Raw genomic sequence first — 61,041 nt, 5'->3', positions numbered from 1 at the left:
TGCTCCAGAGCAGCTCCGACCCTTCCCAGCACCCAAAGCAGCCAAGTGAACGTGGCACTGCCCCGGCACGGTGCCTGCACACTGCGGGTGGATCTGGGCTCTCTTGGAGCTGCGGTGGCATCGGCACAGCCAAGCCCCGCTCCTCATGTGGCTGAGCTGGCACCGGCTGAGTCACGGTGAGCCTGGGTGGCTGCGCAGAGCCCACACCAGCACCCATCCAACCGACCACCTTCAGCACATGCAGCCGGTCCTGGCTGCGGGAGGAGGATGCGCTCGAGGCCTTCCTGATGCCGGCCAGGGGCAGTGGTGGCTTTGGTGAGTGGGAAGGGATGAAAGGACCCGGCTATTGTGGCTGGGGGTGGCAGGGTGCCCCCCCTGAGGCAGCACTGGCGCCCAGCATCCCATCGCAGCCTGCATGCAGGAGCCCAGCACAGCCCGTGCCTGGGGCAGGATGGGATGAGAGTAGGAGAGGGGTAGAGGACAAAGGCAAGGTTGGAGTACGGGTGGAGCTGGAGGATGGGGTTGGGGATGAGGTGAGGGATGGGATGATTCATGGGCCTAGGTGGGCACAACTCGGCTCCCCATCTCCACCGGTACCCCAGGCACGGTCCCACACACCCTGCTTGCCCAGGTGCCAGCCCCGGTGCTCAGCCCCAGCAGCTCTTTGACACAGCCAGGAGAGGACTGAGCCCAACCCCAGCCGCCCTCCTCACACCCAATTCCTGACATTGCTGTGAAAGAGAACACCCCGAAGAAGAGCTGAGGCCCAAAGCCCCAGTGCGGCTCCCCCCAGGCATCACCCGGGCTGCAGCAGGGACAGTCCCACCCCAGCAGAGCCCCATGGGCAGCCAGAGGCACAACGGGGCTGCATCCCAGCACGTGCCGGCCGGCGAGCAGCACCTCGTCCTGATTAGCAGGAGCGATGACCCCGCTCCGGCTTCCCGCTGCTCCGTCTGGGGCCGTGGTTAATCCCTCCCGGGGCAGACACCAGCTTGAGCCGCGATCTCTGCGCGGCGGCTGCCAAAAGCCCCCTGAGCCCCTGACCTCCTTCCCAGCAGCCAAGGGGCTCCTCCGCTCATCCCGCCTAATCCCAGGGCTGGGAATCGGGGTCCTTGGTTGGGGTTCTTTAGCAGAGCCCGCTACAACCACAACAGCAAAGAGCCCCGCTAAGTGCCCGCGGTGGGCAGGGCCAGGGCTGGTGGCAGCCCCGGTGTCAGGGGACCCCGGCGCGGCAGCGGGCGCAGGCATCCATCCGGTGAAAATCCGCATCCCGGTTATGCAACGGCACTGATTTATTCATGCCTGAACCGGGCACTGGCCTAGAAATTAGCCCGGGTGACGCTGGCGAGGGGCAGGGCTGGGAGGAGGCTGGAGGAGCAAGTCCCACGGGAGGGCTGAGCCCTGGGGGAGCGGGGCCAGGCATGTATGGCACACCGCGGACCGCGCATGGGTGCGCACCGCACCACCGGTGATGCCAGACGGGGCACGGGGTGCTGCCGTCGTCGATAGGGCCAACAGGGCACAAACCCCCCCGGAGCGGCAGGGACGGGGTTCGTCCCCTCTTCTCCCACACCAGATTTCTCCTGGCTCATGAACGGAACCGGGGCAGCTTTGGTTTAAGCGCAGAGCCGGGGCCGGGAGCAGGAGACGGCAGCAGGAGGCTCGGGGGGGCCCGAGCAGAGCTGGGACGGGGCGGAGGACGGAAGCGGCGCTCAGGAAACGCTCGTTGGAAAGAGCAACAACAGCGAAACGAGCTCCGTGCCCGGCCTTTCCCGGGAAACCGGGATGAGGGCTCCTCCCTTGCTGGGATGGCAGAGGGGCAGCCTGGGCAGGGGGAGCCAGGCTGGCGGTGCACAGACTGCTATGGCCAGGAGGGAAAGGAGCTGAGCGGGCCCCAAGCACCCTTACATGGGCATTCAGGGGTTACCCGCACCCCGCATCGCCCCGTGCCAGGATAAATGCCAGCAGCAGGAAGCAGCGAAGCTCCGCTGAAGCTTCCTGGGCTGACAACGGGTCCCTGCACACCTCATCCTGCGGCTCCGCAGCCCCAGGGGGAAGGGGGCTCTGGCAGCGCTGCCGTGGGGGGAAGGAGCCCACAGCCCCCCCCCCATGGCCCAGCTGAGCGGATGGGAAAGAGCCTGGGACTGGGATGAGCAAAGATCCGCTCCCCCCCGCGCCGAGCCCCAGCCTCCTCCCGGGAAAGGGCTGCGGAGGAGCAGTCGCACGCTCCCTGCCGAGAGGAAACAGATGCCGCCGGCCCGGCCCTGGTGCTTCCCCTCGCTGTCACAGCCGATGAGAGATGTGCAGGTACCAGGGGCTGCGGGACCACATCCTGCCCCGGCCCGGCTGGTGAAGGGTGCTGGGTGACTGCAGGAACTGAGGATCCCAGCCTCAAAAACCCGAGGAGAGGAGGCTCCTGCCATGGGGAAGGGCTCAGGCTGCAGGAGCAGAGGTAGGGAGGGTCGCGCCATGAGGAAGGGCAGCTCATGCCCTGGCACCGCTACACACGGGGAGGGACAAAGAAACAGCAGTGGTGGATGCCAGCGGGGCAGAGGCTTCCCCCATTCCCAAGGGACAAAACCCAACCAACAGCTGTAGAAACCAGCACAGCTTTGTCTTGAGAACACAACCACGGAGCGCATGGAGGCTGCCGAGCGCCCCGGCAGGGCCCACGGCACCAGCACCGGCACGCGGCTGTGGCAGAGGGAGGGCCGGGCCCCACGCACCCAAGCACTCAGTTGGGGGTCAGGAGCTGCTTGCGCTGCTGCTCCAGGAGGGCTTCCAGGCGCGTGGCTCGCTGCACGGCCGCCTGCAAGAGAGCACGGAGAGCTCAGAGCAGCCAGGGCAGAGCCGCAGCACCAGCGCAGCACCGGCCCCGCACTCACCTCATACTGCCGCCGAAGGGTGCTCACGCTCTCCTCCTTCCTCAGCACCGCTGTCTTCACCCTGAGCAGAGGCACACAGAGGGGCTGAGGAGCCCAGCACCAAGCAGGGACTGGCCCCGTGCCCCAGAAGGGCGATTCCAGCACTGCGGAGCACAGCCCCTCTCCTCCAGGTGCTGCAGCAAGCCAAAGGGCTACTATGCACTAGAAGCATCCTAATCCCCTTGGTGAGCGCTATGTAGTTTGGATGGAGTCAGCTATAGGAAGAAGGGGACATCAGCCTCACAAGAGTGAATTAACAGCACCGCAGGGAGGGGATTTTAAGTTTCTTCCCATTTCTCAAGGCCACGGTTGCTGCCTCATGGGTGGACTCTTCCCCACAGCTCCCAGAGCACCAGGCTTTGTTCCAACCTTTGCCAGGCTGCACACAAGGGATGGAAGCAGAAAGGGGATCCCTGTTACCTCACACTCAAGGTATGAGCCTGGCTCTCGGGGAGTGGGAAGCCCTCAGCAGGATCCAGGAAAGCCAGCGAGCTCCATGTGCTCTACAAGAGCCTCCCTGCTAGAGCAGCTCTGCACAGACAGCGCAGGAGGGAGGGCTCTGCACCACGCAGCCACAGCTCCCGCAGGAGACATTGCACTTCCCATTCCCATTCTCCTTTCACTTGCAAAATTCCTCCTCCGCAGGCAGACACAAGGGAAGAGGAAGCCTTATGTCAGTGCCTGACACAGAGCCCGGCTCCCAGCACCATCTCCACACTGAGCACAGGATGGAACCCTGCTCCCACAGCCAACAGCCCGGAGCCCCAGTGCACTTTGGGGGTGCCTCAGCACCCCTGAACCTCTGTGGTACCCACAGCAGAACCCTGCAGGAGCTGACCATGAGCCTGGCTGCTTGCGGGGCCCCTGCTAAAGAACCACCCCTGAGCTGCGCACCACTGGCCTCTCCCGCAGGAGCCCTCGCGCTGCTCCAGCTCCTGTGTCCTCAGGCACGCAAGGGAGCAGCCCCGGGGACAAGGCTGACCCAGAGCAAGTCCCAAGGAGCAGAGGATTCGGGGTGGCTGAGCAGGCAGCTCGGGTGAGACCCTGCTGCCCATCCTGCCCTGGAAGCCAGGCCTGAGGATGCAGCGCTGCAGGAGCACACCTCGGGCCAGCTCCGCACCCGCAGCCCCAGGCAGGAGCCCAGCCTGGGCAGCCTCACCTCCTGTGAACCTCCTCCAGCTCTTTGTCCTTCTCCTGCTCCAGCCTGTCCAGCTCCAGGCGCTGCCGCGTTCTCATCTCCGCCATCTCCGCCTTGAGCCGCTTGTTCTCCTCCTCCATCCCCGCGAGCCTGTCGGTGAATTCCTGCCGGATCACCTCGGCCAGGCTGCCCCGCTCCTGGGCCAGCTCGTCCCTCATCTGCAGCAGGGACAGAGGGGACATGGAGGCACCGAGAGGGCAGTGCAGGGGGACAGAGCCAGGCCAGGCTCTGCTCCACACTCACCTTGCGGATCTCCTCCACCTCCTGCTCCTTGTGCTTCAGCAGCCCCTGCAGCCGGATGCTGTCCCCCTCCAGCTCTGCCAGCCGCCCCTTCAGCTCATTGCAGCGCTCCTGCAGCTTCCGTTCGGATCTCTCCAGCTCCTGGAGCTCCACCTCGTACTTGTCTCGGATCCTCTTGATCCTAATGGCAGGAAAAGGCAGGCTCAGCCCGGTGCTGCCAGGAGCACCCCAGCCACCTTCACAGCTCACACCCAGAGCTCACTGGAGAGATGCTGTGGGGACAGGGGAGGGATCACCCCCAAGGAGTTGGGGCATGCAGGCTCCCTTCTCCCTCTCACCGGTTCTCTGCCGCCCTCTCGCACTCCTCCTTGGCCAAGGACGTGTCGGCCTCCAGGCGCCGGATCACCAGCTCGATCTCTTTGTCCCTCTCCTTTTTCACCTCCTCCCGCAGCTCCCGCTCCCGGGAGAGCAGCCAGGCTTCCTGGGAACACGGACGGCAAACGCTGCCTCTATCCCTCTCAGAGCCCAAGGGTGGCACTGCTGGAGAAGGGCAGCCCTTGCCGTTACCTCCTTCTTCACGTAGCTCGCCTCCCAGGCCTGCTTCTCGACCTCCAGCCGGTCCTTCAGCTCCTTCACTTCGGCCTATGGAGAGACAACAGCAGCTCAGCCTGGAGCAGCCCCAGCACCCTCGCGGTGTGGATGGGGGGCTCAGTGGTGCCAGCACGGCTCGGCACAGCCATGTGCTGGGGGTTGGACTGCTCACACCCAGGAACAGAGGTGAGGGCAAAACCAGACCTGGTGCCGCCGCTCCTGCTCCTCCTTCTCCTTGGCATACTCCTCCTTCAGCGCCCTGGTGAGGGCCGAGCTGCTGGCCTCCAGCTGCTGCCGCAGCTCCTCCACCTCTGCTCTCTGCCTGCCCACACACAGACACAGCTCCCAACGTCTGCAGCTCCCGGTGCCTGCAGCAGCCCAGCCTCACAGCCCCCTCCTCAGGCTGCTCCCCATGGCCCTCCTCAAGCCCAGCCCTCGTCCCACCAGGATAAACCCAGCTCTCTCCATCGCTCTCACCTGGCCGCTTGCTGGCTGAGCCGCTCCTTCTCCTCAGCCACCTCTGCATAGAGCCGGCGCCGCTGCTGCTGCAGGGCCTGCTCCTCCTGCTCCAGCTGCTGCTCACACCTGAGGGGCAGAGCAGCCTCGGGGGTGGGCCTGGCTTTGGGCATTCATTCACTCCCCACCTTGCCCCATCCCATCCCTTCCACAGCCGAGCAGGAGCTGCTCTGGTGCTGGAGGATGCCCCTGGCTCCCACCTCGGGCTGGTGGGGAGAAAGGGGCTGCTCCCCTTGGGTACGAACCGCTACAAGCAGCAGGAACACGGGTGCTGGAACCACCCGATGCTGCAGGGCCTCACCTCTGCCGGGCCCGCTCCCGCTCCCGCAGGCTCTCCTCCTCCTTCTCCCGCTCCAGCAGGCCCCGCAGCTCCTCTGCCTGCCGGCCGTAGCGCTGGGCCGCCCGCTGGTCCGACTGCAGCAGCTCGGCCTCGTGCAGCATCTTCAGCTTCCTGATGTCCTGCTTGTGCTTGGCGATGAGCTTCTGGATCTCCGGCTCCAGCCCTGCGGCAGCAGGAAGCACCGTTACTGCTCAGGGCTGTCCGGACCCCAACACCGGGGCCCTTGGCCAGCTGGGGAGCAGGCTGCGAACATCAACTCAGCAAAGAGGGGCTGGCGAAAGACGAGGATGAGCACGCACGGGTTCCCTTGCCCTCTGCAGGCAGGGACCAGCACGGATGTGACTCCTGCAGCAGCCCAGCTCCAGCCGCCGAGGGAACGCGCTCGTACCTTTCACAGTGATTTCTTTGATCTTTTTGGTTTTCTCGTCAATCCACTTCTCCCGCCTGATCTTCTCGGTTGCGCTCATCAGCTCCTTCAGCTTCTTAATCTCCTGTTTGGAAGCAAAGGAGAAAACATCAGTGACAAGCTGGGGGAGGAGAGCCCGGTGAGCGAGGAGGAGGTTGCAGGCAGGAGCAGGCAGCCCGAGCCGCACGGAAGACCCAGGCACGTTCTCCCAGTCCAGAGAAGCAGCCGTAAGCCCTCCCCGTGCCTTTTCCTGTCATGGGATGGGGCTGCTGCTGCCACAGACCTTGAGCGTGGGGGAAAAAGAGCAACACCCCTGGGAAAGCAGAGGCTGGCCAAGGCATGAGAGCACCTACGGAGAGGAGAACCTGGGGCTGCGGACGGGCCCTGTGTGCAGGGCAGCCTGGCTGTGAGCAGATACAGGGTCATGTGTGAAGATGCTTTCTCCTTCAGCCTTCCCTCTGCCTGGCATGGAAGACCCTCTGAGAGCAGAACAGACAGACAGGGACCCCCAACACCACGGTACCACCACAGACCAAGCTCCTGCATGACCCAAAGGCTGCACAGCCCCGGCTGTCACTTCCTCCTCTGCCTGCATTTACCTCCTCAGCTCTCCTCTCCAGCAGAAGAGCTGGAGGAAAACCCAAGCCCTGCTGCCCACAGAGCTTTTCCCCAACACTCCCATCAGCAAAAGCCAGTCAAAGCACTCAACCATGTATTTCTATGCTGGGCTTTCTAGTGAGAAACGCCAAGGGAAGCACCAGCCTGGGCGGAGGCAGCTCCGTTTCAGCATGGGTAGGTGATGTCTGCATGCAGGGCACGGGACACGTCACAGCTCCAGAGGACTGGGTAGCTGGACACCCAGGAGCTCGTTGCCTGGCCACTGTGCAGAGAGGAGCAGGAAATAGCAGGGGGGTGCCCATTAGGGGAAAAAAGGGCAGGAAATCAGCACAGGAAGACTGGGAGAGCCTGAAGGCAGCAGCTGAGCACGGGGCCTGGGGAGATGGGGCTGCTGCATGGACTGATCCTGCTGCCGAGTGTGGAGCTCCCAGCTCAGCCCTGCTGCCCGCAGGCGCCCGCTGAGCTGGAGCGGGCCAGGGGGTGAGAGCAGAAGCACAAAACCAGAGCAAAGACCACATTTACCTGGGAAAAGGGGCCCAAAGTGCGCCAGACCTGGGGAGAAAGAAAGGAGGGGATGGAGAGAGAAGGGGAATCGCAGAGTCATGGGGGAGAGGGGAGATGGCAGAGAGGCAAAGCCGAGCAGCCAGGTGTATGAGAGCCACGGGCAGGGCGGATGAGGGGCAGGGAGCCCATGCACGGTCAGGAGCCTGCTCTGGTGACCGGGAAGCCTTACAGGAACAAACATCCCCGCCATGCAGAGGAGGCAGGGAGCCACATGGCAGAGCCAGGAACAGCGACAACCAAGGGGCCACAGAGCACAGAGGGGTCCTGGGCTGCTCCCAGTGCTGCTGCCCTGCTGCGAGTGGGAGCGAGAGGGAATGAGGCACCTCCTCGGCCCCACAGAGGCTGCAGCAGCAAAAGCAGCCCCGACCAGCCTTGGGAAGGGGCCCCTTCAGGCGCCCAGCACACTGTGCTGGCCTCTAACCCTGGCCTGGGCTCAGCAAGGCCAAGCGAGCCCTGGCTGTGTTTGCACGAGTGCATCTCTGAACAGGCTCAGACCAATGCAAACACTTCAGAGCCCCGGGCACGAGCTCTGCTGCAAGGCCAAGAGGGAGCAGGGAGCAGGGCAGCAGAGCCAGGATGAGCCCAGGGCTGAGCTGGGAGCCAGAGGTGCTGCCTCCCTGCCAGGGCACAGGGCGAGCTGAGCTGTGTCTGCGGGAGCTCTCTGCATGCTCCCCAGTGTGGGAGCTGGTCAGGAAACAGCCCAGCAAACCCGCAGAGCGCTGTTACTACTGCTTGTACATCCCATGTGCCCTTATCGCTGTTTAGCTTCGAGAGCATCCCTGTTCCCAGCTAAGGACGATGCGGACAGAGGTACAAATTCCTCTGTGGAATCGGGTTTGTGCCAGCGCCTGCTTCCACCTCTGCCAAAGTGAGGGGCCCTGAGCAACCCCCAGCCAGGAGAGAGCTCTGCCCACAGCAGGATGGGTGGGAAGGGTCTTCCCAAGCAGAGCCCCTGGGAGCCAGCACTGCCTCCTAGTCCCATGCATCTGGCATTGGGTGGCAGAAGACAGCAGCTTCCTAGAGAGCCAAGGGAGATCTTTGTGGCCGACACAGACCTTCTGTGCACAGAGAAATGCTCCCCAGAACAATGGGACCCCAACAAGGTGAGAGAGACCGTACAGCTCTGGGGCAGACCCCATTTGAGCGAGACCAACCGACTTCGGCCATGGCACAAATCCTCTCCCTGCTCCAAACCTTCCCCATCCCCTCACCAGCTCGTGCTGCTCCTGCATCTGGGTGATCTTCTTGCTGTACTTCTGGTCCACTTGTTTCAGCTCAGCTACCACGGCCTCGCACTTCTCACTCAGCACCTTCTTATCTTCAATGAGCTGCGCAGGGGGAAGCGAAGGCATCAGCAGGGGGGCAGGGTAAGAGCCACCTCAGCTTCTGGCTCCAGAAGCGCAACTCTGAGTTGGGATGAAGGATTACCTGGTCGATGAAGGCCAGATGCCTCTGGATAGCTGCCTCATACTGTTCCCTCTGCAGCCTAAGCTGGTGGCCAAGCTCCTTCTCGGTCTGTTTGACGTGCTGGACAGTCAGTTCCCTCTGCTGAGCCTTTTGGATGTAAGGAAGGAAGAGCCACAAGACATTAGGAGGAGAAGTTACACCCACCCCATGTGCACAGAAGGTATCTCTTGAACCTGGAAGGCACTGCTGGGCCAGAACGAGGAGGAACAGAGCTAAATCAAAGCCTGGCACTCGCACCTCCTGCCTGCTGTCAGCAGGAACCCCAAACCCCCAGGGGACAGAGGAGCCGGGAGCTCAGCCCAGGAGCACCGCACTGCTTCGCTGGGGACACACACGGGAAGCCCTGTTCAGAGCCCTGACCTTGTGCTTTGAAGCCACTGCCCCAAGGAACGTGTGCTGAGGGCTCCGAGCCCTCACCCCCCGGAAGCGAGCACGCGTGGCCCACGCACCAGCGCGGTCTGCAGCAGGCTGATGGCTCGCTTCTTCTCCTCCACTTCCAGCTTCAGCCTCATGATGGAGCTGGTGACCTCTGTGGCAACAGCCGACGCCTGCTCCAAGTGAGCCAGATCCTCCTCCGAGAGGAGACCCTGCCAGAGCGAACAAAGGCATTAAAACAGCGTGGGCACCACCTGGCACCAGGACAAGGAGGCAGCAGATCCCCCCCCACCAGGGTCCTGACCCCCATCCAACACAGATGGGCTCTTGCTCCAGCACTCACCTCCCGCTGCATGGCCGAGGCGGCCGACCTGGGCCTCTCCTGCTCCGACTTCTCCATCTCATCCAGGAAGCTGATGATGCTTTGGAGCTTGGCCTCCGAGAGCAGGGCCCCGTCCTCGGGGACCCCCGGGGAGTGGTTCAGCTTCCCAAACTTCTCCAGGTTATCCGCAGTCAGGGAATTGGAGCTGGGCTCCTGCCGGGCAGACACAGCTCCGAATGAGCACCTGGGGGAAGGCTTGGGAGAAGAGGTGCTGGTTCTTCCCCGTCCTCCCACTGCACCCCAGTAACCAGCCCTACCCTCTGCGCTAACCCCAGTCCCGCCACAGCCCTCGCATGGTTTTGCTTCTCCTTGTGAAGGCCCAAGCCCTGCCTGCGCAAAACTGAACCCCTCCAGCCCCTTCAAACCCCTCCAGCACCTTCTCTGGCAGTGACCCCGCTGCGTTTCTCCCCCTCCACCACACAGCAGTGCTGGAGGAGGCAGCCCATGGGGGAACCTGCCCTCACCAGGCAGCCCTTGCTGCCCAGGGGTGGATGTAACCAGGATGAGCCCTCTGCTCACCCCGTCTATCCAGGCGTATCTGTCCTTCTTGAAGAGCTTCGGTGGGGGCAGCAGCTCGGGCTCTTCCTCCAACAGCCTGAGCGTGTCCAGCAGCTCATTGAGAGTGACTTTGGACTGAGACCTGCTGGCAGCAGTCACCGTCTCCAGGTCATCACCACCCAGCTCCCTGGAGCTCACATCCTGGGGACAGGACACCACCTTGCAGTGAGTTTGCTGGATCTTTCTAGAAGTCAATGGAGGCTCCAAAGCTGCCCCAGCAGAAAGGCTCATCCAGGAGCAAAGGCAAAGGCAGACCCACCTGCAGCTTCTCCTCTGCCCCTGGGTGCTGCGAGGGCACAGAGCCAAGGTCTGCGGGGCCACTTTCTTCTGGCTCTGCAGCTCCTGGATGGAAATTGGCCCCTGCAGGAACCAGAGTGTTCTCAGGCACTTGCAACGCGCAGCCCCTTCGAGCTGCTCCTCCATCCTCCTCTCCCCTCACATCACACACGGCTCCAGAGCATCCGAGACCTGCAGCAGCGACTCACCAGCATTGTTGGCTTTGGTGACGCTGCTGGCGGGGCTGACGTTCCTTGCAGAAGCAGGCTTGGCTGCCTTCTTCTTTGGTACCCTTCTGCTCTCCTTCACCAGAGCAAGCTCTTCTTCTGCCAAGCACTTTGCATCCAAAGCCTTTTGGGCCCTTTTCTGGTGCAGCTCCTGCAGGGACACACGAGCCATCAGCGTCCTGCCCAGCCCAGGCTGTGCTTTGACACATACCTGCACTGCTCGAAGTGCTAGCAAGCGAGAAGCAACAACCCGCCCGCTTGCTGTGAAGGGTTAACAAGGACAGCTCTGCGGAAGGGAGAGCACAGGAACAGCGGCTCCGCTCTTCAGGGCTCCCAGCCTCCTGCCAGCTCCACATGTGCACAAGGGCTGCTCACATGCCCCTGCACAGGGACCTCTCCTGCTCCATGAGAGCCTCCAGATCCCGAGGGCCGAGCACTGCACGGCCCAGCGCTGCCGCAGGGCCCCGGGGGCTGCCTCAGCCCAGCCTTGGGAAGCCCCTCCAGGCACAAGCACGTGTGTGCAAGGCTGCTGGAGCGCTCCGCTCTCCTCCAGCTGCTCCGTGGCTCCCCAGGGCCCCACTGAAACGCGATTCCATTTAGGGCAAAGAGAAACTGGGGTTTAAAACAGCTTCAGCTTAAGAGGAGCCAACACGGAACAGCCCAAGGGCCGTGCCAGCCCCTCCTCTGCGCCCCAGCAGCACCAGCCCTTCCCTGCTGCAAGAACAGGGCGCAGATGGCGAGGGGCTCCCTGCCAACAGCACAGAGCAGCCTCAGCCCATCCCGGAGCGCCCCTGCTCCCGAGGAGCATCCCTTTGCCAGCCCCTCCAAGGGGCTGCAGTCCCGGTGTCCCTGCTCCACAGGGTCACCCTTTCCCCCAGAAGCTAGATGGAAACCAGCAAGCTGCGAATGAGCTGCCAAGGCTTGGCAGGAGCGCAGCGAGGAGCTGCTCTACAGCACCTCCATCTCCATAGGGAGCGCTCCATTTCCAAGGCTGGCTCTCACCCCGCTTTGTGCTAAGCACACAGGGATGCAGGGCAGAGGCCCTCGCACTGCCTCACCAACAGTGCCCTGCAGCCACGAGGTCCTTGCCTCGTCCCTACCTGGATGGCAGCGCGTCGGGCCAGGCGCGCCTTCTCCTCTCGGATCTTGCGGCGCTCCTCGTCCTTCCTCTGCTGCAGATCCAGGATATTCCCTTCCTCCATGTGCTGCTGCCTTTCCTTCCAGAGAGGAGGGCCACAAACCGTTACTGAGAGCTCTCAGCACCCACCACCCTCAGCAGAGGAGGGGCGAAGGGCCCAATGCACCCGAGGTCACCCCACATCCAGGCTTCCCATCCCCACAACCCTCCCCTCCCTGCAGGTGAAGAGCCCTCAGGAAAGCTTTGCTTTAGAGCAGCTTATTTTCTATAGATACTAAATGCAATTATTAGTCATCTGGGTCTGCAACTATGGAGGAGACAAGGCCTAAAAATAGCCTCTCACATGCCAGAGCTACGGAACTTTTCGGTATCGGGATAAATAATTAAACACAAAGAAACACAAATAGCTGCGGATGAGTCGTCACTCCCGACGGAGCCAACCCGTTCCTGGATCACTGGGATGAGCCCAGACAGGGCTTCCCTCCTCCGGCCACCAGCGTGTCCAAGGCAGTGAGAGCTCAGCGCATTTGTGCTGCTGGTGCCAAGCACCCGCCTGCTTGTGGCTGAGGGAGCTGCGGAATGGGGCTGTGTGGTGCTGAGCCCAGCCTGAGCTCCCCATGGAGCCGAACGCGGGCTGTGCCCTAAAGCACCAGCACAGCTCTGCAGGGACAGGACCCTCCTGGCTCTCTGGTCTGCGAGGGGCTGGCTACACGCAAAGCCAAACCCTCATCCGGATGGCTCAGGTCTCTGATGGAGGGGCTCAGACTCCCCAGCAGTGAGGGGAGGGGACACGGGCGCCAGCAGGGTCCATGCTGTGCGGATCACGCAGGACTCACCTGCCTTTGGGAAGCCAGCAACCGCCCCAGCGCCGCGGCTGCCGCCCTGTGCCGCTGCGAGTGGCGCCGGTACCAGCGCTGGATGGTGACAGCGGCCAGGTTCACCTGCTCGATGAACCTGGGGGAGGAGGAGGGTCAGCACAGCCCCATCCTGCTGCAGCACAGCCCCATCCTGCTGCAGCACAGCCCCATCCTGCTGCAGCACAGCCCCATCCTGCTGCAGCACAGCCCCATCCTGCTGCAGCACAGCCCCATCCTGCTGCAGCACAGCACGGCTGCTCACGCACAGCACCGGGACTTCTGTCCCGACTCAACATGGACTGACCTGGGGGAGGGAGGAATTTGTGCCTTGGATGACAAGGCTCAAAGAGCAGCGGATGGGGAGGGTAAAGCAGCCCCTGTGGCTGCTCTCAGAGGGACCCTTCCTGAATCTGAAGCCCCACAGGGCACGAACAAACCAGTTCCAGCTCCCCTGGGGCTCGCCCTCTGCCTGGCACCGTCCTCCTGCCTGTTCGCAGGACAGCGCCGGCTCTGCCTCACCTCTCTGCCTCCTCCTCGGTCACCTCCTTCCTCCGGGGCAGGCTGCTGCTGCTGCTGTTGTTGTTCCGGGTCATGATGTTGTTGCTGGAGAAATTCTTCTGCGACTTCACGAAGCTGCTTTCGCCATCCTCGTTGGAGGTCGCTTTGACAACATTGCTAAGGCAGAACACAAAGTGCCCTGGCACCATCCTGCCCGTCCCACGGCACATGTGCACATGAGCAGGGGGGCAGCACGGCCTCCCAGCCAGGACCCCACTGCACGTACTTGAGGGAGCTGGGTGCCTGGTTGGAGCTCTTGGGCGCAGGGCCCTTCTCAGTGGTGGAGTAGTTGTTGTGCACCATGGTGGTGACACAGTTGCCCATCGCGCCCTTGTTGCTCCTATTGTGGAGAGGAGAGGAATTAGGACTTGCTGGATCCAAAAGGAACATCATGCACGAGCAGGGGATGCTCCCTCCACTGTAACCCTCAACCCACCCATGACCATCTGGAGCATCTCCCAGGGTGAGGAGCCGGCTCCCTAGAGCTCACTACTTGGTAGCTGTTACCTGATGCATGGACAGACACAGCCCAAGCAGACCTAAGAGCCGCCTCTTTAGGCTGTTTCACACATGGCCTTGGCTCACGTCTCTCCTGGCCCCAGAGGGTCCCTCTCTTACCTGTTGTTTGCAGTGAAGTTGGCTGCCAGGAGCATGGTGGCCTCTTTCCTCCTCATGCCCGCGGGTGGCTCAATGCCGCGGGCTCCGGAGGGGCCTGGGAACGCTCGTGGTTGATCATCCTGCATGGAGCCAGCAGGAGGTAAGGGCAGGCAAAGCTCCAGCCCCAGGGCCTCAAACACCTCCTCCCTCACAGCCCACTTTCCCCCCACAAAAGAAACCTCCATTCCAAGCACAGCAGCCTCCAGACTTTGCCTCCCTCTGCCAGAAGCATGGAGGTGATGGGACAAAGGCCCTGGGGCAGAGCAACTGGAGCAGCAGCCGAGCGCTTTGGCCATTCAAACAGTGCCGGCTTTGAGTGCAGGCTGAGGAAGGAGCAGCCTGGCCACCACGGACGGACCTCGCTACCCTTGGGTCCAGGGAAACCCTCCCCCTCCTCCACCAAACCCCACCAGCTCCCAGGTGAGCAGAGCTGCTGCAGCCGCCGTCCTCACCAAGATGTTCCACGTGGTGCTCTTCTCCGGGCCGGTTTTGCTCGGGCTCGACCCTTTCCTTCTGCCCCCAGAACTGCCCTCGAGGAAGGTCGGGAGGTCCCCTGCCTGCTCGGAGCTTCAGCACGAACCCAGGCAAGGCAGAGAGGAGAGAACACGTGCTCTGGAGTGAGCGCCGCACGCAGACACACAGCGACAGGACAGGGCTCTCATCCTGCACAGGCTCACCCGCCGGTACCTGCGCGCGCTGTTCACCCGCTGGTTCACCTGCGTGGTGCTGTTGGACCTCCGGAGGTTGTTCATCGCCCGGGACCCTGCATCTTCCTGCGGAGGAGAGGGCCGAGCTCAGCAGCAGGGCCTGGGCAGCTCCCCTGCGACTCGGGCATCCTGAAACGGGCGCTGGGGTAGCGCTGCCCTTAGCACAGCCCCGACACGATGCTCTGGTACCCCCAGCCTCAGCCGGAGGCAGAGAGCGACGCCACCTCGCTCCCTCGTGGGGAGCCTGCAGCATCCACCAGGACAGGAGCCAGGAACATGGGAATGCCCAGGAGGAAATCGGTGCAGGGAGGTGAAAAGCAAGGCAAGGAAAAGAGTGAAGCCCGGTGCTTCCCTACTTGCTCTTTTGCATGCATTAAATCATTGACAAGAGACCTAACGAGCAGCTTATTGCTGAGGGTGACCAGAGCTGGGGAGAGCCCAGCACCGCAGCCCCCAGAGCTGCAGCTCCACCCTGGAGCAGCCCAGCGCTCCCCTCCCGAAGCTCTCCATGAACACGCGGATGTGCTACACGCTTCCAAGGGACGCCAGGACCCCCCCACTGCCACCTCCCACCCCCGGCTCGGCCCAGCTGCAGGCAGAGCAGAATCCACGGAGGCAGCGGGGCCTGTGCAGGCGCTGCCCGAGCAGCGAGGGGATGAAGGCCTCACCGGAGCGTTCCTCTTGGCTTTGCCGTCGGCAGTGACCGAGATGGAGCGCGCCATGTGCTTGGCAGGGGACGCGCTGCCGGGGCGCCGCGCCATGGGCGCGGGGAAGCCGGTGAGGCTCAGCTCCACACCTGCAGCCCCAGCGCCCTGCGAGGAGCAGCTGCTGCGGGCGCTCTTCATGCTCCAGCAGGAACAAGGAGCCCTGGAAGCAAAGCACAGACGCAGGAGTGAAGGCGCGGGCCGAGCGCCCAGCCCCGCGCTCCCCGCTGCAGCACCGGGCGCTGGGACCGCTTCCAAACGGGACAAACGCCTCCCTCCGCGTTCCCACTCGCCAGAGAGCCCCGAGCCCAGGCCTGGGGGGGTCCTGACGGGCTCGCACTGCTCTGAGCCAGCACCCGCCTGTCCCCGGGCCAGCAGGATGAGTGCACAGACAAAAGCCGCGCTGCCCACCCCGGGCTCCCCCATGCAGAGCGCGGCTGCAGGAGGACCCCGTGAGTCCGGAGCACCCTCTCCTGCTACAGCCGGGTTCAGCTGCCCCCGTGCCCTGCGCGGAGCCTGGGGCAGCACCGCCCTGGGGCATCCTTCCCGCACCCAACGCTCCCCGCCTCTGCCACGAAGCCGCCCGGAAGCAGCCGCAGGGAGAGCTGAGCCCCCCCGGCTCAGCAGGCAGCGCGGCCACGGCTGCACCCGCTGCACCCCCTGCGGCAGCGCTGCCCGGGGCCGCACCGCCCCCGGCAAACAGCGCTGCCCCCCGGGTGCCGCCAGCGGAGCCGCCCCAAAGCCCTGCCCCGGCAGGCCCGGCTTCACCCCGCCCCGGCGCTGCCGCGGGCCCCGACAACCCCGGTAAACAAAAGGCTCTCAATGGAAACCGCCGGGACACACACGGGGGCCCAGCGCGGAGCCCAGCCCCGGGCACGCAGCCCCGCGCCGGGACCCCGAGGACGCAGCCCCCCAGGGCCGTGCCCAGGCCCCCGCAGCCCCCACGACCCCCGCGCCCCGGCTCCGCAGCCCGCACGCAGCAGGGGCCCCACGGGAGCGGCTCCGGGCAGCGAAAGGGACCCGGGGGGGGAGGAGGGACCCGGGCCCGGGTCGCGGCTCCCCCGTACCGGGCGCCTCCGCTCAGAGCAGGCCCCGGCCCCGCACCCGCTCCGGCCGCCGCCACGCGCCCCGCCCCGGCCATTGCAGGCGGTGGAGGGAAGTGGCAGCCAATGGGAAGAAAGGGGCGGGGCGAGGAGGAAAGCGGAGATAGGCTGAGGAGGAAAAAGGGGCGGGAGGAGGGTGGGGCGATGGGGCGTGGCCTGAAGGAGAGGGGCGTGGCCTATGGACAACGAGACAATGTGATTGGCGAGGGGCGCGGCTTATGCGAGAGGGGCGGGGCTTGGGGCGGGGCTTTCCCCTTGGTGCACGGGGGCCCACAGGGCAGGGGCAGTGGGGCAGGCGGGAGCTCGGGTCAGGCTCCAGCAGCGGCGCAGGAAGAGTCACGAACGCCCAGGCCCAAGTGTGGGGTTTATTGGTGGGTCCCGGCCCCACTGCATCGATGCCTTCTCCCACCCCAGCCCCACGGCTGCCCGGGCTGGAGGCAGGGGGGCACCCAGGAGCACCCCCGAGGCATGTTGGGGTCCCCAAACCCCCTCCCCGGTGAGCCCCAGTGGGCTCCAGCACATCTCCAGCCCAGCGCCAGCACCGTTCCCCTCTGCCAGCCCCAAACGGGGGCTTTTGGCAGCAAAAGCAGCTCAAGAAACGTTGTAACCTGAGCAAAGGCCCGGCCCCCGTGGCCATATCGCACTGTGTCCCCCCCCAGCAGCCCCCTTCCCTCGTCCCTGTGGCCAGGGCACACAGGGCTGCTCTTCGCTTCTCCCCAGGGTGCCACGGTGGAATCCGGGGGGATTGAGCCCCCTTCCCACCAAGCCCATAGGGCCATGGCACAACAGGCCCCGCAGGGAGGGAGGGCAAAGCCCCCGCAGCCCCCCGGGAGCCCCACAGCAGCTACATGTTGAGGAAGGCGAAGGCCGACGGCTGCTGCTCAACCTCTGTGTCCATGTGGGGCTGGGACGGTGCCGGTGACTCTGCCAGGGGAGAGTCCTGGCGCAGCACGGCACCGCGAGGAGCCACCAGCTCCATGCCAGCAAAGAGGGACAGGCCACGGGGCAGTGCAGGGGCAGCCGCCACGTCCCCTGGCACCCCGCTCACCGCCTCCTGCCCGCAGGGACCGGCTGGCACCGTGGCACCGGGCTGCCCAAGGGTCTCTGCTTCCACTCCTGGCTCCTGGCTGCAGGCACCGGGCAGTGGGGCTGCGCTCAGCGGGGTGAGGATGCTCTCGCCGGGCAGCGGGGGGATGTCGAGCAGCAGGTCCCCAGGGCATGGGGCTGAGCCCGGGGGGAGGCCACAAGGGTCCGAGTCCAGGTGGGTGCCCTTTGGGGAGGGGTGGCCTCTGCAGAGAGCCTCGAACTGCCGCAGGATCTGCGAGGGGAAGAGTGGGATGGATTGGAATGAGAACGGCATCAGGAGGAGGATACAGCCCCAGCCCCATCTCCCAGTAGAGACTGCCCTGGGGTCCAGAGCTGGCTCTTGAGGATCACATCCTCCAGGCTCCCTGTTCCTGGGAGAGAGGAACAATCCCCCCCCTTGGCACACACAGGGAAGCATTCCCAAGGGCTGGGTGTCTCCAAGGATGGGAAAGCCACTGCCTGGAAGCTGCCCTGGGGAGGGGACATGGGGACACCCCAGGAGTCACCTTCGTTGCTCGGTTGGCGACAGGGCCGGGGCTGCCCTGGCTGAGCTGCTGCAGCTGCTGCCGCGTCACGGCGAAGATCTGGTCCAGGGAGAGCAGGTCCGAGCACATGAGGGAGGAGATGGCACCCATGGACCTCTGCAGGAGGAGAGCGCGGCTGAGCCGGGGCGGGCAGCACCGGGCACCCCGCGGGCAGCACGGGTGCACAGCGGGGCCGCGCTGCGCTCACCATGCGGACGCTGTCACTGGGGTCCTGCAGCGCCCGGCTCAGCAGCTCCAGCACCACCTCGCAGTTCAGCAGCCCGCATCTGGCCATGGGACAGGGGTTACGGCAGCACCGGCTGCACCGGGACCCGTCCCCCTCCTGCATTTCAGCCCCAAGGTCCGTGCCAAGGCAGCCAAGGGGGTGAGAAGGGCTCAGGCTGCTCCTAGAAGCCCCTGCAGTGCTCCCCATCCAGCCCCACCGCACCCATGGGCCTCTCGGGGCACTTACTCCTTGACGAAGTGCTGTGCTTCCTCCCTGGTGAGGAAGACCCTGGCGCCGCGGGTCAGTGCTGACACCAGGCTCACCTCCCGCACGCAGTCACCCAGGCTGTCAGCGTCCACCCTGCACCAGGACATGCCTTGGGGGGGGACAGGAACCAGCCCTGCTCCCTCCAGGGGTTCCAGTGCAGACACCCCCCTCCATGGGCCAGGAACCCCCCAACACCTCCCCTGCCCCTGGCTCCGCACACCCAAGGATGAGGCCAAACATCCCAGGAGGAACAGACCAGAGCCTCTGGATTAACGAGGGCACGGCTGCCGGGGACGAGGGGAGCACCTCGCATGGCCCCAGCAGAAGGGGACCCCCGAGCCCCCGCTCCCACCTCTCGGCCGCGTGGCTCAGCTCCCGGCTGGCTCCGCAGTGGCTGTCGCTGCCCGATTTGCTGCAGGAGTCCGAGGTGCGGCTCAGGTCCCCGATGCCCTGCGAGGAGTCCTGGGAGCTGTGCCCGCTGTCCGCCTCCTCCCAGCCTCCTCCGGCCAGCCCCGGCTGGTGCCTCACTGCAGGGACACAGCGGGGACGCGCTGACCCCAAAGAGCCTCGCATGGGGAACCCCCCCAACCAAGCCCCCCAGGAGCTGCCCCAGCCCAGCATGGGGGGGAACCTACCCCGGGTGCCGTGCGCTGCGGTGGCTGCTGGCGGCTGCCCAGCCGTGGCGGGGCTCCGGGGAGGTGACGGGGCTCTCACGGGCTCGTAGGTGTCCTCGTGGAGGTCCCCGTGGCGCGGCCGGTGCCCCCCCGGGGACGGGAGCACGGCGTGGGCCACAGCCTCGGCCGCGCGCTGGATGGTGCTGAGCAGGGCCTCCCCTGGGGAACCTGGGCACGGCCAAGGCTTGAGGTGATTCACTGGACAGCCCCAGGGCACCCAGTACCCTGCAGGGGACAGTGGGGACGCCCCGCAGAGAGGAGCCCCCATGGCACAGACCAGACTTGTGGCTGGATATGGAAGGGTGAGGAAACCTGGGAGCTACAGGGATGTGCCACAGGGACGAGCGGCCTCCCAGCGCCCTGTCACACCCCCCGGCAGGCAGTGACACAGCAGAGCCACCCATAAACACCCACCGGTAACCGGTAACCACGCAGGGGTCACCGGCTGCTGGGAGCCTGCTCTGACCCCAGGCAGGACCCAGGGCTGCAGCAGGGACGCAGCCGGGGCAGCACCAGGACTTACCAGAGCTCCTCTCAGTGCTGTAGCCGAATCCTTGCAAGGAGCCGCAGGGGCTGGAGCTGGAGCCCATGCCTGGGGGAGCCATAAAGCACAGACGGGGTCACCCTCTGCTGCTGATCCCCCCTTTGGGAGCGCAGGGCAGGAGCCGGGTGCAGGGCAGTGCCCCTTCGCGCCCCCAGCCAGGCTCTGGCCAGAGCTGTGGGGCATCCCCAGACGAAGGGGCCCACAGTGGGGCAGGGGAAGCAGCCAAGCGCCCAGCACCAGGGCTGGGGCACCCTGCCCTCACCCCTACAGCCCCCCTGCCCAGGGGCCCCTCTGCACACCCGCGGCTCCAGCCAAAGGGACCGTGCCCACGGGGGTGACAGGGCCGCGGGGCTGCACTCACCCGCGGGAGGCAGGGTTCGGGCGGAGGGGGCAGCGGGCGGGGGCAGCGGCGCATCCGAAAACAGGACCGTGGCCAAGTCCTGCGGGGCAGAGGAGCGAGGGCTGGGGAGCAGCAGGGAGCCCTGCCTGGGGGCTGGGGCAGAGCGGCCCCGCAGCCCCGCACAGAGCCCGAGCAGCGCATGGAGCGCAGCGGGAGCGGGGCTGACGCTCACCTGCGCGGCCACGCGGACCTTCTGGTTCAGGCTGTTGCCGTGGAGGGGGTCCGGGGGCCCAGCGAACACTGCAAGGGCCGAGGCGGGGAGCGCTGGGGGTGACCCGGCTCCCGGCACCGGGCACGACCCCGGCCCTGGTCAGGGCTCGGTCCCCCGGCCCCCGTTACCTGCGGCCTCCCGGATGATGCAGGCGCTGCCCTTGAGCTGCAGCAGGAAGTGCGGGGAGCCCTGGGCGCAGGTGTGCAGCAGGAGCTTCAGCACCTGCGGGGAGCGGGGGGGTCACGGCTGCCCCAGCGGCGCCCAGCCCCGGGGCTCCGCACCCCCGTACCTTCAGCTTGACGTGGCAGGAGCCGCTCTGCAGCCGGCCCAGCAGGAACTCCAGCAGGCACCGGCTGCTGCCGGCCGACTCGTGCGAGATCTCTGGGGCCCGGTGAAGGATCCTGCTCCCCACGGCCGCCCCGCCTGACACCGGCTCCAACCACCCCCCCCCGCCCCGGCCCGGCCCGGCCCGGCCCCCGCCCCGGCCATGGAAGGATACTGGCGATCTCCTCGAACAGGTACCCGGGGCAGGGCGCGTCGTCGTCCGCGGTGCCCCTGAGCAGCACCGGCAGCTGCGGGAGAAGCAGGGGGTGAGGGGCGCTGCGGCAGGGACCGGGCCCCCCCCGCTCCCCGCTGCGCGGCCCGTACCCGGCTCAGAAAGCTCAACCGGTCCCGCAGCGGCGCCGCCATGACAGCCCCTGCCCGGCCCCGCGGCTCCGCCCCCCGGGGGGCGCTGAGCACCAATGAGAGTGCGAGAAGCTGCCGCTCGGGCCAATCACCGGCGAGGAAGGGCAGAGCTCCGGGAGGAAGTGGTTCAGGACAGTGATGCCGGCGGCGACAGGGCGGGAGATAGGATGTAAACAACCGGCACCTGCACCAATCAGGAGGGGCCCGGGAGGCGGGCGCCGCGCTTGACCAATCCGCGCTTACGAAAAGCCGATCTGTCCAACCCGGGAAGGGCGAGAGGACGACCTTCCCTCAGCACGCAATCAGAGATCTAGAGCTATTTGATTGGCGCACCCTTCTCCTATCAGCGAGCCGGAGGGGCGGGCGCTCGGCTTTTCCCAATCAGAGAGCTCATCGCTGTGACGAGCAGGGCAGGCAGCCAATCGCCGCTGCACCACTATGGCGGCGCCCAGGCCGTGAGGCGGTGGTAGCGGCAGCCATGTCGGGCCGGGGCGTGTGGCTGCGGGCGCGGCTGCGGCTGCGGCGCTTCCCGGCGCTGCTGTCGGGCTGCGGGGAGCAGGTGGGGCCGCGGCGGGGCGGGGGCAGCGGGGCCGGGGCCGGTCACGGTGCGGGCCGCCCGGTGGCACCCACTCCGTGTCGTTCCCTGCAGGCAGCTGCCTACGGGCGGTGCGTGGCGGCGGCGGCGGCGGGGCCGGCGGAGCTGCGGCGGGACGCGTGTCTGGAGGAGTTCCGGGCGCTGCGGGACTGCTTCGCGCGGGCGGTGGGTTCCGGTCCCGGTTCCGGTCCCGGTGCGGGGCCTCGTTCCGCTCTGAACCGCGGCTCTTTGCAGGCGAAGGCGACGCCGAAGTGAGGCGGTGCCGGCCCCGACGCCAAACCCGGCCCGGTTCGTCCGGCACCGGAGCTGCTGGAGGGGACCGAGGTCCGCGCTGGCCCGGGCGGGAGCAGCCGCTGCCGCTTCCCGGAGCCCCTGCGGCCCCTCCCCGGCCTCCATCCCGTGATCCAGCCCCGCTGCCGGCTCCCGGTGAGCTCCTGCTTCACTCAACAGCGAAACGTCCTCCGAGCATAAACCCCGCGCCCCCTCCGTACGGCCGCAGCCCCGCGCCCGGCCGAGCCGCTCTCTTCCATTTAACAAGAGAACGTCGATCAAAACGCTTCAGCTGATTTTATTACGGGCTCAGCCTCCCTCCATCCCCCCCCCAGCATCCCGTCCCCTACGAGCGGTTCCTGGTGGGTCACGCAGCCCCCGCCACCTTCCCGCCCGGCTTGGGATGCCCATGGGAATGTCGGGAGCATCTTTGGTCCTTTGTGTGCACACAGAGGCTTCACGCCAACAGACACGGGCAGGGCTGACCCTCGCCCTGCCCACAGGTAAGAAGGAGCCGATCCGGGTCCAGCTCCCCATGGAGCAGCACTGGATGCCGGCTGCGTTGCTTGTGCTTTGGGCCAGCGTCATGGAGAAGCAACTTGGTACCACAGGGACAGCCCTGAGGGTTAAGGCCATGAGAGTCACCAGGAAGCAGCCGGGGAGGGTCCCCCCCCCAGTCTGTGGCTGTTGCCCTGTGGCTCCGTGTTGTTTTAATGGGAAATTAAGACAAGATCCTTCCAGCAACAGGCACGCGGCAGCGGCATTCCCGAGTGCCCGGAGCCGAGCGTCCATAACCACCCGTCCCGGCTCCGTGCGCTCCCATCGGACACAAACGCACCGAGGCGCCTGGACCCAGGACACTTTGAGATGCAGCTATAAAAGCCAGCACAGTGATGAGGTCTGTAGGCTCCAGGCTGGGAAGTTTCAGCCGTTCCGGGGAGAGCTTTGGGATTTGATCTCTTACATTCACAAGTCAGGATGTGAAAACAAACCAAACCAACCCCCCCCCCCCCACAAAGGGATGAAGCGCTGCGAGCCTGAACCCAACCGGGGCTCCCAGAGCAGCTCTTCCCTTCCTGGCTCCTCAAACGCATTTCCAGGGGCAGAGCACTGACATCTATGAATGGCAAACACAGGGAAGGGGCTGGAAGAATGCACAAAACACCGTGCTGCAGAGAGCAGAGGTAGGTAGGCTTGAGCTGAGCCCCCGTGGCTGCCCTTCCAAGCCATTTGTTCCCAAATGAGTCATTTCTTGCAGAAAAAGGAAGGGGGAGCAGGAATGTGCAGCCCCCGGGCTGAGCTTCCTAATGCACTTTGGACAGGAGAAGTCAAGCTTGAGAGCAGAGAGTTGAGCATCTGGGGAGGGGGGAGAGCAAAGCTCTGGGTTATTGCTAGTGTGTGGCCCCCACCCGAGTCCCTGGGAGAAGAGGCAGCACAACAGCAGTGGTTGTGCCCATTTAAGGCAGCGTTCCTACTAAACCGGGTTCCTAAACCACAGCTATCTCCTACACACGCAGGATTAACAGCTCCCGTTTGTGGAGAAACACCGAGGCATCGGCTGAGCTGGTCCTCACCTTGGCGCTTGGTGCTTCTCCATTCCCAAGAGGAGCGATCCCCTGGTTCCCTTCCTCCTGCAGCCCCTGCACTCTGCCCCACAGCCTCGGTGACAGAGCCCAAGTAGGCAGGGGAACCTCATGGATGCCACCTCGGTGACGAAAGGGGACTTGGGAGCTGGATGGAGAAGGCAATTCGATATGGAGGAGATGCTGAGAAGGTCCTGGAGGGCTGGCAGGGAACCGAGGCGGACGGCAGCCTCTGAAAGGCAGCACAGAGCAGCTTTGCTTTCACGGCTGCCACCTCCTCAGCTGCCCGCAGGAACACACAGGGAGGTGCCACCAAGAAGCCCCCGGTGCTCACAGCTCCAAGCAGACCCCATGGGCTGCATCCAAAGAGACCAAGCACCACCAACAGCGGCCAAACCCCATCTGGTTCCCTTGAGTCCCCCCGGAGCTCCGGGCCCCGCGGCCGCAGGCACCCACCGAGCGCGGCCGCCCCTCACGCTCTGTCCGGCCCCGGCACCTGCCTGATCTGGCGGCTGTGCAGCACCTGCGGAGCCCCCTCCACGTGCAGCCGCGTCTCCAGCGCGCTCCGCAGGTCGTTCACCTTCACGTCGGGCAGCGGGTTCAGGCCGATCAAGACCCCGGCGCCCCGCGCAGCCTCCCCATCCTCCTCCTCCTCCTCCTCCTCGGGAGGCAGCAGCTCCCGCCTCCGCCGCCGCAGGTCCAGGTCCGCCTGCAGCTTCAGGTCCCGGTTGGGTTTGATGTCGTGGTCCAGCCTCTGGTCCCCCTGGGCGGCTCCTTGCTCTGGCTTTGGGGCGGGAGCGTTCTCAAGGGCTGGTTTCTTCTCCCCATCGTTTGAGGCTCCTCCATCCCCGTGCCTCTGCTTGCTCCGCAGCCCATCCTGCAGGTCCTGGGCCACATCCACCACGTTATCCCGAGGAGCTTCTTCCTTCATGTCCCCTTTGCCAGCTGGGTCCTGCTGCCGCCTGCCACGGCCCTCAGCTCCCTCAGTGTGGGCAGCTCTTGGATGCTCCCGTAGGTGCTGCTCACTCTCTGCCACATTCCTCTTGCTGGAGGAGTCCAGCACAACTGCCAGGTCCTTGGCCTCCACCTGACTCAGTGCTTTGGCTTTAAGGTCTCTTCCTGAGTCTCTTTCCAGACTCTTTCCTGCTGCTCCCTGAACTCTGGCAGCCCCGAGCTGTTCTCTTTGGATGGGAGCTGTTGCTACTTCCACAGCTTTCAGGGAATTATTCTTGGTGTGGATGTCTCTCGCAGCTTTGGCTTCATGTTCTCCTCCTAAACCCTCCACCAACGGCTTCTTTTCTGGGTGGCTTCTGGCTGCTGGAATGTGTTGGGCATCCCCGTGCAGGGGATCCCTGTTCTCCAGGGGATTTTTAGCACCTCTGTTCTGCGGCAGCACCTTCTGCTCCTTGGGAGGGACCTCTGGAACGTCACGGCTCTTCCCAGCCTCCTCCTGCCTCCCCACAGTCTCCCTGCGCTGCTCAGTGGACTCAGGCTCCCTGCCCGGGCCCAGCGCTGGCTGCTCCGGCAGCTTCTTGCTCAGCACCTTTGCAGCAGGTTCCTGCTTGACCTCGAGGCCCTCATCCTCCCTGCTCCTGGAGAGGGGCACAGCGGGCTCCTGCTGCATCTCCGCTGCGGAATGAAAGGACACGTCAGAGCTTTATCTTACAGGTGTGAGATTCCCATCTCCTGCCACCACGGGACAGGAGAAGAGGTCACACCATCAATGGCCATGTGGGAGAAGGAGGGGAGCAGGGGGGAAAGTGTTATCGCTGTGCACAGGGGTTGGGAACCCCACCACAGGCACAGGAATGGCTTTTGCATGACTGTGCCATATGCCAAACGGATTGGGATTTCTCTTGGTCAGATTGCCTACAAGAAACCTGGAGAGGGGCTTTGGACAAGGGCCTGTAGGGACAGGCCAAGGGGAATGGCTTGAACCTGCCCGAGGGGAGCCTGAGCTGAGCTCTTAGGCAGAAGCTCTTCCCTGTGAGGGTGCTGAGGCGCTGGCACAGGGTGCCCAGAGAAGCTGTGGCTGCCCCATCCCTGGCAGTGCTCAAGGCCAGGTTGGACACAGGGGCTTGGAGCAAGCTGCTCCAGTGGAAGGGGTCCCTGCCCGTGGCAGGGGTTGGAGCTGGAGGAGCTTTAAGGTCCCTTCAACATAAACCAGGCTGGGATTCTGTGATGTTACAGCTGCTTTGAGCAGGGATCCGCCCATGGAGGGGTCGTGTTCTTTGACAATGTCCTTACCTTGCTTTGGCTTCTCCTCTCCTCCCTCCTCCTGCCTTTGCTGGTGGATCTCCTTGTGCTGCTCCTCAATCACAGCCAGCAGCTTTGCCTGGTGGTCAAGCAGCTGCTTGTGCTGTACCTGCTGTTCTTTGATCACCTGCAGCAGCATGGCGTGGTCAAGCAGCTTCGCCTGCCCAGCGTCTAGAAAAGGAGGGGAGAAAGACATAAAGCAACCATCACGACCCAAACCCTCTGCAGTCACCCCTGAGTGTCAGCAGGGGGCAAGGGCAGGATGGGCCTAGGAGGGAGGGAAGGCTGCGGTGCCCGTGCTCAGGCAGGCTGAATCCACACGAAGGCAGCCCCACCAAGCTGAGCCCCTGCCACGATCAAACCGCGCTCCCTGGGCACACAAGGGGAGGAAATCCCGGATCACCATCCCCCCGGAGCCACACGGAGCAGACCAGAGCATTCTGGGCTCAGCACAAGTGACTCACGGTGGTTTAAAGCACACGTCACCCACAGGCTATGAGTCCCCGGTCTGCACGGAAGCGCTGCTGCCTGTGCTCCGCCTGGACACACACCCAGGCGATGGGACGGGATCCGGAGCTGTCGCTTGCCTCCCACCCCAGCTTTCCTCCTGAACCCAAGGCGTCTCTAGGTTATTATACCCCACTGGAAATCCTATCAAATTAACAGCCTATAAAATGCCATTTAGATCAAAAAGCAATGTTGTGCAGGCCCATACTTCTCCAGCACACGTTGCCTCTCCCTATCCCCCTGATCACCCCCAAAGTGATTACAAAGAAGTATTTCCAGCCCACACTAGGGCCCCTGGAATTCCCTCTCCGCTCTGTTGGGTTCGAGGGGAATTTGGTCACTTCAAGAGAGCAATTGACTTCTGGAGATGTGTTTATTGCCTGCACTTTGCTCAGGATAAACAAGGCAAACAGAAGGCATTCCTGCTATCCTGCTCCCGGAGCCTGCCAGGCCCGGCTCAGCATGGGACTGTTTGGGTTCAACACCCAGCAGGCAAAGGTTTAATCCCCAAAGCAAAGCGTTGCTGCCGAGAGCTCTGCAGACACGTGCACCTTGGGCAGCACACCTCTTCCCCACAGACAAGAGGTGATGCTGTCTCCCACCTCCTCCTTTGATCCTGGAAGAACGGGCCTCAGCCAGCACGCCGGCTGGATGTGAATGGGCACTCTTCATCAAACCCACCTGAACCCGTTACAAACTCTTAAGTACCTGAGTTCCTGCGGCCCAGGGCAGCCACAGCAACAGTGGCCCCACTGGGGTAGCTGTCTGCAGAGCACCCATGGAGCAATGTGCCCTCTGCCTTGCTCCTGTGACACCTTCCCAGCCTCTGGGTACAAAACTTAGCATGGAGCAGAGGAACAGAACAGGCACAGGGCATGTCCTTCATGGGAGAGCATCCCCAGCAAGCCCCACACAGAGATGGAAAACCCCACAGGAACTCAGGTCCCTTCATCTCCCTCGAAACATGATGCGCCCTTGTAGTCCCTATCATCACTAGCTTCTTATACTCAGTTTTTAAAGTCCCACTGCAATACAGAACAGAAAGGAAAGCAGTGGAATCCCAAGAGGTAACCACCATAAACAGAGAAGATTGGGATATGCCCCCCAGGAGCAGAGCCTGGCCCATGCGCTACAGCCTGCGCCTGCGGGGTGATGCTCAGCCCACTCCCCAGCGGGCTGCCAGCTCTCTCCACTTCACAGCAGCCAAACAGCTTCGTTCCAGTCGCACTCGTGCTGCCGAAGCCGGGAGCAGCCGGGCCCTGGAGCCAGCGTGACTCAGGGGCTGCCCCATGGGACACATCCCGCCAGATGCCACGCAGGAGGTGACTGCAGCCCAGAGCTATGCACTGGCAGAGCCACGAGCAGCGCTGGCTGGCACCGTGCTGCGGAGAGGAGCCCTGAATCCTGCTCTCCCAGGCCTGGCTCCAGCGCCTTCCCTCCCTGCACGCCCCAGGGTCACACTCACCCTCCAGCTTGCTCTCCACGTTCTCCTGTTGCTTCTCCTCTGTGTTTCGGACCTCCTTTGCCTCCAGCTGATCCGCTCTGTCCGGAGGGGGCAGCTCCTGCTTCTCACCTGCAGACCAACAGACCTTCACTGTCAGAAAGGACACTCCAGCAGCAGATGTTCCCTCAAACGACTCCGCATCCCAGTATCCCTCCCTGCCCGAGCCCGCAGGGTTTACATTCAACCCCACAACTGCAAGGGAAGTAATAAAACCTCTTTAACAACGCAGCGGAGCGGTGGCAGGGAGCCAGCGCCAGCCACCTCAGCCAATTCGAATGCCAGCACGGTTCCGAGTAGCTTTTACCCGGGCACTCAGCAATGTGTTACCTGTCAAGATCTCCCAGCTGGGTGTCCCCAGGGAGCCGGGAGCGCGCAGGAGCAGCCTGGCACCTGACACTGCCTGGGCTAGCAAACAACTGTGACAGATAGCACAGGAGCTGTCAGAGGCGCCAGATTCCTCCTCTCCCCCAGCAGACGCTGGCGGGGCTGTGCAGCTCACGTGCTAATCTACGGAAATCGGAAGGGAGCACTGGGATGGAGGCAGCAATAACCACGCTGCCCAGGGATTACAGACCAAGAGGAGTTTGTGCAGTGGAGGGCGCTTACCAGGGTCTGTTTCCTTCTCCATGGGCTTCGCAGCCTCCTCTGCTTTCCTGGCGAGCTGGAGCTTTGCTTTCTCCCTGTCACCTGCAGCCTCAGCTTTCTTCTCACCGTCCGGCGCGGCAGCTTGCGCCTTGGCTTCCAGCACTTGTTTGTCTGGCTCCAGCTCTTTGTATGGCAGCCTGCCACCCTGCGCCACCACCTCCAGGACGTTCCTTGGATTCTGAGCGGGCTCCCCAGTCCCTCCCCGCAGCTGGTTCCCAGCAACCGCTTCCTTCCCTTGGCTCAAGCCAAGTGCTGCTTTCTGGGGACTCAGCCCCGCTGCCTCCTCCAGCGCCGGCTGAGCCCCACGGTCGCTGCCTCCTCCCGGCACAGGCTTGTTCTCGTCGGATTCCTCCCGCTCTCGCCCCATGTCCACAACCACTTCATCGTGTGGGATGGGCGGCTCGTGGCGATGGGCTTCCCCCACGGGCAGGGCAATCCCTAGAGTGGGAGACAGGCAGGGTTAGGGGGCTTGAGACCCATGTGAGACAGTGAAAGGCAGCAGGTTCACAGTACACCCAGCACCCTTTATCCACCCTTCCTCCTCAAGAGCCTGCATTCCTAATGAGACTCAAGAGCATCAAATACTAAATCACCTTTAGTCCACCAGGTGATGAGCAGAGATCAGGATCTTTATCTGAAACAGCCGTACAACCCACACCAAAGCTGGCATCACCTCCCCAGGCTCCCCATTACCTTGATCGGGACGGTCAAGCTGCACTTTCTCCTCCAGCTTTCCTCTCTCCCCCTCCTCTCTCTTGGGTACCTGCATGGGCACCTTGATTTGTGGCTGCTCCATCTCCTCCTTCTCATCCAGCAGCTTGGGTTTATCGCGGTCATCCTCTGCCTCCTCCACAGCCGGGTTCTGCTCTGCAGGACAGTTCATTGCACGTGGTTACGCACGGCTGCGTTGTCAGCATCGAGCAGCCCCTTTGTCTGCTGCAGCCCCTCCACCGGCACAAGCCGAGCTGCCCGTGTGCCTCCAGCGTTGCTAGGGAAGGGCCGGGGCTTTTGTTCGGGGGCTGGTTGTCCTCCCTGCGCTGGGCTTTATGGAGCTGCTGGGGTGGAAGCCGGGGGCCGGGATGCAGGCGGCTGCCGCTGCCGCCAGATGGTAGCATCCTCCCGGCTGGCCGGACCCCCGAGCACCGCAGGCACGGAGCCGCGGTCCCCATCGAGCTGCAAAGCGGCTCAAAACCGCTCTTATTTCTAGTTTTAACTCCGGGTTTTTTTTGCCCATAAGTGTTTCCCAGCCCTCTGAAGGCCGCTCAGAGGTCAGCGGGTGGGAGGAGAGCTGCAGGACCCCGTGTTGAGGAATGGGCTTAAACGGGCGTTAGGGTTCACTCCTGAGGGATGCAGGGGACCCTCCCCATCTCCCTCGCAGATGGGATGTTTCTGAAAGACACATCCCAGTCGAACCAGGTACTGAGTTTAGCGCTGGAGGAACCACGTGGAATCCATGGCATGGCCCATGGGCTGGGAACGGCCCCTTCCAACCCCAGCCTGGCAGAGGACAGCCCACGCAGCGCACACAGGGAGTGAACTCTTCCTTAGAGGAGGGAATCTGGTTGTTTCCCAGCACTGAAGCTGTTCTGCAGACTTTTTTCCATCCAAAAAACTCCGAAAAACAACAACAACAACAACGAAAACCTCTCTCCTGTAACCGAAAAATTCCCAACCCTTCCCCCCCCCCCCCCCATCCGCCCTCCCCCAGGCGATTTCCTTTGGGGAATTAATTCCATAAACATCTTTCAATGTCCTCCTCCCCCTCCGCAGGGCTGGTGCGATTTATGACGAGATGAACTCATGGGAAAGAGGAGATTGCCACAACTTCAGCTGCGTGGGCCTTACCCCAGCGCGGGGGGGACCCAGAGCAACACCAGCACAAGATCCTGGCCCGGAGGGATCCGTGCCAGAAGGACCCAGCGCCTCTCCAGAAACCTGGAGCTCCACACCCCGCTGAAGGGATTTGGGTTTGGGAATGACGGTGGGAGGAGAAAAGGGCTTGGATGTTCTGAGAACTCAGAGTCTGGTACCCAAGGGTCCCTTCTCTCCATTGAGGGACTTCCCAGAGTTCAGCAAGTCAGGGCAGGACGCTCCTCCTTTCAGGAAAAAGCAGCCTGCAGGAACCCGTGCCCAGGCCTGGACGGGGGCCCTGGGAAGCAGGAGGCTGAGGCCGGGGAGGGGAGCGCTGGGCCCGGCTGCGGATGTTCCCAGCTAAATCCTGGCCTCTCTGCAAGAAAACATTATTTACTCTATTGGAGGAAAGTTCTGTGTTAATTGGTTCATGAAGCCGGGAGATGGCTGCGCTTGGAGCCCATCCCGGCGCTTCTGGAAGCCAGGGATCCGGAGAGCAGCGGCACAGGCAGAGACATTCCCGATGCAGAAGGGAGCAATGACCCAAAGGGAGACTTGAGCAACCTGCCCTAGTGAAGGTGTCCCTGCCCGTGCCAGGGGTTGGAACTGGATGAGCTTTAAGGTCCAACCCAAACCATCCCATGACTCGATAGGGTTCAAGAGGGGAAATTAAAGGGAAGCTTCCCACACAAGTGGGAAATGGAGGAGTTAAAGCCAGAATGACCCCCGTGTGCATGGCAGGGTTTGACCAGGAGACCCTGCAGCAGGTGAACCCCCTCCATGGGCCCAGGACACCCTGAGGGGCTGGGGGAGGCCCCGCTGCTGGGAGAAGCATCAGTTGTAAATCAAGAGGCAGCTGCATGTTCCCCATTCCTGCAAACAATGCGAAGAGGAAGACCAAAACAAACACAGACAAGAGCACAAGTCTCCACGCCATAATAAGACAAAGTTGCCTCGCAGCCATCATTTGCTCAGCAGGAAACAAAATTAAGTTCATCATCAGGGCGTGAATTAACGACCTCTCACGCTGCATGGAAATCTATAAGGGGCTTGATGTGGTTTGCAGAGAACAGTTTTGCTCAGGATGTGTAATAATCGCTCTAAACTGTCTCGTCGCCCTCCAGGTCCCTTTGGAGAGCGTTCCAGTAATGCTGCGCCTCTTAATGTTTTATGAGCGGCGTTGGACTTTACAGGCAGAGGCCTGAGAGGCTGTAAAAGCTTTCTGGCTCCCAACCGCAGGCCCTGGGCACTGGGCAGCACCGGGAGGCTTCGCTCTGCCCCGGTGCTCGCGGTGCTGTGCAGCAGCTCCGCTCGCACGCGCGGTGCGGCCGAGGGGAGCCGGGGCTTTGTGCTTGCCGATGTGCTGTGGGTCGCCAGCAGCCTCTCTGGGCTGCAATAAAATGTCATTATCAGCAACCTAAAAGCTTCCCTTCCTCCCCTGCTCCTGGTTCCGATAGCAGCAGTGGTCCCAGGAAGGCGTTCAGCCCCTCCTCACACACAGCCTTCCTACCGCTCTCGTCCATTGCAGCAATGGCCGTGGCCAAAAGCGGTGTCTGCACGCAGAGGTGGTGAGATGGACCCGCTGGGCAAGGCCTGAGCTGAGGGGGCCCTGGCAAAGGGACCTGGGGGGCCCCAGGGATACATGGGAAGTTCCGTGATGCTGAGTGATGCTCAAGCATCATCCGAGCCTGATGAGGGACGCAGGGTTCAGGACCTGCTGGTGCTGGTCCAGCTCAGCGCAGTGAAACAGAGCGAGATCCATGAGCTCGTGCTAAGGAAAACAAAGCAGAACAAGCAGGGCAGAGGGAAGGGAGCAAAGGCTGCTGCTGACCATGCCGAGTGGGGCAGGGACGAGCCATCCCCAGGGAGCCCCACACAGCCCCCCCGGCCCAGCTGCGCTGCCAGGAGCCCCCCCGTTCCCCCTGAACCGGTTACGGATTTCACAAGGTTATCGAATGGCATCACTGAAATTAGTTCACAGTTGTCTCCTGACGCACCCGCAGTAAAAACGAACCCAAATTACGAGGGGCTGAGAGTTCCTTTCTGTGTCACAGGCACTATTAAAAGCTCGCTCGCACAAAGCACCAGGGAGAGCTGCAGCGGAGTCAAGCTGTTCCTGCAGCTCCAGGAGCGGTGCAGAACCCACGTCTCACACATGCCGGGGGCTGCTCTGGCTCCCGGCGCCGGCGGGACGCAGCCTGCAGCCGGGCAGGGCTCTTTTTGGGGGGCAAACCCGCAGCAGAGCAGGGCAGGGATGGAGGAGCCCTCCCCACCAGGAGCCAGCCACAGACCCAAGCTTCACCCATGGAACACACCGCACCGCGTCCCTCGGAAGGGCTGGAGCAGGGTCCGCAGCCCATGGGCTCCTTGGAGCACAGGGCAAGGGCACTCTTGCATAAGGAGAGTGAATCGGGTCTTTGTTACCCAACGTTGCACAACACCAGAGCAGGAAAATGCAGCGGCAACGATCGAGTAAGGAGCTGAAAAATATTACAAAATCTGAATCCAGCCCCCGGGCCCCGGGGGGTGCTTTCAAACAGAGGAATTGCCTCATTAGCTTCTTCCCTTCTTTTTTTTAAATGGATAATTGCCTTCATGAGCTTTCACAGGCAGCTTAGCAACCTTTTAACACAGGCACACACGCGGCACGGCGCGGCAGAGCCCCTCTGAAAGGGGTTTTATACCTTTCCCGAAGAGCTGCTGACAGTAAACCTCAAGCAATACAAGCAGGGGCTGTAATGGGCACTTGGGTGTCGTTAGTAAAAACACTGCTCCGAGTTTGCTGGTCAATACGTGTTCACATAAAAGGGCAATGTTCTAATATTCATAATCCCAGGGCCCACAGGGCAGGGTTTTAATGAAAATCTGTACAGTTCTGGTCTCCGCAACATCAAAGAGGCCAATAAAACTCCTCTCACATGCTGACAGGCCAAAGTCAGACGGGGAAGGCAGCACTGGGAAAAGGCCCCGCGCAGCCCCCAGCTCTGCCTTGGCCGGGGGGGAATGGGCACGGAGGCTCCGGCCGCCCGGGAAGGGGCATGGAGGCACCAAGGGAGACTCCGTGTGCTCCTGGTGGACCCCCATGGGAGGGATGTGACCCAGATGTGCCGGGATGAGGGCACCCAGGTGATGCGGGGCTGGCGCATCCTGCACACCCTCAATGGCAGGATGCAGCTGCTGCCGTGTTTTCCAGGCTGCAGGCTCCTGCCTCGGCAAAACAAGCCAGTGAGGATGAGGGGGGAGCGGCGGAGTGGGAAGAAGGGCACCATTTAATGCCTCTCATTGCTAGTCAGGCCGACATCCTGCAGAGGCACAGGGAGGCACCGGTCCAAGGCACGGGGCAGCCCCATGTCTACTGCCCTGCGAAGCCATAGAATCCCAGCCTGGTTTGGGTTGGAAGGGTCCTTTAAAGCTCCTCCAGTTCCAACCCCTGCCCCGGACAGGGACCCCTTCCACTGGAGCAGCTTGCTCCAAGCCCCTGTGTCCAACCTGGCCTTGAGCACTGCCAGGGATGGGGCAGCCACAGCTTTTCTGGGCACCCTGTGCCAGCGCCTCAGCACCCTCACAGGGAAGAGCTTCTGCCTAAGAGCTCAGCTCAGTCTCCCCTCGGGCAGGTTCAAGCCATTCCCCTTGGCCTGTCCCTACATCCCTTGTCCCAAGCCCCTCTCCAGGTTCCCTGCAGCCCCTTCAGGCACTGGAGCTGCTCTCAGGTCTCCCCTTCAGGAGCCTTCTCTTGTCCAGGCTGCCCCAGCCCAGCTCTCTCAGCCCAGCTCCAGAGCAGAGCTGCTCCAGCCCTCACAGCATCTCCATAGCCTCCTCTGGCCTCACTTTAGCAGGTCCTTGTCCCTCATCCTCTGCCTGACTCCATCACCCCCTGCACCATCCCGCTCCCTCTTCTCAGGGGACAAGGCACCCAGTACAGAGCCAGCAGGCCCCAGCTACAAAAGGCATTACCCCAGACTCGAAAGGCAGCACCCAGTGCATGAGGAGCTGCACAGCTCCACCCTGGGAAGTTTACAGCCCAAGAGCACTAAAACCACCTTCCTCCCTTCATCCAGCAGCCAGGCGCAGGCAGTAAGGGTAATGCTGACAAGCTCCAGGCACACACGGTGGGTACGGCAGGGTTCCTGCACCACGCGATGATTAGACATTGGCATCCTGCTCTGCCAACCTGGCTCACACGGAGAAGAGATTTAGCAACCTCCAGCGGACACCATCCTTTATGGGACTCCTTTTATCCTCCCAGCCACATGAACACGTGCCATTAGCGACTCCTCCTGAAACAAGCAGCTGTTCTTTGGCCATTACTGCTCCAAAATTAACCAAGACGGAAGAATTCAATTGCATCCCTCCTCCCGGCCCTGCTGAGCGTGCTCGATTAAGGGATTGAGAGCATCTTTTGCTCCAGAGTTCACGGGCATCCCAGTGCCTCAGAAGACGTGCACGCCTCGTGTATAACCGTGAGCACCAAGGCATAAAAGCCCCTGCACTGCCAGGGATGGAGCAGCCCAGGAGTGAATGTTATCGGCGGCAGCACCGGTGTCTCGGAGACACTCAAAGCTGCTCGGCAGGAGCACAGCCAGCAAGCAGGAGGGAGGATAATCTCCAGGAGAGACGGCCCCTTTCTCCCTTCCGTTCGCAATCGCTGCGAGGATATTTCAAGGCCCCCAAAGAACAAAAACAGCAAAAGCAAAGCAGGAGCAGACCCGAAGAACAATGAACTAAAGGAGCAGGAGAGAGCCCTGTGCGAGGGGAGAGAGGGGTCAGGAGACACCTGCCAGCAGTGGCCTTGCTGGGAGCCTGCAGCTGGGCAAGGGAGGGATAGGCCGTAATTCCATCAATGCTCCCAGCAAACAAACAATAAATAACCTGGACCAGTAAACAGAGCTGAGGCGCAATCACAGCCTTTGTCAGAGCTCAAACCCTGTCCAAATTTATATCCTCAGCACAAAAAAAACCAGCCGCTTCCCATAAATTTACATACCCCTGAGCGCAGCGAGTGGCTGTGATTGGAATGGTGCAGAACGCGCTGGCAGGAAGGGGGAAAGCAGCCCTGGGTGGCTGCTCAGAATAGTACCAGGGAATGGGTTGGGTTGGAAGGGACCTTAAAGCTCCTCCAGCTCCAACCCCTGCCCCGGGCAGGGACCCCTTCCACTGGAGCAGCTTGCTCCAAGCCCCTGTGTCCAACCTGGCCTTGAGCACTGCCAGGGATGGGGCAGCCACAGCTTCTCTGGGCACCCTGTGCCAGCGCCTCAGCACCCTCACAGGGAAGCGCTTCTGCCTAAAATCTGAATTATTACCCCCAGCAGGGAGATCGATGCTCGCCCATACTGGGGTCCCCAGCCCCTGCACCCACCTTTCCCTTTCCTAAAGAACAACTCCCACAGGTACCATGGGAGCTCTCCCAGAAGGTACCAGGCTTTTCCAGAGGGCAGAACTGCAGCCGTTCTTGGGAAAAATCCCCAGGATGCTGTGAAGATGCACGGAGCTGCCTGGAATTGACCCTGCTTCCATCACAAGCCTTTTTATATGTGCATATATATATATATAAAATATATATATCTAAATTGAAGAGGTGGAGCTGGGAGCTGGGCTGGGAAGCACAACTCAAGCAGACACATACCTGGGATTCTGACCAAATCCTGGTCTATTCCATTCTCCTCTCCATCCAGGTGCTCCAAGCCCATCGCCTCTGTCTTCACAGAGGGGTCCTCCGTGGCAGACAAGGTGGTGTAGGTACTAATAACCAGTATTCCCAGGCCAATCCACAGGATAATCTGCACAATGAGTAGAGCTTTGGTTAGCACAGTGACACAACCAGGAAATGTACAGCATTCTTCATGCAAACAGGGTCTCCAAACAGTTCCAAGCTTGGTGCAATTACACACATCAATACAAGGGAAAGGAGGGAAAATTAAGGGGCCTAAAAGAGAAAACCAGGACCTTTTGGCTGAGGTTTGTATTTGGATGTGAGGACTTACAAATGGAAGTTTCAGAGGCTGGAAGCTGTTGAAAAGGCAACTCCTGTATTCAGAGGCTCAAAGCGAGCGGGCAGGATGCGAGGATGGGGAAATGCACGTGGCAGACACGAGTCCAGCTGCAAAACCTCATTCCCTGGTATTTCCACATTAGAAGACCGTGAGATCAGGTCTGGCTGAGAACAGAGGTGCCCGACCTGTTTACAGCCCAGAGAGGTTTCCAAGGAGCTGTTTAAAACTTCTCAGCTTTTCAAAGCAAGACGGAGATGCCCACACGCGAGACCTGAAGCTCAAGAGCCGCAGGAAGGAACTCACTGACTTCCAGAGAGCGAAGCAAACAGAAAGCCAGGATCTGGGTCCTGCAAGGGGAAGGGCTCCATGAGCAGTGCAACACCCAGAGTACTGCTGCTCCTAGCTTAGGCTGTGGTACCAGGAGAGGAGCACAGCCTGTGGGACTCAGCCTCTTCCCCCCAAATCCTTACCCTGCAGCGCTTACACAAGGATGTCCAAAAAGCACAACCAAAGGATGCTGCTCAGTGGGAGGAGAAGCAGGAACGGCCACAGGGGAGCATTGCTACAGAGGTTGAAAACGGAAAATAAAGGAGAGAAGTGAAATTGAAAGGAGAGGTGTGGAATCACGGAATGGTTTGGGTTGGAAGGGAAGCTAAAGCTTATCCAGCTCCCACTGCCTGCTATGGGCAGGGACACCTTCACTAGAGCAGGTTGGTCCAAGCCCTGTCCAAGTTAAAACATTGCCACATCCCGGGGAGGGAGGAGAGGCAAACGCTCTCCTCTCCTTCCTCCTTTTCCTCTCCTTCCCTATGCTCAGGGAGATCACCCAGAAGCCAGGTCAGTGCTTTGGGACCAGGAGACCCCATTGCCAGCACAGCCCTGCAGACAGACAGACGCCTTCAGAAGGAAAAGGCTGGCAGGACGTGAAGCAGCTCTGGGCAAGGGTGAGCAGCGTGGCCGGGGAGCAGAGGCCAGCCCTTAGGGACGCTGCAAAGGAAACACAAGTGAACCGTGGTCCCTGCCTCGCCGGGTGGGTGCACAAAGAGCAGATATCCTGCCACCCCCTCGGGCCAAGAGCACGCTCAGCAGGTCCCTGCCACGGCTGCCCTCGCCTTGGAGCTCGGCCACTTCCTCCCCTCTCACAATCCACAGCCCCGGCAGGAACGGGTCTGTGACTGTTCTGGCCTCTTCCAGCAACAAGAGCGGAGAGGAAGAGCGCTTCCACAAAGAGGATCTATTCTGGTGCCACAGGAAGTAGGAGAGAACGGGGGAGAGGAGGGAACTGTAGGAAACGCCTGAACAGTAACTGTTTGAAAGGGTTTGTGTTGTTCCTTATCTTGGTGAGGAACCACAGGCTTGAACGCCTTCGACTCAACCCCCTTGGATTGTTTAATGTTTGGAGTGCATCTCCAAATGGGTATGGGCAGACGTGGCAGGCAGAGACAGGCTGGGGTGTCCCTGAACCTTCATCCCTACATCAGCACAGTTCTTCCTCACCTACTACCAGCAGCTGACAATAAGGAGGCCCACAATGTGGCTTAATTTCATTGAGACACGTTCAGCTGAAAAGCTGAGAGCCTGCAGACCTGAGAGCAGCTCCGGTGCCCGAAGGGGCTCCAGGAAACCTGGAGAGGGGCTTTGGACAAGGGCCTGTAGGGACAGGCCAAGGGGAATGGCTTGAACCTGCCCGAGGGGAGACTGAGATGAGCTCTTAGGCAGAAGCTCTTCCCTGTGAGGGTGCTGAGGCGCTGGCACAGGGTGCCCAGAGAAGCTGTGGCTGCCCCATCCCTGGCAGTGCTCAAAGCCAGGTTGGACACAGGGGCTTGGAGCAAGCTGCTCCAGTGGAAGGGGTCCCTGCCCGTGGCAGGGGTTGGAGCTGCAGGAGCTTTAAGGTCCCTTCCAACCCAAACCAGGCTGGGATTCTCTCATTCTCCAGAAGCAGCTCTCAGCGAGGACGTGCCGCAGCCGCCCCAGCAGGCAGGTCAGCCAGGCAGGGCCTGTGTCCCGAGAGGAGCGCTCTGAGCATGGACAGAAACTCAGGAGAGGAAGTTTACGCGGCTGCTTCCTCTGCTGGTTCCTCTCCCTCAGCTCCTCTTCCTCCCAGCAGACAGCTCCAGCTCTGCACAGCAGCTCCCCCCAGCCCCGCGGACCACGCCTGGGCCATCAGCAGGAGGCAAAACCCCTGCAATAGCGTGGAGCGATGACGCCCTCCAAACTGCGCTGCTTTGGCCTCGGAGCTGGGCTGGACACAGAGTCATGGGGAAGGAATGCAGAGCCCCGGTCAGCGCCGGGCTCCTCTGCTGCGCTGTGACAGAGGTGCTGTGTTTGAAGGGCCGGAGGTGAAGGTGCGTTGGCCACGGCTCTACCAGCGGAGGGCAGAGGGGAATCACTTTTCCATCCGCACAGGAGCGAGACCCAGGGGTCACTTCCTGACCTGGAGCAGCCTCTCCACAGCTCCTCTTCCCCAGCTGGGACAACAGCCACTCCGGCCTCCCTAGGAGGGGCCTCTCGGACAAGCTTGTGTCAACACTGGGAAGCCAACACCTTCCTGTTGGAAGTTAAACACTCTGTTTACAGACCTCGACGCGACCTTCAGCAGCTCTCTGCCAAACCTCACTCTGTCCCCCCTGCTCGAGGCTCCGGAGGGCAGGACACAAGCCTGCACCTTTAGGGGAACACACTCTGTGCTTAACCACGAGAAAGGGAACGCTCTCCCCAAGTTCACTCACAGCACTGCCTGCCTGGCTTCAGCCTTTTTAACTGCTCTGTTACCAAATCATCTTCCCAACACAACGAGACTTTGAACCCAGGCAGCCCCCAGCCTGGCCACTGCAATGATTAACCCACTGGGACTGCCCATATCCCTCCCCCTGGAGCCCTTTTCACTACTTTTAGTGCTACTTTCCTGTTTACAGCCCCACCTGCACCATCTTCCCAGCTCGGTAAATCTGAGCTCCCCATCTCACCAGCCCTGTAAGCTGCCCGACACGGGACTTTGCTTTGGCCTGGTAAGAGCAGCTGGTTCTCAGAAGCAGCACCGTAACAGACAAGGTAATTCAGGCAAGCGTAAAAGCTGGCCTTGAGAAGGTCTGCTGCTTTGCAAAGAGCTAAAGATGATGGAGGGATGGAGGGAGAACATACATGTATGCTGTTTAGACAGGGAAAGGCAGGGAGGGACAGCTATGCCCAGGGCTAGCTTCTTCTCCCCCTTGACTGCCGCGTTTCACAGGAGCATAGCTTGATGGAGTGGAGCACCTGATCAAAGAAAAGCAGGAATGAAGGAGGAGACCAAAGACAGAGCTTCAGGGAAAAAATAAATGAGTCTTTGCTGAAGACCTGGAGGAAGGGGGAGAAGATGGGCTCTGAAGCCAGCTCCGGAGGTGCTGCGCAGCCCAGTGTGCTCCCCAAGGCAGTTGTGCCCTGGGTGCAGCACTTCAGAGCATCGGTCAGAGCAAGTATGCAAACCTGACAGGCAATGGATCATTCAAGAGAAGGCTGAAGAGCTTGCAGTGCCAGGGTAACCTAGGGAGCGATGCTTTAGATAAGCCCTTACTCCTTTGTGGGGCTTCCTGCAGGACAAACATCTTCAGCAGCCTCGTGACCAGACTTCAGGTCACCCACTGAATGCACCAGTGTCCAAGCCCGGGCAGCTGACAGTCGCCTCGGGGTGGCCAGCCCAAGAGCTCAGCACATCCCAAGTGCAGTTTTCAAGGCACTGCAGAGAAACATTCTGGCTGAGCTGGAATAGAAAGCGATTCTTGAAAGTGCTCTTTGTTTCCCTACAAGCTCCAGGCTGGCATTTCGGCTCCTGCTTGGGGGGTTCAGGCAAAGAACTTGGGAGCAAAGTGTCAGAATTCCGAGCGAGAGCTGGAAAGTTGGACTCTTTCCTTGTGTCACAGAAAGCACGGGGCAAGAAGAAATACACACCCTGCTCCAAACCTGCACGGACGTTTGCAAAGCCACAAGTCATTAAACACAGAAAAAGCCATTAGCTCCGGAGGACCCACAAGAATGTCCTGCTCTCCCCCTGCTGACTCTGCACTTTGCTGCAAACCTTATTCCCAGCCCAGCGCTGTCGTGCCTGGTAACAGTGGGGCAAAGCCCTGCTAAAAGGCAGTGGATTAAGTTATTGTTAGAAAAAACAACCCCGAAACACGCTCATTTCAGCCCCACAAAGCGCTGCATTTGCAGTAGAAGAGAGAGCAAGCCCAGCAAAGAGCCACTTTGTTTCAGTCCCCGAGGAGGCCGACTGGAACTGGAGCAAAAGGCAAAGCTGAATTTCTACCAGGCTCCCAACGACCCCGATTTTGTACAAATCCTGGAGCAACACCTCCGTGTGTGTTCCCTTTTATTAGTACTTTGGTTCAAAGCAGAGCTGAGGGTCAGCAGCACAAACCGCACTGCTGAGGAGCTGTTTGCTTTACCCAGCCCAGGCAGGCTGGGATGTTAAGGCCCAGCAAGGTTTTATAGGCTGCCTGGATTTCCCATTCTGTGGGTACCGAACCTGAAGCCCACCAGAAGCAGCATTTTATGCACCAAATGAATGCTTCACTTTGCTGCTGGAGGGACAAAAAGAGCTGGTGTTTCCAGCACAGGGCACATACAATGGGGCCAGCACCTCCTCTGCTGTCTGCACACCCTTTAATCCTGGGGGAATGGTTGGACTTGATGATCTTAAAGGTCTTTTCCAACCTAAAGGATTCCATAAGCGACACTGGTGAGAGCAGCTGACCAGAACAGCTCCCACCTGGACTGGGCAGACTGGAGGGGGAGGCTGGAGGAGGTGCTGAGCAGCCAAATTACCTACATTCCCAGGCTCTGCAGAGGGCTGAGGGGGATGTCAAGCAGCATCAGCACTGACCTGTGAACAAAGTGCATTCTTGTGGATCTTCTTGTAAATAAGAGCTGGGCAGATAAAACAAATGAGGCTTCCCATCGTAGCACCCGTCAGGCCCAGGACGGTTTCCACTGGTGAAGAAGAGGAGAAGTCAGCAAAGGTCCCTTCCAGGGCTGCTGGAGCAGCCCCCGGACAGCCCAGCCACCCCAACAGAAGAGCAAAGCAAAGAGAACAGAGAACACAGCCAAGACAACTTGTCCCCAGCTCCTCACTCACCATTCGGGATCATGATGCCTCCTACCATGGTTCCAAACACAACAGCCAGTGTCAGGGCTTTGAACCGCAGGGGGGGCATGTAACCCCCTGCAGCGAAGGTGCCGTCTTTCTGCTGGAAAAGGTGGGAGAGGGAAACTGAGTTGAGCTCCTGCATCACAACCCCCCAGCTCCTAAGCAGTTACCCCAGCAACTTCACCACCTCCAGGCTATGGTCTGCACAGAGGAGAGCAGAGGGGGGTGGCACTCAGACATGGCTGAGCAGTTTTAACATGCAACTGCATCTGAACCTCCCAAATGAGAGCCATGGGGGGCATGGAGCCAAAGCTGCTGCTCCCATCCTGCCCCAGATGTGACCTGTGCAGCTGTATCACAGTCCCTGTGCCAGTGCCCAGCCTCGTCAAGCCCACCCCAAGGCCAAGGAAATGAGAAAGCAGCTGAGGAGGCAGGAGGGAGAGTGGTCACAGGGCTTTGCTATGGCCAGGTATCCCCCAACACCACCACGTTGCACCACATGTACCAGCTTGATGGATGGCAGAGAGGAGGATGGGTGCTGCTGGGGAGCTGCTGATGCCAGAGGGTTTCCAGGTGCCCTTTGCTTCCCATCCCACCCCCACACTCCAAGTGGGAAGTGCAGAGGACCCAGCAAACACATGCCCTGGGGAACAGGGGGTACCCACTCTCCTGGCTGCACAGATAGGAGAGGAAAGCAGAAATGACACGTTCAGAGCCCAAGGAGCAAGGAGCTGAGCCCAGGCAAGAACCAAAGCCTTCCCCAGCATTTCCAATGCTCACTGCTCTGCACCCGCTGGCTTTCATCGATCTGGCTTCCCCCATCCTCGGGCCCTCGCGACGTGAGAAAAGAGCTGGGGGCTTCTCACAGGCAGAAGTGGCAGGATTTAGAGCTATAAATTGCTCAAGTTTTATTTCCTGCCCTAAGAGGTTTCTATTTATGCAGATACACAAAGGCCTCAGAACATTCCCACAATCTCTTACTGTTATTTACTGAATACCATCGGCATGCTTAGTGCCGTACAATACACAGAGGAGAACACGCTACTGCCACAAGGGACTTACAGTCTAAATCAGACAGACCAACTATAGTCACAAAGGCTGTCTGAAGATCTGACCCTGGGAAAGGTGAACGTGTGGGAGAGGGCTGTATTCCATCATCGGCTTCGGCACCAAACAGCCAGGGCAGGCATGGGAGGAAGGGGACACCTGAACCCAGAGGGGAGAAGGATGCTCAGGGGGCTCCTGACAAAGGTGCAGGGATGAGAGTAGTAATTACAGAGCAGAAAGGAGCAGGCACACACGGAAGCAAGAAGAAATGAGGCTGGGCTGAGCTCTGAGGCCAGGAACAGAAGCTTAAGCTAAATGCAAAGCAAGATTGAGTTGGCCAGCTAAAGGATGCCAGCTGGAGCAGCAGGAAATAAGGAGGCTCCTCTGTTTCCAAAAGCACATTTCTCCCTCTTTCTGAGAGGGAGAGGCACCTCGGCTCTGAACTATGCCACACTTCTGCACAAGAGCCAAAATCCCCACTGGAGAAGGGAAGCAGCAGCTATGGGACTTGGGGAGCAGCAGAGCACGAGCAGGCACCAGACTCACAACTCCAGCACTGCTGCCCATGAAATTCCTCTGCAGAGAGGACAAGGACCTCAGAGTACCAGAGATTCACCCTGCTGCGGAGCAGGAGTCACAGAGTGCCACAGGGCTCCTGCTGCACGGTTACTACACACCAGGCACCTATGATCTTAGTGTGAGTTGAGGGTTTGTCCCTCTGCACAGCGATACCTGCCCCAAGTCAGACACAGGCAGTTGTCAGAGGCTCACAGAACCAAGGCACGTTTGTAGCTCAGGTCAGCAGCAGAAGATAAAGAGTCCAAAAGCAAGTTTGAGAGGTGCACGCCAAGCTGCTCCTGGCCACGCAGGAGGTTCTTACCTGCTGCTCAAAGAGAAGGGTGTTCAGCGCCTGTCTGCACGGCAGGATCATCATGGGAAACCCCACAGCTACCGACATCATGAATCCCACTCGGATCATCTCCGTCACGAGGTTGGAAGGGAAGTTCATTAGGACGTTCCCAGCAATGGCTTCAGTGTAACTCACGTAGCCAAAGAAGCCCACCTGTGTGGCAGGAGGGAAGGTGAGTCGATGGGGTTTGACTCCAAAGCACATTCATACCTGCCCTACCAAGGCTGGAAGACAGTGACATCCCCTAAGTTAGGACCAGCCAGTCAAGGAGGGAGCATGGGGCCACCTCCTTGGGCAACCTGCTGCAGCACCCCCAGACAGCTGATGAATGGTGGGGCCTTTCTAAAAGCAGAGGCAAGTTTCTCACCAAATACAGGGGGCTTTCATGGAGGATGTTGCAGTGAGGGAGCACCAACGCTCTGCTCATTGCCAGGACAATGAACCAGCCCCCTCCAACAAGGAAGGGTCTGCAATGATTGCCCACAGCAGCCCAGCTCACCAGGCAAGGCTCTTCTCAGGAATTATTAACTCCATTTTATTAACCGGTGCTTTATGAGGCATAACTTCCTTCACATCTTTCTAACTGCAATGGGATGAGAAAGAAGCTCGCCTGAACTCTGGGCAGCACCTCCAGCGCCAGGCTGGGTCCTGGAAGGTAGACAGTGGACTGATGCCCATGGAGGAGCTGGGTTTCCACTCCACCTCCACCCAAGGAAATGTGCCACGCTGAAAATGTGGAGTCTCCAAACACCTCCAGCACTGCTTCGTTCCTCATCTCCCATCTAACTTTGCTCTCAGCAAAACAACTTGTCTTTCAGAATAAATACTGACAAGCAGAACCCAGCCCCAACTGAAGATAAATCATCATCCCCATTGCCTCTCCAGAGTGTGACTTCTGGCAGGGAAAGAGAGGGGGAAGGTTCTTACCGCAATGTAAAAGGTGGTGACCACGTTTAGGGAAGAAGCAAAGATGGAGCTCATGATTTTAACAGACGGCTCATCCAAGCTGTCATAGGTAGGCAAGACCTGACTGTAGAAAAGGGTAAATTATTTAAGGAAGCTTTCTGCAGAAAGAGAGAGAGAAAAACCCAACTCCAGCACATCCTGCCTCAGCCCAGCAGCAACGAATCCCTGACACCTTCCCCCTATGGAGCATAAACACTCGCTGCTATGCCACAATTTATACTGCTAATGCCAAGAGATTTCAGAACACTCATAACTTTAAGTGTTGCAAAAATACTCCTGCTCTCCCCACCCCACCACGTGGAGCTGAACGTGTGATGTAAACATTTTGCTTCAAAAGCGTTGCACAATGAATGACCGTTTATTCCAGTGAAACACCAGTGGCTCCAGGCCAGGCAGAGCATGGGAGATTATTGTTCTTGGAGCTCTCCAGGCTGATAATTAAAGCAACGCAGTGTTTACAGAGTAAAAGCAGGAAGAAGGTTAGAGCATCACCGCATCTAAAAGAGAAGTTAAACAAACAGAGGGAAATGCAGCGCCTGTCATGTTTCAGCGCTGCTGGGGCTGGGTTCACAGAAAGCTGGGAGCACCCATCACCCGGGATCTGGGGTGTCCGCATGCTTGGAATGTGCTTTTTGACATCAGGTGTATGTTTCAGCAACTCATTAATCTCTTACTACTTTAATTCAAGTGGCTTCGTGTTAGTGAAGTAACTCTGAGAAAGGGGGAGCGCCCAGTTTGATGGGAAGGGGTATCCCCAGCTCCAGCGGGCACCAAAGCCATTAACAGAAAGTGTGGCAAGCTGAGGCCAAGCACAAAAATCCTTAAAACCTTAATCCCTTCATGTCAGAGGGTTCTGTACAAAGGAAAAGTGCCCTGCAAAGCCTCCTGCAATCACCTGACTGACCACCACCACTGCTCCAGGCAGAGCAAGAGGACAAGTGTGCAACAGGCAGCGTGTCCTGACATGCCCAGGGTTTATTTTTAAGCACAATGACTGCAGGGAAGGATCAAGGACCCCTCCTCATGTTATCTGCTACACTGCACCTCAAAGAGGGCACAAGCAGGGAGCAGGCAAGTCAGCACAAGTGTTAGTGGCAGCCTGGCTTCACAGATGACCAGAGCTAACTCAGAGCTGCTGTCCTGCACCTCCACTGTCGGGACCACTGTGTCCCTGAGCCCAGCACTAACCCTGCAGGGAACTGGTGCTTCAGAACCATGAACAACACCTGACTTTTATTATTCAGTGGTTTTGCCCCAGAATGGCCATCTCCAGAAATAAGTTTTCTCCTGGAAAGCTCTACTGAGTCTTTAATTAGAGGCTTCAGTGGCTTGAGCAAGGTCACACAAGCGGACTGCAGCAGAGGTAACCGTGGAGCCCTCATGCTCCCAGCTCCACAGCAGATTTCCATGCTACGTAACTGTAAAGGAGTGACCTACTTTGCAACTTCAGCAACAACAGGATGGCTTTTAAAAGGTATTGTACTCACAAGTAAAGCAGGGTCAAGTTTTTCAAGCTAGAAGCACCGTGCTAGAATCAAATGTGCTGAAGGAAAAGGATTCCTGCTTTACGATAGAACTATTTCTCTTTCAAAAAGGTGGTTCTGAGGTTAGCAAAATTAAACCCACCTAGCTGAGAATAACCTGCTTAGAAAGCTTGCCTGGGCTGGGGACACTGTATTGCCACGATGCTTGGGAAAACCATATAGCTTTAGGTTCAGCTTGCCACAGAAGTGCTGTAGTGGAGCCTGTATGTAGGTAAGCGCACACTGGTCCAGACCTAACTCTTCCCCTACATTTCCAGCTCCCAGCAAAACTGTGCTGGGCACTGTGTGACTCCCATCAGGAAAAAACAGTGGAATTTACAAACTCTAAAATGTTAACAAGGTAAAGCCGCAAATGAACACAATTCCCTTCGCCAGTTGTAATGGAGACATTAAACAGCAAGACTGGAGCGTGTTCGGGTAGGAACCAAGCTGCCAAGAGAGCCAATAAGTGGAAAATGATGATTTGGAACTCGCATGTGGGTGTAAACACAGCAGTCTGAGCAAATTTTATCTGTCACATTCATTTACTGTTGGCAATGCTACCTCTTTGCTAGAGCTACAGGGGGGAAAGCCCAACTCTGCCAGCCTTCCAAACGAGGATGCTCTTTTCCCTGTCCACATTTGGAGTTACTTTTCTATTTCAAGTGTGGCACTGTTCCGGCCAGGCACATTTGGCTCTCTTGCCATTTTTGGGCAGAAGGTAATGCTGCTGGACACACGAAAACAGCTCTGCCACCACATCCCTCCACCCGCCACTGGAAGCCCTCATTAAAAGCAGGTAAGTGGAAACACATGACCCAAGTCTCCAAAGTCAATGTCTGTGGGATCTGAGGTCTCTCAAAGAGACTGGGGAAGCAGAGAGCAGGCAGGAGCACACACTGCCCTGCAGGGAACACAGCCCCACTGCCTGGCCTGCTACTAAATCATCCCCTTTGAGGAACAAGGGAAATTCATCCCTTATGCAGCTGTACCAGAAGCAACGCGTGTTACAGCGAGGATCTGCCTGGCCCAAACAATCTCAAATACAATAGCTCCCAAGGGAAACATAACTCCCTCCCCCATGCAGGTAACACAAGGGTAACAACGGAACAAGACGCTGTACTTCAGTGGGCTGTAAGAGATTCTGATTAAAATACAAGAGGAAACCAGATGGTATCAGCGCTGGTGACCCTCCGCCCTCCCCAAAACCTCACTGTGCAGGAACAGGAGCAGCAGGTACTTACGACTGACAGGCAAAGGACATGCCAAAGATGGGGATGCAGCGGAAAATGCCCTCCCAGCGCGTGTAGCTCACTCGCTGCAGCCACTGCCCGCTGAAGAGGCCGTGCTTGAAGGACGACAGCACAATCTGCAGCCAGAGAAGGGAAGGGGGTTAAGAGCCAACCCCAAACCACGTCCCAGCAGCGGTGATGTGGAGCAGCTCCCACTGCCCACCACAGCCCCATCCCTGCAGTCAAACTCCCACCCCACCCACAGGCTTAATGAAAGCTCCCAGCAAGCCCCAAGGGCCCCCTCCCTGCCCCTCAGGTTCCTGTTGATGGATTCAGAAGATCTATGACATTCCCTGCCTTGCTTGCTGCAGACATCCCAGCACACACCAGGGTGGGACCATCTCCACTGACACATTTCACTGGGAGAATTGTATTGCTCCCAGCCCTTTCTTTTGCACTTTATAAAACAAGTTGTTAAATCCTAACGGGAAGCAACATCTGCCTTGGAGAATCCTGTGCAGAAGAGGGAGACAAAGGTCCCTACAACAGAGCCCCACCTGCACACTGCTGCTCCAGAGCTGTTTAACACCAGCAGCTCACCAAAGCCAAGGATAAACTGCAGGAAAACAGGGGGAGCGAGGCACCCAGGCGAGGCCAGGGCAGCTCCTTTGCCATTGACAGGGAAACTGGCCAGCACTGGGTTGCACAGGAAACAGAAGGTAAATATGTCTGAATGCCTGTTTATAATATCCCCTGAATGGGGGTTTTCTAATCCCCAGAGATTACGCTTTCGTGCAGCCAACTCTCCCAAAGTGTTGTGGTTTTCTTAAAGGCACAACTCCTGGATCACAGCTCTTGTGTTACCATTCCAGCCTCCCCACAGGGCAGCTCAGGAGCCTGACCCAGCACAACCTGCTAAGGAAAAGTGAAGTGGAAAGAATTTCCACACCTCCCTTTGCTTCCCTTTGTTGCAGCCATCCCAGTCCTGAAACCTGGGAGAGACAGGGCTGGGGCTCCAAGAGCAAAGCACACGAGCATGTGCGAGGTGAGACTCGAAGTCATTAAAAAGCAAATGAGAGTCTCCAGCTCTCAGGAAATGCTGCTGTGCAATGGGGCTTGGCCAAGCTAAAAGGGGCTGGCTTTAGGTAACATTCACCTTACCTTACTTAACCTAAATGGTCAAGAATCCTCCACCTCAGCAGTAAAACCCTTTTCTAGGTGCATCCAAGCACAAGCCTATGCCACGTACCAGACTGCAGGCTTTATGAAGCACTCAATGCTCAAGAAAGAGAAGTGCTGGTGTCTAACATCAAATTTGCAGCCTGAAAGCCATTAACCATCAGCTGCAAAGTAGCATGCAAAGTACACGTTTGAGTCCTTAACAAGAGCTGCCTTCCCCCTACACATCAGAAGCACTGAGGTTTTCAAGGCCAAACACTAACACATGATGAAAGTCCTTCTGGTTCCAGGCACTCTTCCCCACATCTTCCATCCTTTGATTCCAAGTTCAGAGCCTTAAATTATAAGACACCAACAAGCAGAACAAACCACAACTCAATTTGTGGCTTCTTATTATTTGTGCCACCACAGCGTAACAGCTTACAGGCCCACTGGCCAGCTTCTACAGGCTGCACCTCCCCACCTCCACCAGCTCATGGGCACCCCAACCACTTGTGACACCCAGGACCAGCAGCACTCATTATCAGAAAGGACATTTTAAACTTGAGGCTGGCACCTACAGGCTGCTCCAGTGGGAATATCTGTGTTCAAACACCAGGAAAACAGCATTCCCAATGTCAATACTGACCACAAACATGAACACCGTGTAGAAGATGAGAGCCATGGCACTGAAGGACTGTATAGAGGCCATCATGTTCCTTTGGAGGCTCAATGGAAGCACAATGCAGAGGGAGACAGCAAAGAGCAGGATTATCCGGAAACTGCCTGACACCTGGAAAAGGGACCTGTGTGAAGAACTGGAGCACGGGGGATACTCAAAACACCCCCCAAACCCCAACACGGTTGATCCTTCCAGTGTGAGAAGCAATGCAAAGCCAGGGTGGATTCCAAACGTGAGGTTCTGCTTCTGTAGGTATTGAAAGACTCAATGCTGCCGTTTCCTTGCTAGGTCTGTGATTAGCTCACACAGTCACTGGGTGCCACTGTTGCTCTGCACAGTGCGTGACAGGTCATTGAATCACACAATTGTTTAGGTTGGAAAAGACCTTAAAGAGTCCAACCATTAACCCAGCACTGCCCAGCCCACCACTAACCCATGTCCCCAAGCACCACATCTACACTGTTAAATCCCTCCAGGGATGGTGGCTCCAGCACTGCCCCAGGCAGCCTGTTCCAGCACTTGACAGCCCTTTAGTGAAGACATTCTTCCAAATCTCCAACCTAAACCTCCCCTGGCACAACTTGAGGCCATTTCCTCTCATCCTATCCCTTGTGACTTGGGAGAAGAGACCGACCCAACTGCACTGCAACCTCCTGTCAGTTAGTTGAAGAGAACATTAAGGTCTCCTCCTTTTCTCCAGGCTGAACAACCCCAGTTTCTTCAGCTGCTCATCACAGGACTTGTGCTCCAGGCTCTGCACCAGCTCTGCTGCCCTTCTCAGCACCTCAATGTCTCTCTTGTTGTGAGGGGCCCAAAACTGAACACAGGATTTGAGATGTGGCCTCACCAGGGATGAGTATAGGGGACAGTCCCTGCCCTGGTCTTGCTGGCTGCACTATTGCTGGTACAAGCCAGGATGCAGATCCATCCTAACAGGAAGTATTTGGGGGGGTGGTGGTGTTTAAATGCTAATCCAGCACAAGCTGTTTAGGTATTCCATGCAGTTACTAAAAACTAAACTTAATTGGGATATAGGAGATTGAAGACTTCAAAATTCCAACCCAGAAAATTAATCAAAACCTCACACTGGTATTTATTATAGCAGAACACTCCAAAATGCTTGGAAATATTTAATACCTCATTTGGCTGCAGCCACAACGCATCTTTTTAACTTCATAGTCCCTTAATCGGAGCTTAGCAGCATCAGGAGGAGCAGATAACAGCCAAAACCCCTTCCACATGTCCGTCTGCTTCCCTGCAGGGCTCTGAGCGCTCACACCCTGGCTCACAGCTCCGCAGGAGCAGCAGCAGAGCCTCCTGCCCAGGAGGAGCACCTCTTGCTGCCGTGTGTGCTGAGCCAACACCAGGCTTATTTGATCTTAAAGAGGAGCAGGCACAACAGAACAGCAAGGGACAGCACAAGAAATCCCTCCTGAGCCAGAGGGCTGCGAGGGGGTGAGAGCCTGGACAGAGGAATCGTCTGTTACTGCATGTTGGGGCAGGAATTAGGACAGGAAGCACCATCTCCCCCAGGAATCTGCTCCAGAATTAGAGAGACCAAGTTAAAAAGAATTCCTTTGCTGGAAGTGCCTCATTGGAGGTTTTACACATCTGATTGTTCACCATATGTCTGGGCTTCCAGAGCTCCAGGCTCTCTGCACAAGGCTCTGCCATTAAAGCTCACCACGTACTGACCCTACAACACCTCATGGGCTGCCGAGGACACTGCCAAGGCAGGACACCCTTTGCTGTGTCAAAGGCACACGCAGCTCCAGGCAAGAAGAACTGGGACCACTGTCTGCACTGTGGATGTGAGGATTTACTCACCTGAAATCCAAGCAGGCGGGCGAAGAAGCTGGAGCCCAGATCACCAATGACCACGTAGAAAGCGATGCAGGTTCCCAGCATCAGCCCAATCATGCTGCAAGAGCAACACAACACACGCAGGTCAGGAGCTGGAGCAGAACCCTGGCACGCAGCTCCTGCTCTGGTGTGCTTGTCAGCTGCCATATTCCCACTGGATCTGTACTCTGTGCAGCCCTCATGAGGAGGAGGAGGCTTTGTTAGTGCTAAGGCAACAGAGAGCTGGAGACACTGCCTGGGATGGCTGGAACTGAGCCTCTGATGATGGAACATCCATAGGAATTAACCAGACACAGCTAAAAGGGATCACTGAAAGCAATTTAAATCTTGTGCAGTCACTCACGTTCAGAGGTGCAGCAGCCTCAGCATCCCTTGCTCTGGAGTACACCCACCCTCCAACACAAGCCACAAGTTTTGCTGAAGCCACCTTGAAAACACATTTGGCAACCAGCAGTGGAGTAGGGTTTCTGTCTGCAGGGATGCAGTTTGCTCCCACAGCTGTATGAGCAGCCTGTGCATCACTGCTGGGGCTGAAGGGGGGACCACGCTTTGATCCTCAGCCTTGTGAAGAGCCATCACTTCTGCTTCAACCCCAGTAGAATAAAACCCAGAGAAGCTCCATCCTCCCCAGCCATCCTGCTGAGAGAAGTAGCTCCGGTAACAGCCCATGCACGGGGCTATCTGCTGCTTGGAGCCACAGCAAAACAAACCTTGGAGACGGCAAAAATTCCTTTAGTTCTTGGAAAAGAAAGCATTTAAAAGAACTAGCGAGAGGTTCTCAGCCCCACGCCCCGCAGCAGCGGCTACCAGGAAAGCCTAAATCCCAGCTCAGCTCTCAAACTTCTTCCCACAAAATGGACCACACTTTAATGAGAAGATTGTCTTAGGAGCTGCCTCTCCTCCCATTCATGATTGCATGGGCCACTTTCCCTCCCAGCTCCAATTATAACATCCCCGTGGCAATTACAGCAATTGCTTGCACGGGCAAGTAACATCTGAGAAGTATTCCGTGTATTTTTAGTGTTGTGCAGCAGTTTGCAGCTGGGAAGAGGGAAGGAGCCAGCACCAGCCACTCACTGGCCAGGGCTCAAGACACCTCTAGCAAAGAGTTCTGAGGATGTCCCATGGAGCCTGTCCTGAAACAGAGAGGATTCCCCCCACAGGGCATCCATACCCCAATGGAAAGCCCTCTTGCCTCCACTCAGGAACAGGGTGGGATATGCTGAAGGCAATACCTGTGAGCTGTGCTTAGGGAATCTCACTCTGCTCTTGTGCAAATTCTGGTGGAAGGAAGGCTTCTGGGACCAGAGGAGGCAGGAGGGGACGAAAGGAGAGCACAGCAAAGCCACAGGAAGCTACAGAGCAGCCTCATTCATTAAAGAAAACCGAACCACTCACGCTTTAAATAAGCAGCAGATTACCTTGTTTCCACCAACATTTTTCCTGCTTTTCCATAGGCATGAAATGCTGGCGGAAGAGGGAACAAAAAAAGAGTTTCAGTTAGTCAAAGGTCCAGTTTGATATTAGACAATGAGAGTGTCAGGGCAGCACAGCGGGAAGGTGCCGGTGTGGGGCTGTGGGGCTGTTTCTCTTGCCTGCCCTCCCACTTGCTGTTTCAGACCGAGAACTGAAAACCACATAAGACAGGAACAAAGATGAGGAAAAGATAGAAAGCAGGTTCTTTTTGGATGTGAAAAAAGAGGTGGTGTGAAGTCGCAGTCACACATGGCAACCATTAAAGGCAGCGAAATGTGCCTGGGTAAGAGGCTGTGTGCTGAAACGTTTCTGCAGTGCAAAATCTCAATCAAACTCCCATCTTTATTTTTATCTTCCCACTAAAACTGGACCTCCTGACGCTGCTGGATGGGAGCTCTGAGCTGGTGCCCAGAACGTTCAATCCCATACCCAGAATACCCAGTGCTCACAGCCCACACCAAAGCGCTGCTGCCAAGAGACCTTCTTTTCCCCCCCTCCCCTCCCATACTTGGGTTGTAGCAGAAAATGATCACTCGGCTTTAAATCATTGTGTTTCTTCTGAAAAGGAAAATGCCAAGAAAACTCCGCTGGTATTTTTAGATCTAAACTGGGCAGAATGGGAATTGAAACCTCCAGCACACACAGACCACAGTGCCCCATCCTGTCAGCCTCGCGCTGCAGAGGTCCAGCATGAAAACCACCACCCTGGATTCCCCTTTGTGCTCCCTCAAGGTACAGCACACATTCCTGCAGCCACCAGAAAACCAACTTCATTCCCTTCTGGAAGCATCTTCTGCTATTTTAGATATTAACTTACAAACTGTTGATTTCTTTGGACTCTGCTCGAGCTAAACATTAAGGAAACAAGATGTTCTCCCGCAGAATGAGCAAGCAGCATGGCAGGAGACCCACAGCAGGGAAATAACACAGAGCTGTGATGTGGGGCAGCACTGAAAATAGCTGATGGCTGGATGACAGCCTGGGGGAACAGGCACACTGCCTGCCTTCACCTCAGCTGCTGAAGGAAAAGGCAACAGCCCTCAAGGGCTGTTTGGTCACACAGCCAAAGGGGCACGGATGAGAGAGAGGGACCAGCAAGAGGAGAACATCCCTCCAGGAGAGCGGGTCATCAGTGAGACACCTCATGTGCCTCCAGGTACAGCTACAGCCGGTGATCACCCAGGCTGGGGAGAATCAGGCTCCTTGGCCGCTCTGAAGGGATGTTCTAATGCGAACAAGCCTCCAAACGTTGTACCACACGTGCCCACCTGGAGATGCTGGAAAACTCAGAGCTTTTACCTTCTCAAGAAGGAAGCGATGAGTGTAAATGAATGGAGCAGCTTTGCAAGGGGATCCCCAGATGCCCAGCAAGCTGGGCAGAGCTGACTGCTCAGGAGGGACAGAAGCCCTTTTAAATCAAGTGTGGTTACTAGAACGGGGAACCTGTGGTCCAGCCCTTCTCCCTGCAGGGAGCAGAGCAGAGCTGCCTCCGGGGTGCTGTCGGGGTCAGTACCCAGCACAGGTACTCTGCAGAAACCCAGGCTGCTTTCGGCAGCTTCAGGAGAGGCACCAGCTCCTGTCCTGGCTAAAAGCTGCCTGGGAAGCACATCCCACTTCCCTTCTTGTCCACGGATCCGCGCAAAGCCCTTCCCTTCCAGGCAAGGTGGCACCCCTCGGGCACCCAGCGCTGCCAAGCAGCACCGCCAGGGCCAGGCACCAGCCTGCTGCAGGCCTGGCTCCTGCGGAGCTCCAGGATCCCTCCGGAAGGGGCTGCCTCCCTGAAGTGCATTTGCAAAACTTGGTGCCATCTTTGAGCGCTGCCAAAACCTCCCACAGCCTCGGCTGCAGGCGCTGCCAGGAGCTCTCGCAGATGTACCCGGGAACAAACCCACGGTGACAAAGGCTGCCTGTGTGGAGCTGCTCAACCTTGATGCATTAGGATGCATTATAGGAGCGCTGCCTTTCCTCCCAAGGCCGGCCCTCCCGGTGGCACCTCTCCCAGGGCAGGGGGAGGGAGCAGAGGCATTTCTTTCAGCGCCAGCCTTTGCGTGCCAGGAGGTGCCAGGAAGTTTAGAGCCATTACTGGCTCTCTGTGTATGCGAGCCCCTTGGCTTCCGAAGTGCAGAGGATCCCTTCTTCCCGGGAGACGCTCCAAGGTGGAGGGGACTCTCTGTACTTGGGAGAAGCAGCACACAAAGACCTCTTGTGAGGGGGCAGCTGGGCCAGAGTGGCGAGGCCAAGTCAGACGCTACCTGGGGGGCTCCCCCTTCCTTCCAGCATCACAGCACAGCCTCCAAGACCACAGAGCTTCTTGATCTTTTCAGTCTCGAGCAGATACAACTGGGCAGAAGCCAAGCACGCAGCCCGGGCGCATCACATCGGGCTGTCTGAGGATGGAGGAAACCCATCTGTCAGCAACACAGCGAGCCATGTGCCTCTGCAGCGCTCTCACCACGGGCAATGCCAGCCGGCTCCCTCCTCCCCAGAGAAATAAGGGAAACCGAGTAAAAGAAGACTTTTCCCTCTCATTTCACAAGCCAACAGAGAGCACTGGAACCCCATCACCTCCTCCTGTCCCCCCAAGCCGGTCAGGAGCACAAGAGAGCTCACAAGCAGCGCTGCCGCCGCGCTCTGCCCCAAACCCCCCACAGGAATCCTGCAGATGTTTTGCTTTCTTTGGCCGCTTGGAAGCTCGAGCACCGCTTCCGCTGCTTTGCTGGGCCCCAGCTCCATGCCAGGCTCTGGGCTGGCAGCACCCGCTGTCCTCGGCAGCACACTGGGTGGGGAAGCTCGTGGCTTTCATGCCCAGGCCAGTAATTTACTCCAGACACTGGCTCCGCCAGCTCCCAAAGCTTGGGCTTGGATCAGTCGGCGCCGCCTCTCCTCCCCTGCCCTGCAGAGTCAAAACAATTCTGTGCCCATTAACTTCACTGCAAGAGCAGAACAGAGCCCGCGCTCCCCTGGGGACATGGGGAGAGGCTGACAGAGGAAAACAAGGCAAATTGAAGGCTACGACCGGGAAACCATGTGCTACTGCGACAGTACCAGTGTGAAGGCTGTGAATGAGGAGGTCCAAGTAAAACGGCAGTTAAACCCCAAGACAGACAAGCACCAGGGCTGGAATGCTCACCGAGGCCAGGGTAGGTCCTGCGCTTGCTGAGGTTGGCCGATTTCACCAGGAACATGCAGGACTGATGAGTCATCCAGGAGCAGAAAACCAGGAGCAGAGCTCCCAGGACGATGCCGCACTGCAACGGGAGAAGAAGGGGGGAAGATACCAACAGGAGATGGAAAATCAGCCCGAGTGCCGCGCTCCTCACCTGCAGGCTCCCGCACGGATCCCAGCCCCGCTGCTGCCTGGGAGGGAGCTCCCCGCGCTCCAGGGCAGGCAGGAGGAGCAGGCCGGGTGCCAGCTCCTGTTTGCTCCCTGCACAGCCCAAGGACAACACGGAGCAGCCACCTGCTTCCCACAGCTTCCAGCCGCGCCGACGCCAGCACCGAGGGGTGAACCAGGCGCGTTTATGGCGCGGAACCTCCACATTCCCTCCCTCCACCTGCTCTGTGCTCTCTCGGCAGGCTCGGAGCACAGGGCCCAGTCCTCATCCCGAGGTGCAAACACTGTTGTAAGCTGGCTAAACACGAACTGTCCGGGACATTAAAGAACCCCTGAGCTCACCCTCAGCCCTGTCCCACCTCACTGCTTCACGCGCTCACAGCGAGAGGGTCCTAAACACCAGACGCATTTTAAGCAGGGGGTTTTAAACCACATCTGAAAGCTGCTGCCCTTTCTCCTGCTGTATTTAAACCTGGTGTTTCCATTGGGATGGCAGCAGCTCCAGGAGCAGAGCTCAGTGTAAGCGCAGCTCGTTTGAAAACGCCTCTGAGCCAAACCCATTTATCAAATGGATAAATTCCTCTTTTTACCCTTTTGCTCACAAAAAAATCGGGAGAAATCCCAGAATCCCAGCCTGGTTTGGGTTGAAGGGGCCTTAAATCTCATCCAGCTCCAACCGCTGCCACGGGCAGGGACCCCTTCCACTGGAGCAGCTTGCTCCGAGCCCCTGTGTCCAACCTGGCCTTGAGCACTGCCAGGGATGGGGCAGCCACAGCTTCTCTGGGCACCCTGTGCCAGCGCCTCAGCACCCTCACACCCTGGAGCGCTCGGGACACACGAACCCACGCAGCGCGGCACCAGAGGCCTCGGCTCCGTCCTCCACCGCCCACCCCCGCGGGGCGCTCACCTGCCGGAAGCAGAAGGGCACGGTGAGCACGCTCACCCCCACGATGCTGTTCACCACGTTCATGATGAGGCCCCAGTTGGAGCCCGCCGCCGCCGCCGCCGCCGCCATGGCCCGGCCCCGGGCCCCTCCGCGCCTCACCCGCCCGCACCCGCCATGGAGGGACCGCACCGCACCGGACCCGCCCCGCCGCCGGCACCGGCCACAGCGGCACTTCCGGCTTCCGCTGCTCCGCTGGCGCTTCCGGCGGCGGACAGAGAGACGCGCGGGGCAGAGCGGCGCCCGGTGGGACACTCCCACCGGCTGGGAGGACCGAGCCGCTCCCGGGAGGACCCCCGAGTGCGCGCAGGCAGGCAGGGGTGCATGAAACTGCATGGAAAGGAGCACGCATGCATGCACACGCCCGTGAAGCCATGCAGGTGCATGTAAAGGCATATAGGTGCATGCACATGCCTGTAAGGACATGCATGTAAAGGCATGGAGATGCATGTGGAGGCATGCAGACGCATGTAACTGCATGCAGAGGTATGCGTGTGCATGCAGAAGCATGCATGCGCGTGTGTGTAAAGGCAGGCAGATGCATTTAAATGTATGCACATGACTATAAAGGCCCGTAGATGCATGCACATGCATCCAAAGGCATTCCGATGCATTTAGGTACATTCACATACCCATGCATGTAAATGCATACACAAGTGCATGCGCTTGCATGGGCATGCATACACACACATGTACACATGCAAATGAACACCCATGCACACACACACGTACACGCATCCCACAGGATCAGCAGGTCCGAGCACCCCAAGGATCCTCGCCCAGGGCCTCGTGGGGTGCAGATAACCAGCGCGTGGGTGCCGCACCCTGCGCCCTGCACCATGGCTGGGTGCCACGTGTGCCACCGAGCACCCGCACAGCCACCGGGGTCACTCACCCAGCACCAGGGGCTCCCAGAGGAGCAGGGCCGGAGGGCGGTGGGGGGCTCCGGAGGCTCGCGGGCTCGGCGCGGCACACACCAAGGGCGCGCTCCCGGTGGGATGGAGCACGCGGCGCTTGTGTAATTTGCAGCAATTGCAATGGGGAACCGCAGGAATTCGCCCGACAAAAGGTTTGCAGGAGGTGAACACGCCTGGATAATTCCCTCCAGGTGCCGGCTGCGCTCCCGTTCCCTGCGCCGGGGCGGGAGCAGATCCCAGGCACGGGATGGGGAGGGGAGCCCCTGGATCCAGGGACACGCAGTGAGGTCCGTGTGTGCCCCACAAAAGCTGCCCCAGGCCCCACATGGGGCATCCCTGTAAGGGGGTGGCCTGCAGCAGTGTGTAAACATGTGCTCACCTTACACGTGTGTAAATGCACACGCAGACCCACAGCTCTGTGCCAATACCCACATGCCCACATGTGCAGGGACCTCCGTATGCATGTGCAAACCCACATGCACATGGGCACACACGTGTCTATGGGGCCAGGAGCACCCCACAGGCTTTCACCATGAGCTGCGGGTGCTGGTGTGGGGCTGGAGCCGGTCATCTCCCACCCATGGGTGCCCGAGCACTTACTGGGGATGGCAGAGCTGCAGCCAGGACCTGTGGCAGGACCCACCATGCTGGGACAGGAGAGCACCTTGCTGTGGTGCTGGGGCATCTGCAGCGAGTTAGAGGGGAATTGTGCTTACCCAATCGACGTTACACAGCCCCAGACTCAGCACTGGCTGGGAAAGGGCTCAGGTGGCTTCTGCCCATGAAAGCCAGTGGCCCAGCAAGCACCAAGAGCCACCAGCCGTGACCCCGACGTGTGGGAGCAGGACCAACCCCTGCTCCATCACCCTGCAGCCCCAACCCTGTCACCAGCACCAGTAAGTGAGCACAGGGACACGGCACAGCGGGTGGCACGGTGTCCCCAGCACTCACTGGTGTGGCAGGCACTGACAGGGGTCACCGGTACACGGGGATGCTGATGTGTGTGACTGGGATGGGGCGATGGCTCCGCACTGCCCGGCTCCCCTTGCGTGCCGGGACAATGTGTTTCCAATCGCCGTGTTCCCGGCCCTGCTGTGATCCAAACCACCTGCGGCCGCTCGCCTGCAACCCATCAGCTACCGGATAAACGGATCAGAGGCGGCCCCACGCCACGAGCCGGCCACCGCAACAGCGGCACCGATGGGGCGAACCGGGGGCTGGTGCTGCCTGCAACCCCCTGCGCTGAGTGGGCTCCATCCTGTCCCCAGCAGCACCACTGGCACGTGTAACCCCTCCAAGAGAAGCCTCTTCCTCCAGTGGCATCCGCGGTGGCCAGTGGCATGTTCCCATCCGCCGCTGTCACCTCGCTGTGCCATGGCACAGCCACGCTCCATAGACCAGCATCAGAGCGAGGGGACAGCAGGCGGGGGTCCTGCAGAAACAGGACCCCCACAGCACAGCCCAGAGGTGGGCGCAGCTCAGTGTCCCCATGGGAGCCCACCCCCTGGCCTGAACCGCCCCGCTCCCCGACGACAGATCCCTGGCAGAGCCTGGGAACAGCCCGGCAAGTGTTTAAAAACATAAATTAAAACAAATTGCGGTTTTATATTGCAAATAAGGGCAGTTTTATCGGTTTTATTGCATAACAACCGTTAATGAAGTGCAGTTTCAGGCACCTTAATAGCTCAGAGACTAAAGTTCAGCCCCTATCTCTGGTGGGCTGGGATTCCCATGCGTCAGGAGCGAACCTGGTGGACGGGAAATGGAAATCAATGCATGGCCGTTACCGGGGCCACGGGACCCGAGTCACCCGCGGGATCGACCCAGGTGGGGGCTCAACAGCTCAAACCCTGCTGCGGGGCCACGAGGGGCTGTGGCGGCTCCCCGGGTGCCTCCCCAGTGTCCTGGCACATGAGCCAAGGGGCGCCCACGGGGCCCTGCACCCGCCATGGGGTGGATTTTGGGGGTCGGTGACCCCAGGCTGCGTGGAAAGCAGACCCACGTGGCGCTGCACGGGACCCGCACCCCCCCGCACAGCACACCGCGCTGCCGTACGGCCCCCGCCGCCCCACGGTACCGGGGATTCACCGGCGGGGTCGCAGGCGGGTGATGCGGGGGGGATCAGCGCGCAGGCACGCACCATGCGGTCTCACCCTGCCCTGCCCTGCCCTGCCCTCCCCTCCCGCAGGCGCTGCCCACCCGCACGTACCGTGCGCACGGAGCCGCACCGAGCTCCGCCGGCCAGCCCGCACCGGCCCGCACCGCGCTGCGGGACCGAGCCCCGCCCGCCAGTGGGCGGAGCTACGCAATGGCAACGCCTCTCCCCGGTGCGCATGAATGGGCGCGCCCCGCCCACCCCCTTGTAAGGAATCAGGAGCCTCTCGGACGCCGGCATTCAACCCGCCCCTTCGTCCCGCCTCCTCTCCGCGGCTCCACCAATCAGAGCGGCGCGTCGGGCCCCCTGCCGGCGCTGGCCTTTGTTTGTGGAGGGAGCCGTGGCCAATGGGAGCGCGGGAGGGGGAAGGGAAGACCAATGGGAACGCGGGGAGATAAGGGGGCGGGGCGGATGGGGATGGCCCGGCCCGGCCACGTGCTCGCGGAGCCGCCGCCGCCGGGCCCGGGGGCACGGAGCGGCCCCGGTACGGGCCCGGCCGCGCCGCTGCCGTCGGGTGCCCCCTTCCCCCGGGAACAACGAGCACGGAGCCCCCGGAGCCGCCCCCACGCGTGGCCCTGCGCCCCCGGCCGTGCCCCCCGCGCAGGGCCGTGCCCCAGCACTGTCAGCCCTCCTGCGCCGGTACCGTACCGGCATCCGCCTGCGCCGGCAGAGCCGTGAGGCCCCGGTGAGCTGCTGCCCCAGCACCAGCCCTGTCCCTCGGGTTCCAGCCTGGCTGGGTTGTGGGCCAGGGCTGGTGCTGAGCAGGCACGGCAGAGAGGTGACATCAGGGCTATGCCGTGTGCCAGTCTGCGTGCTGGGACCTGGCTATGCCTAGGAACCATTGGCAATGAGAAATGTGCTTCCTACCCAGCCGCGCCAGGCTGGCCTCATACTCATGCCATAGGGGTGCCCACTGCCAGACCATGCAGCCAGGCTGGTGTGTTCAGTCACTCCTGGGCTGCCGGTGGTGAGCACGGCTGCTTGAGATGAGCCCTTTGCTGGAAAGGTGAAGGTCACGGTTGGCGTTGCCATCACAGTCAGCTCCCAGCTCCTGTGTCTGATGGTTCTAATCCCCGCTGGCCCTCCAGGATGCTCTCCATCATGGCAGGGCTCAGCCTTGTGCAGGCCACAGCACTGCCATTCCCATTCAAGAGCCATGGCAGTGGCTGGTGATGGGCAGATCAAGGGGTGTTACCTCCATTGCCAGGTTTGCTGGACACTGGCTGCACTTCCCAACACCTTCCCTGGGTCCTGCCACCACCAGTCCATGGTTGCACCAGCACGGCCGCAGGAGGAGCCATCCATCCGTCCGTCCATCCAGGCCTGCCTGTGATGCTGCCCAAACCACAGGAAGCAGTACCAGGCAGGGGTGAGCCCCAGTGTCACCGGTGAAGGCAGGGGTGCCGGTGCACTCCAGGCCGGCACCGCCGCGCTCTCCGGCAGCCGGGGAAGCGCCGGAGCATCTCCCCTGGCTCGGGGAGAGA

At 60.0% G+C, this 61,041-nt stretch overlaps 4 protein-coding genes and 1 long non-coding RNA gene across 10 annotated transcripts; 1 reads left to right on the top strand and 4 right to left on the bottom strand.

Moving 5' to 3' along the window:
* Positions 1-2,593: 2,593 nt before the first annotated feature.
* CEP131 (centrosomal protein 131) lies at positions 2,594-15,952 on the bottom strand. Of its 5 annotated transcripts, none has more exons than XM_065693715.1 (26): positions 15,268-15,952; positions 14,580-14,665; positions 14,345-14,459; positions 13,854-13,972; positions 13,462-13,575; positions 13,197-13,352; positions 12,657-12,774; positions 11,783-11,899; positions 10,665-10,833; positions 10,439-10,539; positions 10,141-10,320; positions 9,583-9,816; positions 9,314-9,451; positions 8,826-8,951; positions 8,609-8,725; positions 7,356-7,385; positions 6,198-6,300; positions 5,771-5,972; positions 5,431-5,538; positions 5,158-5,275; positions 4,930-5,004; positions 4,701-4,843; positions 4,366-4,543; positions 4,084-4,280; positions 2,886-2,946; positions 2,594-2,809 (listed from the first exon to the last, which is right to left on the bottom strand). In XM_065693715.1, the coding sequence occupies exons 1-26, from the start codon at positions 15,727-15,729 to the stop codon at positions 2,735-2,737; spliced, it is 3,642 nt and encodes a 1,213-aa protein (XP_065549787.1). In that variant the 5' UTR covers positions 15,730-15,952; the 3' UTR covers positions 2,594-2,734. The 5 variants fall into 5 exon arrangements, with proteins under 5 accessions (XP_065549787.1, XP_065549789.1, XP_065549788.1 ...); XM_065693717.1 differs by having other exon boundaries at positions 9,583-9,774; positions 15,268-15,946; XM_065693716.1 differs by lacking the exon at positions 7,356-7,385.
* Positions 15,953-16,757: 805 nt separating this feature from the next.
* TEPSIN (TEPSIN adaptor related protein complex 4 accessory protein) lies at positions 16,758-21,398 on the bottom strand. Of its 2 annotated transcripts, XM_065693721.1 has the most exons (13): positions 20,987-21,396; positions 20,838-20,910; positions 20,628-20,719; positions 20,467-20,560; positions 20,300-20,367; positions 20,089-20,167; positions 19,707-19,775; positions 19,145-19,351; positions 18,862-19,036; positions 18,489-18,602; positions 18,225-18,303; positions 17,999-18,133; positions 16,758-17,724 (listed from the first exon to the last, which is right to left on the bottom strand). In XM_065693721.1, exons 1-13 carry the CDS (start codon positions 21,026-21,028, stop codon positions 17,251-17,253), a joined length of 1,701 nt encoding a protein of 566 aa, XP_065549793.1. In that variant the 5' UTR covers positions 21,029-21,396; the 3' UTR covers positions 16,758-17,250. The 2 variants fall into 2 exon arrangements, with proteins under 2 accessions (XP_065549793.1, XP_065549794.1); XM_065693722.1 differs by lacking the exon at positions 18,489-18,602 and having other exon boundaries at positions 20,987-21,398.
* A 30-nt stretch (positions 21,399-21,428) lies between these two features.
* On the top strand, positions 21,429-22,174 carry NDUFAF8 (NADH:ubiquinone oxidoreductase complex assembly factor 8). Its single transcript, XM_065693723.1, has 3 exons — positions 21,429-21,584; positions 21,675-21,785; positions 21,855-22,174. The coding sequence occupies exons 1-3, from the start codon at positions 21,504-21,506 to the stop codon at positions 21,873-21,875; spliced, it is 213 nt and encodes a 70-aa protein (XP_065549795.1). The 5' UTR covers positions 21,429-21,503; the 3' UTR covers positions 21,876-22,174.
* A 336-nt stretch (positions 22,175-22,510) lies between these two features.
* Positions 22,511-56,653, bottom strand: SLC38A10 (solute carrier family 38 member 10). The gene is made up of 17 exons (XM_065693720.1): positions 56,450-56,653; positions 55,339-55,456; positions 52,154-52,199; positions 50,697-50,790; positions 48,837-48,980; positions 47,042-47,166; positions 44,236-44,338; positions 43,279-43,461; positions 41,340-41,451; positions 41,088-41,194; positions 35,860-36,013; positions 29,079-29,252; positions 28,347-28,823; positions 27,702-27,809; positions 25,721-25,900; positions 23,974-25,102; positions 22,511-23,705 (listed from the first exon to the last, which is right to left on the bottom strand). The coding sequence occupies exons 1-17, from the start codon at positions 56,555-56,557 to the stop codon at positions 23,396-23,398; spliced, it is 3,672 nt and encodes a 1,223-aa protein (XP_065549792.1). The 5' UTR covers positions 56,558-56,653; the 3' UTR covers positions 22,511-23,395.
* A 2,350-nt stretch (positions 56,654-59,003) lies between these two features.
* On the bottom strand, positions 59,004-59,699 carry LOC136021630 (uncharacterized). The gene is made up of 2 exons (XR_010615842.1): positions 59,612-59,699; positions 59,004-59,150 (listed from the first exon to the last, which is right to left on the bottom strand). It is a non-coding gene; the product is annotated as an uncharacterized LOC136021630 (long non-coding RNA).
* Between the last annotated feature and the right edge of the window lie 1,342 nt (positions 59,700-61,041).

Source organism: Lathamus discolor, chromosome 13, assembly GCF_037157495.1.
Source record: "Lathamus discolor isolate bLatDis1 chromosome 13, bLatDis1.hap1, whole genome shotgun sequence".
In the NCBI taxonomy this organism is placed as follows: Eukaryota; Metazoa; Chordata; class Aves; order Psittaciformes; family Psittacidae; genus Lathamus; species Lathamus discolor.
The sequence above is the reverse complement of the archived record's forward strand: the minus strand, read 5'-3'. Positions and strand labels throughout refer to the sequence as shown.

Bases quoted from the DNA above. Each gene is read 5' to 3' on its own strand.
- SLC38A10 (XM_065693720.1), bottom strand. From the start codon at position 56,557: ATGGCGGCGGCGGCGGCGGCGGCGGGCTCCAACTGGGGCCTCATCATG. The intron at 47,167-48,836 runs GTCAGTATTGAC...CTCTGGCTGCAG, and splicing joins ACACGGTGTTCATGTTTGTG to ATTGTGCTGTCGTCCTTCAA. The intron at 28,824-29,078 runs GTAATGGGGAGC...CTCCCACTCTAG, and splicing joins GCTTGACCGTCCCGATCAAG to GGATTGCCCTGCCCGTGGGG.
- CEP131 (XM_065693715.1), bottom strand. From the start codon at position 15,729: ATGGGGGAGCCCGGGGTGGGCAGCGCGGCTTTTGTCTGTGCACTCATC. The intron at 10,540-10,664 runs GTGAGTCGCTGC...TGGTTCCTGCAG, and splicing joins CACCAAAGCCAACAATGCTG to GGGCCAATTTCCATCCAGGA. The intron at 2,947-4,083 runs GTGAGGCTGCCC...GCCTCTGCTCAG, and splicing joins CTGGAGGAGGTTCACAGGAG to GGTGAAGACAGCGGTGCTGA.
- NDUFAF8 (XM_065693723.1), top strand. From the start codon at position 21,504: ATGTCGGGCCGGGGCGTGTGGCTGCGGGCGCGGCTGCGGCTGCGGCGC. The intron at 21,585-21,674 runs GTGGGGCCGCGG...CGTTCCCTGCAG, and splicing joins TGTCGGGCTGCGGGGAGCAG to GCAGCTGCCTACGGGCGGTG. The intron at 21,786-21,854 runs GTGGGTTCCGGT...GGCTCTTTGCAG, and splicing joins GGGACTGCTTCGCGCGGGCG to GCGAAGGCGACGCCGAAGTG.
- TEPSIN (XM_065693721.1), bottom strand. From the start codon at position 21,028: ATGGCGGCGCCGCTGCGGGACCGGTTGAGCTTTCTGAGCCGG. The intron at 20,168-20,299 runs GTGAGCGTCAGC...TCTGCCCCGCAG, and splicing joins AGGTCCGCGTGGCCGCGCAG to GACTTGGCCACGGTCCTGTT. The intron at 18,603-18,861 runs GTGGGAGCGGGG...GTCCTGGTGCAG, and splicing joins CTGAGCCACGCGGCCGAGAG to GGTGGACGCTGACAGCCTGG.